This window comes from Lactuca sativa, chromosome 4 (genome assembly GCF_002870075.4).
Source record: "Lactuca sativa cultivar Salinas chromosome 4, Lsat_Salinas_v11, whole genome shotgun sequence".
Classification (NCBI taxonomy): Eukaryota; Viridiplantae; Streptophyta; class Magnoliopsida; order Asterales; family Asteraceae; genus Lactuca; species Lactuca sativa.
This window is the reverse complement of record NC_056626.2, coordinates 24,277,253-24,349,341: the sequence shown is the minus strand read 5'-3', so window position 1 is coordinate 24,349,341 and position 72,089 is coordinate 24,277,253. Positions and strand designations below refer to the sequence as shown.

At 37.3% G+C, this 72,089-nt stretch overlaps 5 protein-coding genes across 7 annotated transcripts; 3 read left to right on the top strand and 2 right to left on the bottom strand.

Moving 5' to 3' along the window:
* Nucleotides 1-35,211: 35,211 nt before the first annotated feature.
* On the bottom strand, nt 35,212-37,097 carry LOC111888785 (uncharacterized). Its single transcript, XM_023884893.3, has one exon. It carries the CDS (start codon nt 36,419-36,421, stop codon nt 35,321-35,323), a length of 1,101 nt encoding a protein of 366 aa, XP_023740661.2. The 5' UTR covers nt 36,422-37,097; the 3' UTR covers nt 35,212-35,320.
* A 154-nt stretch (nt 37,098-37,251) lies between these two features.
* Nucleotides 37,252-39,133, bottom strand: LOC111888786 (uncharacterized). Its single transcript, XM_023884894.3, has 2 exons — nt 38,901-39,133; nt 37,252-38,491 (listed from the first exon to the last, which is right to left on the bottom strand). The coding sequence occupies exon 2, from the start codon at nt 38,412-38,414 to the stop codon at nt 37,329-37,331; it is 1,086 nt and encodes a 361-aa protein (XP_023740662.1). The 5' UTR covers nt 38,415-38,491; nt 38,901-39,133; the 3' UTR covers nt 37,252-37,328.
* Nucleotides 39,134-43,006: 3,873 nt separating this feature from the next.
* Nucleotides 43,007-45,822, top strand: LOC111888799 (uncharacterized). Of its 2 annotated transcripts, XR_006191200.2 has the most exons (8): nt 43,008-43,242; nt 43,387-43,422; nt 43,590-43,641; nt 43,751-43,814; nt 44,147-44,239; nt 45,136-45,181; nt 45,421-45,560; nt 45,642-45,822. XR_006191200.2 is itself a non-coding variant. In XM_023884908.3 (7 exons), exons 1-5 carry the CDS (start codon nt 43,070-43,072, stop codon nt 44,224-44,226), a joined length of 405 nt encoding a protein of 134 aa, XP_023740676.1. In that variant the 5' UTR covers nt 43,007-43,069; the 3' UTR covers nt 44,227-44,239; nt 45,136-45,560; nt 45,642-45,822. The 2 variants fall into 2 exon arrangements, 1 of the variants encoding a protein (XP_023740676.1); XM_023884908.3 differs by having other exon boundaries at nt 43,007-43,242; nt 45,136-45,560.
* Nucleotides 45,823-54,034: 8,212 nt separating this feature from the next.
* LOC111888804 (uncharacterized) lies at nt 54,035-55,509 on the top strand. 2 transcript variants are annotated; one of them, XM_023884912.3, is made up of 5 exons: nt 54,035-54,366; nt 54,455-54,542; nt 54,648-54,718; nt 54,868-54,924; nt 55,022-55,509. In XM_023884912.3, exons 1-5 carry the CDS (start codon nt 54,259-54,261, stop codon nt 55,265-55,267), a joined length of 570 nt encoding a protein of 189 aa, XP_023740680.1. In that variant the 5' UTR covers nt 54,035-54,258; the 3' UTR covers nt 55,268-55,509. The 2 variants fall into 2 exon arrangements, with proteins under 2 accessions (XP_023740680.1, XP_023740681.1); XM_023884913.3 differs by having other exon boundaries at nt 54,053-54,360.
* Nucleotides 55,510-56,971: 1,462 nt separating this feature from the next.
* Nucleotides 56,972-57,526, top strand: LOC111888790 (glutathione S-transferase T3-like). Its single transcript, XM_023884898.2, has one exon. The coding sequence runs from the start codon at nt 56,972-56,974 to the stop codon at nt 57,524-57,526; it is 555 nt and encodes a 184-aa protein (XP_023740666.2).
* Nucleotides 57,527-72,089: the final 14,563 nt, after the last annotated feature.

The window sequence follows — 72,089 nt, the reverse complement described above, 5'->3', positions numbered from 1 at the left end:
TCCTAAGATTATGAAGAAATTGGTTTCTGGTGGTGTAACTTAGGGGTGTAAATGAGTCGAGTAGTGCCAAGCTCGAAGCTCGAATCACGTAAAATACTCGAGCTCGAAGCTTGACTCGAATTCACGTCGAGCTTAAATTTGAAGCTCATAATCGACTCGTGAAATACTCGATACTATTGAGTTCGGCTCACGAGCTCGTTTCGGCTCTACTAAAATTTTAAAAAATTAAAAAATAGTTAAAAGCATCAAAAGTTAAAAACATTCTACATACTTTTACATTGTTCAAAATAACAAAAAAAAATTCAAAATAAACCATCTAATGTCAATATATCATCAACCATCTATATCATTATGTTTTACATACATCCAAAATACCAAAAAGAAACATTCTCAAAAGTTTTTAAATGCAACTTAAGTCGTTACTCCTTAACCGATGCCTAAAAGATAAAAGTGTTGAAATGTGTTACTAATTTAAAAATATATAAAGGTGAAAATGTAATTTTATAAATACTCTATTAAACTCGTGAGCTTTATGTGCCGAGTATTTTACTACTCGAGCTCAGCTCGATAAGCTACTCGAGTAGCTCGAGCTCGAGCTCGACTTGATTAAAGTCTAGTTGATTTCAAGTATTTTCCGAGTAAGACTTGAGTTTCTCGTGAGTTGTCTCATCTCGTTTACACCCTAGTGTAATTAATAAGTGTGGTTATAAACACGTTTATGAATCTGATAAGTATATCTTATCAAAATATGTTATATTATTTGGGTTTGGATATTATTATAATAGTATGCTTAGATTAAATGTTAATGACAAGGTTGCCGATATATATATATATATATATATATATATATATATATATATATATATATATATATATATATATATATATATATGGCTTGTACTGGTATTGATGATTCTTCTTTATGGCATGCTCGTTTAGGAAATGTATATTATAAAATAATTCTTGAAATGTCTAAAATGGATTAATACCAACCTTTGACATTCACATAAAGAAATGTGAAACTTTCATGCTAACAAAGATTACTAGACAACCTTTTTCTGATGTTAAAAGGAATTATGTTATGCTTGAATTAACTCATAGTGATATATATGATTTTCATTCAACTCCATCCATAGGAAATAAAAATACATAACAACTTTTATAGATGATTATTCTCGTTTTTTCTATGTGTACTTTTTGCATTCTAAGGATGAAGCCCTTAATAAATATAAAATTTATAAAAATGAAGTTGAATTGTAACAAAATGGTTTAATGAAAAGGCTTCACATTGAATAAGGTGGTGAGTATTATGATCCTAGTTATTTTCAACTTATTGGAATCATACATGAAATAAAAGCTCCAGATACTCTTCAACAAAATGGGATTTATGAAAGTAAAAATAGAATTCGAAAGGAAATGGTGAATTCTATGTTGTCATATTCATGTTTGAGTGATGGATTCTGGGGAGAAGCTATGCTAACAGGTTGTTATATTCTAAATAGAGTTCCAAACAAAAGGAACAAGATAACTCCGTATAAGCTTTGGTACAAAAGGAAACCAAACTTAGGATATCTTAAAGTTTGGGGTTGTTGGACAGTTGTAAAACTGACTGAACCAAATATGTAGACTTTATGTGAAAGATTATTGATTGTATCTTTATTGGATATGTAGATCATTCCAAATCATGTAAGTTTTATGTTACAGGGCCTAATACTTTTGTTTCAGTTAACAATATTATAGAATCAAGAGATGCAATATTTGTGTGACATCCCCAAAATCTCGGCCAGAAAAGACCGATTTTCGTTTATGCTTTTAAATATTTTCAGAGTAAATCCTTTTGATTTGAAAGAGTTGCGGAATTTGTTCCCAAAACAAAACATGATAAAATAATATTTATCAAAGCATTTCATCAAGAGATGCATTTCATTATATAATCAAAACTCGGGATGTCATGTTCCGATACAGACCATAAAGCATAAACGATAAACATTACAAGTCATTCAACAAATATATACATATACAGACTTGTAAACAAAACAACAAGATGATCCATCCATCTTACGCCCTTGTGCCACTTCCTGTAATACAAATAAAACTGAGTGGGTCAGGCTTGGGAGCCTGGTGAGCATATAGGGTTTTCAACCCACAATAAATAAGTTATATTTAATTTCACCAACCAAACACTATCCCGATTACCCATTCCCGTTATCCTCACTTTACGTCCCTAAAACAACTATCTCAAGGGACCTAATCTAGGATTTTCATCGGGACGGACATCACTGCGAAGGGGTTTCCTCAACAATAGATATCCTAAAGGCAACCATGAGGGGGATAGAGTACACCGGTGAACACATCGTTCACAACACCTACAGGTTATGAACCTGCTAGCGTTCCACTGGACTGTCTAGAAAGAGTCCGTGGTCGTTATCCATACTCCGCTGAATAACTAGATCAACAACAACAACAACAACGAGGCCTCTCATCTGTTTATTACACACCAACTATCTACCCATGTTCTACCCAACATATTAGTAGATAAAAATATACATTTGTATACATAGTTCAAAGAAAACCTGTATAGCATGCTTGAATCAACACATATATCACATAACAGATGAGGCACACACACATAACACATATCTCATAAAGAAATAAGCAGATCTATAAGATAGAAGAGAGTGAATACTCATTCACACATAACACAACCAAATATATACACATAGCACGTATTTTTATATAAAATACTTCGTATTATTGTATTAGAAGAAATAACTACACACTCACTTGATCAGAAGACGATCCGACAGCACTACGGCTTATAGAAGTAGTAATCCACAGCAGATCTGGAAGATCTCCTCGAAAATCGAACTTCTCGCGGGCAGAGCTTCGACTCGGGAACCGCGCTTCTCGGGATCTTCGGGGTCTCGGGACTTGCCTCGGGGCTAGAGTATGATACCGGGGCTTCGGGGTAGCTTCGGTACGAAAAACGATGCAAAAGACTAGAGAGAAGAGAAGAAAATGAACAAGAAATGAGGCTGCCTTCGGATCCTTTATATAGGGGCTGGAAGCCTCAAGTACGCGGGGCGTACAGCAGTACGCAGCGCGTACTGCTCCAATGTTCGTAAGCGCATGCGTCATCCGAAGCCACTTGCTGCGATGTCGACACCCTCGGAGTACGCGGGGCGTACTCGAGTACGCGGCGCGTACCTCGGATCAGATCGATGACTCGCTTCGGATAATGCTTCCGAATTTTGATTTACATTTAAATACAAAATGATTAATAAACTTCGGAAATTCATAACTTCTTCATACGAACTCCGTTTTCGACGTTCTTTATATCCACGCGAAGGTGAGACCACGCTCTACGACTTTCGTTTAGACTCCGTCGGCTAATTTTGACTTTATTTTTATTAATTATTTTTAATAGGCCGCGACAGAAACTTTCGTTATAAATTCATAACTTCTTCGTTTGACGTCCGTTCTCGCCTAACTTTTTATCGCTTCGATACCAACAACGAGATCTTCGATTCTCATTTAGATTGCTTCGGCTAACAACCGCTCGATCTCAATTCGAGTATTTCAGGCTGTATACCGCTAAGCCGGAACTTCGATAAATCATAACTTCCTCATACGAAGTCAGATTTGGGCGTTCTATGTATATTCGGAAACCTCGTTCCGACTACTACAACATTAACCAAAGATATTAAGTTTATTTTACACTTAAATTTTGATGCTTATTTTTATTCTTAATTAATCAGACCACATAATTAAGCAATTAAGCACAAAACACATAATACTCAAATAATACATTCTTATTATTTCAAAACGGGTTACAAAGGTTAACCTAGACTATTATATTGCTAAATATGGCAAGCCCGGAAACACAGGCGTTACAATTCTCTCCACCTTAGAATGATTCCGTCCCCGGAATCACACATCAAAAAACAAATGCGGATAGCGACCCATCATGTCACTCTCCGTCTCCCAGGTGAGATTCGGCCCATTCGTGTGTTTCCATCGGACAAGCACTAACCTAACCATCTTGCGTCGCAATTTCTTAGTCTTTCGGTCAACAATTGCCTCTGGTTCTTCAATCAACCTTTTGTTCTCATCAATTCTCAATTCAGAAATTGGAATTATGTCGGGAACTTCTCCCGTGAACTTCCTCAAATAACACACATGAAAAGTGTTATGAATTCCATTCAGTTCTTCTGGTAGTTCGAGCTTGTAAGCTTGGTTCCCAATCCTCTGAAGAACTTTAAACGGTCCAATAAACCTTGGACTTAACTTTCCCCTTTTACCAAATCTTATAAGTCCCTTCCACGGCGAGACTTTAAGCAAAACCGAATCTCCAACTTCAAAAGTCATCGGTCTTCGCTTTTTGTCAGCATAGCTCTTTTGACGATCCTGAGCCGCTAACATTCTTTCCCTAATTATTTTCAACTTTTCAGCAGTTTGATGAACCAACTCTGGTCCCATAAACTGCTTTTCCCCAGCCTCAAGCCAACAAGACGGCGTACGACACTTCTGTCCATACAAAGCTTGGTAAGGTGCCATCTTAATGCTCGAGTGGAAACTATTATTATAGGAAAATTCTACCAACGGTAAATGTTCATCCCAATTACCTAGGAATTCCAGAGTACATGCTCTCAGCATATCTTCAAGTGTTTGTATCGTTCGTTCGCTCTGACCATCAGTCTGCGGATGGTAAGCTGTACTTAAACACAACTTGGTACCCAATTCCTCTTGTAGACTTTTCCAAAACCTCGATGTGAAACGGCTATCACGATCCGACACAATCGTTAACGGGACACCGTGAAGCCTCACAATTTCCTTCACGTAAGAATTCGCAAGCTTCTCCATAGACCATTTCTCCCTGGCCGCTATGAAATGCGCACTCTTAGTGAATCGATCAACGACCACCCAAATCATGTCGTGACCATTCTTTGTTCTGGGCAGTTTAGTGACAAAATCCATAGCAATGTCTTCCCAATTACCCATAGGCACAGGCAAAGGTTCTAAACTCCCGTACGGTTTCTGATGTTGTGTCTTGACTCTCGCACAAGTCACACACTCGGCCACATACTTTGCAACATCAAGCTTCATCGTCGGCCACCAGTAGTAGGGTTTCAGGTCCCTATACATTTTAGTGCTACCCGGATGAATCGAGTACATGGTCTTGTGAGCTTCTTCCATCAGAAGATCTCTGACTCCTCCTGTCTTAGGTATCCAAATCCGATCTTGGAACACCTTCAGTCCATGACTGTTTACACCGAACACCAACGTTTTGCCCAAACGTTCCTCCTTTCTGTCATTCTTCTCAGAAGCTTCGCTCTGAGCTTTCTTTATACTTTCCAAAATAGTTGAGACAACTTCAATTCTCAACGCTCTTGGCCTTTTCCTTTCAAGATTGACTTTCCGACTGAGAGCATCAGCAACAACATTAGCTTTACCGGGGTGGTAAAGTATCTCGCAGTCATAGTCTTTAAGTAATTCTAGCCAGCGTCGTTGCCTCATATTCAATTCTTTCTGATTAAAGAGGTATTGGAGACTCTTATGATCAGTGAAAAGTTTGCACTTTGTGCCATAGAGGTAATGCCTCCATATTTTCAGAGCGAAAACTACCGCTGCCAACTCTAAATCATGAGTCGGGTAGTTCTTTTCATGCTCTTTCAGCTGTCGAGACGCATATGCTATCACCTTTTCTCTTTGGGTCAAAACACAACCCAAACCAACACCAGATGCATCGCTATAGACAGCGAAGTCTTCAACTCCATCGGGTAGAGAAAGTATCGGTGCCTCGCATAGCTTCTTCTTTAGCTTCTCGAATGCTTCTTTATGCTTCTCACTCCAAGCATAAGTAGCTCCTTTGTGGGTCAAAGCTGTTAATGGAGTAGCAATCGAAGAAAAGCCTTGGATAAACCTTCGGTAATATCCGGCTAATCCTAAAAAGCTTCGAATCTCCGTGGGACTTTTCGGTTGTTCCCACTTCGTCACAGCTTCAATCTTCGCTGGATCAACCATTATCCCTTCTTGGTTGACCACGTGACCCAAGAATTGGACTTCACGAATCCAAAAATCACATTTGGAGAACTTAGCATACAGCTTCTCCTTCTTCAAGACTTCTAACACTTCTCGCAAGTGTCTGCCATGCTCCTCCTGGCTTTTCGAGTAAATCAGAATGTCGTCTATGAACACTATCACGGATTTATCAAGGAACGGGTTACAAACCCTATTCATCAAATCCATGAACGCTGCTGGAGCATTGGTTAGTCCAAACGACATAACCAAGAACTCGTAGTGTCCATATCTTGTTCTGAATGCAGTCTTCTCGATATCTTGCTCTCTTACTTTTAGCTGATGATATCCTGACCTAAGATCGATCTTCGAGAAATAGCTCGAACCTTGCAATTGATCAAACAGGTCATCAATCCTCGGCAACGGATATCTATTCTTTATTGTTGCCTTGTTCAGCTCTCTGTAATCGATGCACATTCTCATACTTCCATCTTTCTTCTTTACAAATAACACCGGAGCTCCCCAGGGCGATGAACTAGGTCTAATGAAACCGTTGTCCAATAACTCCTGAAGTTGCATCATTAGCTCCTTCATCTCCGTCGGTGCTAATCGATAAGGTGCTTTTGCAATTGGCGTTGTTCCTGGCAACAAGTCAATACGGAATTCCACTTGTCGATCGGGCGGTAATCCATGAAGATCTTCGGGAAATACTTCCGGATAATCACACACCACTGGAATATTCTGCATCACCTTCTTTTCCTTCTTAGCATCAATCACGAATGCTAAATACGATGTACACCCCTTGGTCAAACATTTTCTGGCTTTCATCAATGAAATGATTCCAGAATTCACTCTGCGTTTATCTCCATACACCATAAACGAATCTCTCCCAGGCGGGTTTACTTTGACTATTTTCTTCTTGCATAAAATTTCGGCGTCGTTGGCGCTAAGCCAATCCATTCCCAATACGATGTCGAAACCATTAAGTTCGATAGGCAATAATTCCTCGTGGAACTTATTCCCATTCAGATCAATTAAGATGTTTTTCATGCGATAGCTAACAGGTACAAACTTGCCACTAGCAACTTCGACTAATAATGCATTATCTAGTCTAACAACAGGCAAAGCTAGCTTTCTACCAAATTCATGCGATATAAAGGAGTAGTTGGCTCCAGAATCAAATAAAATTTGGGCAGGCAATTTGTTAACGAGAAAGGTACCTGAAGCGACATCAGCTTCATCTTTAGCAGCTTCCAGTGTCATCTGGAATGCTCTCGCCTTAGGCTTTGGCGGAATGTTGGGTCTAGCTGCCTCCTTCTTCTTCGGGCAGTCCCTCGACATATGACCCTCCTCACCACAACCATAGCAAACTTTCTTTGTGAGGGTACACTCATTGGCATAGTGCCCTGGCTTTCCACACTTGTAGCATGTGTTCGCCACCTCACATCTTCCATGATGCTTCTTCTTACATTTGTCGCACCATTTCGCTTCACCTCCACCTCCCCTCGAACCAGACTTCGAGAACTTGTTTTTCTTGTTGGACCCTGAAGTTCCATCGAACTTCCTCTTTTCTCCAACATCTATCCTTTCCAGACCCCTTTCCTTCTGCTGGGCCTCCACATTCTTAGCTGCACGAACAGCCGTTTTCAGAGTGGTTGCCATTTTGACTGTCGGACCAAAGTCAGCAGGCAGTCCGTTAGCAAACCTCTCAATCTTGGAGAGTTCCGTCGGCACTAGGTACGGAAACAACTTCATCTTCTCAGTAAATGCAGTAGCATAGTCATCTATGCTCATCTTCCCTTTCTTCAAGTTTTGAAACTCATTGTTCAGATCAATCAGATCTATCTCCGAACAATACTGCACCCTTAACTGTTCCAAGAACTCCTCCCATGACATTTTCAGAGCTTCTCCTCGTGGCATAGTATCTGCCAACAACTTCCACCAACTCAAGACCCCAGTCTTCAGTTGTCTAACTGCAAAGACGGTCTTCTGCTTGTTGCTACAGTCGCAACTTTCAAATACCATCTCCATTTCGGAGATCCAATCCATTATCTCAACAGGCTTTGGGCTCCCAGAAAGACTTGGCGGTTTGGCGCCCAAGAAATTCTTGTACATACGCCCATCCTTGTTGTTTCTCCTTTCTGGATCGTTCCTTCGTTCCTCTTGAGTCCCAACTTGACTCACCATGCGACTATTATTCCCTTCCTCTGATTGCTCGGGAATCAATTCCGGTTCCTCAATAGGTATGATAGGTTCATCCCTATTATTATGCAACATTTGTCGCATCTCCTCCCTTTGTTCGGCAAGCATAGCCCGAATCATGGCTTGCACCGCAGCCATTGTTATTGGTTCTGGTGCTGCTGCTACAACAGGTATTTGCTCAATCACTGGCGGTTGATTCATGTTTTCATCCGCGTTTCCAACGCCACTCCTTGTTCTCACCATTTTGATCTACACACCGAATAATTTCACCTTATTACTCCAAACGATTACATGCTAGTTCTAATATCGTATACATACGCTTAGAATCCTAAACACATAAACCTTCAGATCCGGTTGGCAACAAACCGTAGATCCGAACAAATAATATCATATATGGCAACATATAACATTTAGCACATAAAAGCATTTTAGGCAACTTTCCTAAAATAAACTAGTGCTCGTGTCTAAAATCCAACAGACACACATCTCATCATTCCATTTAGCATTCTAAGTTTAAGTCTAGAAATCCTACAAATCCCTAGTTCGCTTAAACTAATGCTCTGATACCAACTGTGACATCCCCAAAATCTCGGCCAGAAAAGACCGATTTTCGTTTATGCTTTTAAATATTTTCAGAGTAAATCCTTTTGATTTGAAAGAGTTGCGGAATTTGTTCCCAAAACAAAACATGATAAAATAATATTTATCAAAGCATTTCATCAAGAGATGCATTTCATTATATAATCAAAACTCGGGATGTCATGTTCCGATACAGACCATAAAGCATAAACGATAAACATTACAAGTCATTCAACAAATATATACATATACAGACTTGTAAACAAAACAACAAGATGATCCATCCATCTTACGCCCTTGTGCCACTTCCTGTAATACAAATAAAACTGAGTGGGTCAGGCTTGGGAGCCTGGTGAGCATATAGGGTTTTCAACCCACAATAAATAAGTTATATTTAATTTCACCAACCAAACACTATCCCGATTACCCATTCCCGTTATCCTCACTTTACGTCCCTAAAACAACTATCTCAAGGGACCTAATCTAGGATTTTCATCGGGACGGACATCACTGCGAAGGGGTTTCCTCAACAATAGATATCCTAAAGGCAACCATGAGGGGGATAGAGTACACCGGTGAACACATCGTTCACAACACCTACAGGTTATGAACCTGCTAGCGTTCCATTGGACTGTCTAGAAAGAGTCCGTGGTCGTTATCCATACTCCGCTGAATAACTAGATCAACAACAACAACAACAACGAGGCCTCTCATCTGTTTATTACACACCAACTATCTACCCATGTTCTACCCAACATATTAGTAGATAAAAATATACATTTGTATACATAGTTCAAAGAAAACCTGTATAGCATGCTTGAATCAACACATATATCACATAACAGATGAGGCACACACACATAACACATATCTCATAAAGAAATAAGCAGATCTATAAGATAGAAGAGAGTGAATACTCATTCACACATAACACAACCAAATATATACACATAGCACGTATTTTTATATAAAATACTTCGTATTATTGTATTAGAAGAAATAACTACACACTCACTTGATCAGAAGACGATCCGACAGCACTACGGCTTATAGAAGTAGTAATCCACAGCAGATCTGGAAGATCTCCTCGAAAATCGAACTTCTCGCGGGCAGAGCTTCGACTCGGGAACCGCGCTTCTCGGGATCTTCGGGGTCTCGGGACTTGCCTCGGGGCTAGAGTATGATACCGGGGCTTCGGGGTAGCTTCGGTACGAAAAACGATGCAAAAGACTAGAGAGAAGAGAAGAAAATGAACAAGAAATGAGGCTGCCTTCGGATCCTTTATATAGGGGCTGGAAGCCTCAAGTACGCGGGGCGTACAGCAGTACGCAGCGCGTACTGCTCCAATGTTCGTAAGCGCATGCGTCATCCGAAGCCACTTGCTGCGATGTCGACACCCTCGGAGTACGCGGGGCGTACTCGAGTACGCGGCGCGTACCTCGGATCAGATCGATGACTCGCTTCGGATAATGCTTCCGAATTTTGATTTACATTTAAATACAAAATGATTAATAAACTTCGGAAATTCATAACTTCTTCATACGAACTCCGTTTTCGACGTTCTTTATATCCACGCGAAGGTGAGACCACGCTCTACGACTTTCGTTTAGACTCCGTCGGCTAATTTTGACTTTATTTTTATTAATTATTTTTAATAGGCCGCGACAGAAACTTTCGTTATAAATTCATAACTTCTTCGTTTGACGTCCGTTCTCGCCTAACTTTTTATCGCTTCGATACCAACAACGAGATCTTCGATTCTCATTTAGATTGCTTCGGCTAACAACCGCTCGATCTCAATTCGAGTATTTCAGGCTGTATACCGCTAAGCCGGAACTTCGATAAATCATAACTTCCTCATACGAAGTCAGATTTGGGCGTTCTATGTATATTCGGAAACCTCGTTCCGACTACTACAACATTAACCAAAGATATTAAGTTTATTTTACACTTAAATTTTGATGCTTATTTTTATTCTTAATTAATCAGACCACATAATTAAGCAATTAAGCACAAAACACATAATACTCAAATAATACATTCTTATTATTTCAAAACGGGTTACAAAGGTTAACCTAGACTATTATATTGCTAAATATGGCAAGCCCGGAAACACAGGCGTTACAATTTGATTAAAATCGCTTTTCATCCATACCTAGACCAAAGGATATGGTTCCTGTTTCATAGTTCCACTTGAGCTTAGAAGAAGAAAAAGAGATCGAAAAGATAAATCATTTGGTAATGATTTTTAGCTTTACCAAGTTGAGTGTTTTAGATATGAGATTGTGTAACACCTGCAAATTCTGGCTAGACAAATAAGCAATAAAATGAATCTTTAATAAAATATTATTTAGAATAAATAATCTTAAACAAAGTTATAGTATGTGTGACAAGGATAACGTACATATAAAGAACTTTGAAATCCAACATCATATGAAGAAGTTATGCTTCTTCGAAGTTTTGCGATTAAACAGACACGACTATGCACGTTGTAAAAAGTGAATTTTACATGGGTTGCTTATTAGCTTAAGCAATCTATGTAACATCCATAAAATTCATGAACAATTTTAACTTTTAAAACCACTCCACAAGTCATCATTGTTTACAAAATAGTTTTCAAAATATGTTTAATATCAGAGTTTTCCCAAAATCATAAAACAAAACACGATGAGGTGCACGATCAAATCTTTGGCTTTCCGCGATCATCTGAGGTACCCGAAACATAACCCAAAACTGTAAGCCCAAAGCTTAGTGAGTTCCCCCAAAATACCAACACATCACACAATCATAATAATAATAATAGTAACCAACATGCATACAGAGCCTTCAGTCTAACTGGAACACCCCATCGGCCTATAGTCTAGCTGGTACGCTCACAGAACCTTCAGCATGACTGGTAAGCCACACCGAGCCTTCAGCCTATTTGGACCGTTCTTTGGGCTTTCGTCTTGATTGGTATGCCCTACTGGCCTTCATTCTATCCGACACACCTTGGGTATGTTGGGCTTCAGCACAAAGCAGGACCGCCTCAACCCAACCACACATACACCGTCTCGACACACATACATAATAGACAAGCATATAAATAACCAGCCGATAAACAAACAGACAAATCTTACAGATCACTAAGCAAGGCATCATCATATCTACCAAGATACAGATCCAACAAATCACTACAGTACAAAATCATACGATAAACCATGATAACAATCCAAAGGGTCGGCCTTGGTGCCTTTGACCCATAAGTACCATGAGGAAAACTCACCTCGTAAACTGAACCGAACTCATAAGGCCTGAATCCGAATTTCAGCTCTCAAACCAATACATATTTCCATCAAATGACCAAATCCATCAAAAACATAAAGTACCCAAAATACCCACAAGGTCTAACTTGTTCAAATTCAACTGGTGAAACCCATTAAGTCAACTGAGTTAACCTAGTCGAGTCAACCCAAATGAGTCAACCTACCAAGCTGACCCAGTGCGAGTACGTAGGTTGTACTCCGTAGGTACGCTTAGCGTACTCTAAGCCTCGCATTGACCACCATTGGGGTGGTTGACCGAGTATGCATGGCATACTTCCTCTTATGCAGGACGTACCCTCGCACCACCCAAAATCGCCATTAAGTGCTTAATCCAAAAAGTCTAAACGTCCAATTTCATATCCAATCCTAAAAAGGTGTTCCAAACCATAAAGTTTCCAACTTTATGGTTTTGCATGTCTTAATAAGGCCCAGCACCAAGATCCTAGTTTGTCTTAACCACTTAAGACCTTTATAACTTGCATGCGTGCACTAAATGAGCCAAGATATCATTTTTATGACTTAATGCAGCTCATTTCTTCATAAAGGACAAATCCTTTGGTCTTAGAGTAGCTCATACTCATTAAGGCCAAGAAAAGGGACTAAAAACACATAAATTCCTCATGACAAGATCTTAAAGAAATACAAGTCAATATCAAAACTTTATACCTTCTGGAGTTCCTCAAGAAGGTAAGAATCCCATATCCAGAAGTTGCTTCCACACCAAGGCCTCCCCAAGAATCTTCTTCTTACTTTAATACACCAAGAACACACACTTAAAGGCTAGTGTTTGTAAAGACGTCCCAAAGGATGTGGAGGCTGAAAAGGTGAGGGAGAAATGAGCCATAATGGTGCTTAAATACCCCTTAAACCCTAAAAATTAGGGTTTCCTCCTGACATTAGTACGCCTCGCGTACATAAGTGTACGCCCAACGTACTAGGGTGTGCCCTAGTACGCTCAACGTACACACATGTACGCTTGGTGTACTTCTCTTGCCTAAATTATGAAATTGCCATTAGAGCTTTAAAGCATAATTCTTGGACTTAGGGACTACTCTGACAAAAAATAGAATTATAGGGATGAATTTAGAAGTACCTGAACTCTGGGATGTTACAATTCTCCCCCACTTGAACTAGACATCGTCCTCGAAGTTTGCTACAGTATACAAATCTGGATAATTCTCCCGCATCTCAGCCTCTGGCTCCCCGGTCCACCCGGAGACCCTTCGGTGCTGCCACCGTACCTTTACCAAAGGTACTTCCTTGTTATGAAAAACCTTCACCTTCCTTTCCAGGATAGCTACTGGCCTTTCAGCATAGTTCAGGCACTCATCGACCTGAATATCATCCAAGGAAACCACTGCCTCCTCATCCAATATGCACTTTTGCAGCTGCGAAACATGGAAAGTGTGGTGTATCTGACTGAGCTCCTCAGGTAGATCTAATCTGTAGGCAACCTTGCCAACCTTGGCTATCACCCGAAAAGGCCGAATATATCGGAGTCCCAACTTCCCCCTCTTCCTGAAGCGTATCACACCTTTCCAAGGTGAGACCTTCAGTAATACCATGTCGTCAACCTGGAACTCCAACTCGGATCGGCATCGGTCGGCATAGCTCTTCTGCCGACTCTAAACGGTCTACAGTCTCTACCTGATCTGCTGAATCAGATCTGTGGTCTGAAGGACCACTTCAGTCTGCCCCAAAACCCTGTGACCAACCTCGCCCCAACAAACTGGGGTACGAGATCTCCGCCTATATGAGAGCTCGAAGGGCGAAGCACCAATGCTAAAGTGATAACTGTTGTTGTAGGAAAACTCTGCAAGAGGTAGGTAGGACTCCCATCTTCCATCAAAATCGATAACACAGGACCGCAACATATCCTCAAGGGTTTATATCGTCCGCTCACTCTGGTCTTCGATCTGCGAATGATAAGCAGTGCTGAAGTACAACCTCGTGCCGAGTTCCTCATGGAACTTCTGCCAAAAATGGGAGGTGAACTGAACATCACGTCTAAAACAATGGAGACCGGAAACCCATGGTGAGCAACGATCTCGCGAACTTACACATCGTGCCTAGTTCCTCATGGAGCTTCTTGATGATCCTGCAGGTCATGCATCTCTCCACATTTTAGGCTATCTCTCTTCATACATGACCACCGGTAGCTCAATCTCAAATCCCGGTACATCTTGGTGGCCCCGAATGAATAGAAAATCAAGACTCATGAGCTCCTCTAACACAATATGTCTGACCCCACCAGACATCGGAACCCAAACCCAACCACATCAGGTCAACAACTCACGACTATCCGAGACAAATCTAACAATCTCACCCCTGATCCTTTATTTTTGCCAATTCTCTTCCCGAACTCCCTCGGCTTGAGCCTCCCTGATCAATCCCAACAGTGGGGAATATACTGATATCCTCATACACGACACCTTGTTTGAAGACCCATCCGACTTGCGGCTCAAAGCATCCACCACTACATTCGCATTACCCGAATGGTAAAGGATCTCGTAGTCATAATCCTTGACTACGTCCAACCACCTGCGATGCCTCATGTTAAGGTTCGTCCGATCCATAATGTGTCTCAGACTCTTGTGATCCGTGTAGATAGTACAACAGAACCTATAAAGATAGTGTTTCCAAATATTGAGGGTAAAAACCACTTCCCCCAACTCCAGATCGTGGGTAGGATATCGCGTCTCGTGCGGCTTCAACTGACGCGAAGCATAAACTATCACCCGTCCTCTTTGCATGTGGATTGCCCCCAGACCAGTGATGGCAGCATCATAGAATACCACGAAATCCTCAATTCCCTCGGGGAAGGACAAAATTGGGGCCTTACATAGCCTCTGTCGAAGGGTCTTAAATGTCGACTGCAGCTCAGGGCCCCATCAAAAATCCACCCCTTTCCTCGTCAGACGAGTGAGGGGTACCGAAATCTTAGAGAAATCATGAATGAATCTCCGATAGTACCCTGCCGAACCCAATAAACTCCTGATATCCGAGGGAGATTTCGGAACCTCCCACTGCATCACGGCCTCGATCTTGGCCGGATCAACCAAAATCCCTTCCTGGTTAACGAGGTACCCAAGGAACCGAACCTCTCGTAACCAGAACTCGCACTTCGAGAACTTGGCATAAAGTCGTTCTCATCTCAAAACCCCCAGAAGCTCGTGAAGATGCTCCTCATGCTACTCTTTGGTCTTGGAATACACCAAGATATCATCGATAAACATAATAACAGAACGATCAAGCATCGACCTGCATACCCGATTCATTAAATCTATAAACACCGTAGGCGCATGATGTGCACAAAAGTACCCACTAATTTTAATATTTATAACCTAACAAACTTAGACTATCTATGCACTTATAGGCAGTGTACCTAGTCAGATTACAGTATAGCTTAGGTAAGTCGGGTGTCGATCACAGGGAACGGTGGATTAATTTAATATATTTGATTATAGGTTACAGGTCACACGAAAAGAATTAAGAAATAGTTTAATAAATCTCAAACTAACAATTAATTAACAACTCTCGATAAACTAACAGGAAAGCAAATCTCTTCAGGTACTTTGGTTTAGATAAATTACACCTTAAAAACATAGACAATTGCATACACAAATTCATTTATTCATGTTTACCGATTCCTAAAATGATTAGATTCGCGTTCACTATAACTAATCCTTTAGCAAACAAGTCAATCTAAACAGTGATCAATTGATTAAACTAACATGCTTCCTAGTGTTCAGTTCGTATCGAGCAAGACTTGTAAATATAGTTAATCAATTTAGACATTTAATTAACCTCTTGTTGATGGTCATCAAACAAGGCTCACACATTAACTTACTTATTCCCAAATTAATCCTAGTTTCACATTCGTTATTTCTAGTCTTATAATCTCGATGGTCATCAAAAATCATAAGAGACAAGCAAATCAAGCAGATGTTCATACAACTTAATTCACTTAACAATTAACAGAAAATAATCATCATTAACACATGAGGATCTTTCAACAAGCTTGGCAAGATAAATTAAACACAAATAAACTATTTAATATAGCAATTAGTTTAATAATCAAAGCTTCATTCAATCATAAACACAAAGTAAAAGGTTTTTACACCTAAATCAGAAACTTAATACAGAAAAGTACCACAATGGAATGCTAAACATGGTCACGTCAGCAATCCATATGATTACCGACACGTATCCGCTCTCCAACCCTTCCGATCTCTGCTCCCGTTAGCTTAACGGCCTTCCGGCCGCCTTCTAGACCCTCAAAACGGCTTAACAGAAGTTAATTGTCGACTAAATTAGGTTAGAAGTCGAATCTCCATCGATCTGTGGAATTTATCTTTAAATATACGAACCGACTCGTCGAGTCAAGTGGTGACTCGTCGAGTCCCTCTCACATTCCCCGTATTGCGATAACTCTCTGGGAACCCGAGTCATTATCTTCTCGATTCTTCGATTGGACTCGCCGAGTAGACGATCTGACTTGCCGAGTAGATGCCTTTTTTAGTGTTTTTCTTCTTTATTCCATTCTCAATCTTCTAACTGTTTCTCCCGCTTCCTTTCGCTTCCGAGCTTCATATTTGGACTGAAAAACATAATTTAACACTTTTAAGTACCTTTTGTCCATAATATGCGATAATTAAGTTAATAAATGAATAAAAATGTATACTCAATATGAACTAATTATGCACATATCAAAACACCCCACACTTGTCTTTTGCTTGCCCCCAAGCAAAACTGAATTTTAACACATTAGAATTATGTATAACAACTCCAATCTAACCCAGCCTTTATGCCAAGACCGCAACGCATCCATTTGTGTCTAAAATTTTTCCTAAAAACCTCCCATACTCCAAATACTCACAATCCTCATAAACACTTGCCCACTCATCCCGAACTATGCTCATTTTATGCAACCCTCCGAATCCATCCGCAGAAAACCTCTTACCCTCAAGGTGTTTTTAATTGAGCCACCCAAGCATACATAATCTAGAATTACAACTTTTTGATACCATTATGGAGCTCTTTTGAATTCATCTCTTCTTTGATATTTGCTTTGATCTCTTTGAATTCACCACCTTTATTGTTTGATTTTCTGGTATCTTCAATTTTTTTGGATTTCTTGGAATTTTGATCTTTTGATCTTCACTTTATTTGCTCCAAAATTCTTCAAACTTTTTCGTAATTCTTTTTTTTTTTCACATGTAACTCACTTTTTTTTTTCACTCAAAACCCTACATGCTTAAGCAGGGGCGCTCAATCTCAACCTTTATTGGTTAATGATAATAATTTTCCTGGATACATTTCAGGTTTAGGATGCTAAACATATTGCATCCTTCGGGCTGAGCAAGATTGTGTTTTTGTCTCATGATTTCACTGAAATAAGGAAGCCACAAATGCACTAGAACGTATATAGGCTCAACTAAACATTTGGGTTATCATGCAATTATCAACACAACTCTAACATGGAATCCTATTTTTTTTTTTTACCAAAATTTTCTAAATAAAATCCTAAGTAATACTTTTGGTATGCAAAATTTTAAAATTATCCTAAATTAAGACTCTAGATTTTCTATTATGTAACCAACCCCCTACCCCACACTTATTTGATGCAATGCCCTCATTGCATATTATGCCTAATATAAACATAAAAATAAACTAAATAGGGAATTGGAACAAACTCCCCTGGGATAGCAGTCGATAGGCTGATCACTTCCATTTTAGTTCCAACTTCAATTAACTTTAGACATGGTAACATCTCATCCATGCCTTGGTGTCAAAACTCGTGTGGGCCGCTCCAAATACGCGGAAATCAGTGTAAGATCTTCAAGAATGGATATGGAAGAATAAGTGAGCAAGTGGGACAAGTAGCAGCATCAAATCAGCAGTCCGTCGGTATAAAAATTGAACGACTCGTCGAGTCTTATGGTGGACTCGTCGAGTACCAGCGCGCCTTCTCAGAATATGTAGAAATACAAGGCGACTCGTCGAGTCAGCTTAGTGCACTCATCGAGTAGGCCACTGAACGAAAAAAACTTGGTATTTTGCAACTGTTTTAGTGCTCATACCCCTAAGGACCGGACTTGACACTTTGACGTTAAAGTTCCACTTCCTTGACTCGCTTTCACTCGTGATAACATCCAAGCTATAACTCTAAACCATCCTAAGCAAGCAATCCTAATCCAATCCTGAAAGCATCTGAAGGGTAAAAGTTTTGCAAAGATCTGAAACATCAAGAGCATCAACATGGAAAACAAAATTTAAACAAACTAAAAATAAAAATAAAAACTCACTAAAATAACTAAAAAAACAAAATAACTAAAAAGGATATCACGATCACTCGACTTCGTCGAAATCAAGTTACAATTGTTGATTAAATCCCTTGCATGCAAGAGGTGGTTTGTGAAAACAAAAACTTTCGGGACCTGTCAGACTATTTCCTTTGTTTTCATTGCACCATTAACTAAAAAGTAGAACAAGAGGTGACCAAACTAGTCAAGAACAGCAAGAGCTCGGTCTTCCACTTAACCACCACGACACGCCTTGCTATACTACGCCTCATAGATTGAGTTGGACAAGTCAACAAAGTAGTAGACTAAACAAGTCAACAATTCCCTAATCGCTTGCAATCTCGAAACCCATGCAAAAAGTAAAACCAAACAATGTGTATAATCCCAAATTCCTGCAAATAAAAACAAGAACCTTCCCGACAAGTGAAATGATATCATCGAAAATAAAAAAACCTAACTAAAAACAAATAACGTATAATCAAATAAACTAAATTAATGACAAACCGTTCCCCGGCAACGGCGCCAAAAACTTGATGTGCACAAAAGTACCCACTAATTTTAATATTTATAACCTAACAAACTTAGACTATCTATGCACTTATAGGCAGTGTACCTAGTCAGATTACAGTATAGCTTAGGTAAGTCGGGTGTCGATCACAGGGAACGGTGGATTAATTTAATATATTTGATTATAGGTTACAGGTCACACGAAAAGAATTAAGAAATAGTTGAATAAATCTCAAACTAACAATCAATTAACAACTCTCGATAAACTAACAGGAAAGCAAATCTCTTCAGGTACTTTGGTTTAGATAAATTACACCTTAAAAACATAGACAATTGCATACACAAATTCATTTATTCATGTTTACCGATTCCTAAAATGATTAGATTCGCGTTCACTATAACTAATCCTTTAGCAAACAAGTCAATCTAAACAGTGATCAATTGATTAAACTAACATGCTTCCTAGTGTTCAGTTCGTATCGAGCAAGACTTGTAAATATAGTTAATCAATTTAGACATTTAATTAACCTCTTGTTGATGGTCATCAAACAAGGCTCACACATTAACTTACTTATTCCAAAATTAATCCTAGTTTCACATTCGTTATTTCTAGTCTTATAATCTCGATGGTCATCAAAAATCATAAGAGACAAGCAAATCAAGCAGATGTTCATACAACTTAATTCACTTAACAATTAACAGAAAATAATCATCATTAACACATGAGGATCTTTCAACAAGCTTGGCAAGATAAATTAAACACAAATAAACTATTTAATATAGCAATTAGTTTAATAATCAAAGCTTCATTCAATCATAAACACAAAGTAAAAGGTTTTTACACCTAAATCAGAAACTTAATACAGAAAAGTACCACAATGGAATGCTAAACATGGTCACGTCAGCAATCCATATGATTACCGACACGTATCCGCTCTCCAACCCTTCCGATCTCTGCTCCCGTTAGCTTAACGGCCTTCCGGCCGCCTTCTAGACCCTCAAAACGGCTTAACAGAAGTTAATTGTCGACTAAATTAGGTTAGAAGTCGAATCTCCATCGATCTATGGAATTTATCTTTAAATATACGAACCGACTCGTCAAGTCAAGTGGTGACTCGTCGAGTCCCTCTCACATTCCCTGTATTGCGATAACTCTCTGGGAACCCGAGTCATTATCTTCTCGATTCTTCGATTGGACTCGTCGAGTAGACGATCTGACTCGCCGAGTAGATGCCTTTTTTAGTGTTTTTCTTCTGTATTCCATTCTCAATCTTCTAACTGTTTCTCCCGCTTCCTTTCGCTTCCGAGCTTCATATTTGGACTGAAAAACATAATTTAACACTTTTAAGTACCTTTTGTCCATAATATGCGATAATTAAGTTAATAAATGAATAAAAATGTATACTCAATATGAACTAATTATGCACATATCAGCGCATTGATAAGCCCAAATGGCATCACCACAAAATCGAAATCCCCATAATGATTCTGGAATGTGGTCTTCTCCACGTCCTCCTCCCTCACTCTAACTTGAAGATACCCAGACCGTAGAGATCTGTCTTGGAGAACCAAGATACACCCTGCAACTAATCGAAGAGGTCATCAATCCGCGGGAGGGGATAACGGTTCTTCACCGTTAACTTGTTCAACTCTTGGTAATCAATGCACATCTGGTGTGAACCATCCTTCTTCTTGACAAATAGGATCGGTGCTCCCCACGGAGAACTGCTCGGTCTGATGAACTCCTTACCTAGTAGTTCCTACAGTTGAGATGACAACTCCTACATCTCAGGCGGTGCTAAACGGTACGACACCTTGGCAATCGGGGCTGCACCTGGCACAAGGTCAATCCTGAACTCGACCTGCCTCTTGGGAGGCACACCGGGAAACTCCTCAGGAAATACATCTGTAAACTCCCTGACAACCAGAACCTCTGAAACTGAAATCTGATCCCCAAAATGTGTATCCACCACAAAAGCCAAATAACTCGCACACCCATGTTGAATATACTTCCGAGCCCTAGGTGCATAACAAAACCCTGAATCCATCCTGGTGCCCTCTCCATAGATAACCAGTTCTCCCTCACTTGGGGTTCAAACTACCACTTGCTGACCCTCACAATCAATCATAGCACCAAACCGGCTCAACAAATCCATGGCTAAAATCACGCAAACATCCCCATACGAATAGGGATTGTATTGATCAGATAAGGCGCCCCGAATATCTCTAATAGGCAACCCTGATACTCTGATGATGCAGAAAACCCATCTTCGTTGACGATAGAAACCCGCAATGGACACTTTAACTCCCTAATAAGCACATCAAACTCTCTACTAAACGAACGAGATACAATGGACCGACTTGCATCCGAGTCAAACAACACAAGAGCATGCAAAGAGTTCACTAGGAACGTACCTAACAGAGGCACATATACGAGCATAACACAAAACATAATCAACAAGATAACATGTAACATCTGGATTCCCAGGTATAGTATTTTATTCCTTATTTTTGGAAGTTGTGAGGGGACTCGGCGAGTTGGTGTTTAAACTAGCCGAGTATGGTAGCGAATTCTTATCTGAGTTCATAGCCAGACTCGGCGAGTTCATGAGTGGACTCGGCAAATCCATGCTGTTTAATGAAACCCTAATTTCCTGGGTTTGGGACCTATTTAAAGGCCCTTAGGGCCGTCATTTGCGGCTACCAAACCCCAGAGAGAAACCTTAAGAGATCTAGAGCGTTTGTGAGGAAGGAGAGGCCATTTGTGATCATTTTGTTTGTGTAATTGCAAGAAGGAGGAAACCAAGGCAAGAGGAGGCTGAAGGAGGTGTGATTCTGGTGATTTTAGAGCTCATAGACTTCATCTTGAGGTATTTTTTCAGACCTTCTTCAGTCGTGGTGTTGATTTCCTAGAGTTAGGGTTTTCTAACCCCTTTAGAGGATGGATTTGTGGAGCAATTGGTCCCTTCTCGAGTTCATGCTATGGATCTGGACTCAAAGAGGTCCAGAGACCTTAACCCTTGGGGCTTTTTGGAGTTATTTTAGGAGTCATGAACTTAGGATGTTATTTTGGGACTAAATCACCAAGTAAGACCATCTAGATGCTATTTGAGTGTCAAGGTCTGGACTTTACGTGATTATCATGCTTGGGAAGGTCAGATCTAAGGATTAAAGGAACAGATCTGACCTCAGGAGGTCTATGGAGTTTGTGCATGGCATGAACTCGCCGAGTCCAGAGATCAGACTCGGCGAGTAGGGTTAGGGTTTCTTGTAAATCTCTCAATGTGTAGACTTGTCGAGTTGGGGAAATAACTCAGTGAGTCGGAGGGGGATTAGAGGACTAGAGTTCAAGGCAGAACTCGCCGAGTTGTTCTTGAGACTCGACGAGTTGAGTCGGGGTGGCCCCGCGATTCATGCTAGGGGTGACTCATCGAGCAAGGGGAGGAACTCGATGTGCCAAGTGGGACTAAAGAACTAGCGGACACGTGTAGACTCGCTGAGTCGCCCAAGTGCACTCGCCGAGTCAGGTCAAAGTTTGACCATTGACTTTTGTTGACTTTTAGGGTTTGGTCAACAGTGAGGCCTTTAAGCCAAGAGAGAGGTAAAATGGTCTTTTACCCTTCTGAGGGTGTTAAGAAAGGTCTGAGTATAGTTATATTTATGAGTGAATTTACTTTATGTGACTAGGCGGAGGCTAGATCATATTTCTACCGAGTCAGAGACTTACCGAGACACCTAAGGTGAGTCTTCTCACTATACGTACCTAGAGTGGTATTACATATTGACCAGAGGGTCCTACATGTTATATATGAGATCATGTGCTATATGTTATATGTATGTTGTATGATGTTATAAACCAGACTCGAGGGTCCAACGATACAGACCTGGCCGGAGGGTCCAACGAGCTATGACCGGACCAGAGGGTCCAAAAAGCTACGAGACTGGAGGGTCCCGCTGAAACACATCGACCGGAGGGTCGTATTATAGCCTCGAGTGGCGTACGTGTTGTATGCGGTATTTTGGGGAACTCACTAAGCATTTATGCTTACAGATGTTGTGTTATGTGTTTCAGGTACTAGTGAGGACCGTTGAAAGGCGCCAACATGACTCGTACACACTAGAGAGAGAGAGAGAGTTTGATTTTTATGATCTTGGGATATGTTATGTTTCAAAAACTACTGTTGGAAATATTTGAGAATATTTTTATATGAACTTGGTTGATGAAAAATGAAATTTTGTTTTGAAATTTACGTTGTTACATAACATATAGAAACATACTAGTCACAACATCTAGAGCTGCTCTGGCCTCCTCGGTAGCGAGCTAAAAGCGCGACCTGGCTCCACCTTCCCCTGGCACCCAACTGTGATCCTCAAAGTAGTTGGCGTCGGGACCTGCACCGGCTTGGCAGCAAGCAATGGATAGTTAACCTTCATATGGCCAACCTAATCACAATGATAGCAAATCCTAGTACTCAGAGCTGGGGCCAACTGGCGGCAATCCCTCGCATAATGCCCATCCTTACCCACCTCCTAATCGACAACCCTGTCATGAACCTTACCACACTTCCCACAAGTGCGGCCTCTCTGACCCCCATACCTAGATTCAACCGCCTTGAACCGCTTCGGTGCTGGATGCTACTACGTCGGGGCCTGGCGGGTTTATCTCAATCTCACGTTGCCTGGCGGCCTCTTGCATCTCCAACAACGAATCATATCTTTAGGTTGAAACAAACTGCTTGATATCCTTCTTGAGAATGCTCAATTAACGGGTCATCTGATCTTGCTCCGAAGCAAACTCAGGGCAGATAATGGCCCTCTGAGTAAACATCCTGGTGATCTCCGTCACCGACTTTGTCCCCTGCCTCAGGTCCAAAAAACTCCTCGGTCAACCTCTCGCGCTCTACCCGCAAAACATACGTAGTAAGAAACTTCTCCAAGAACCACTCCCAAGACACAACAGCTCTCTGCTCAGCAGAATACGATCCTGTAACAAGTCTCCACCAATCCTTCACTCCGAACCTCAAGAGGGTCGGCTGGGCAAGAGAAGGTGAAAAGCATCCCTCAACATCAGATAGCCACCTTGTGGCTACGATCAGGTCCTGAACTCCATCAAAACTTGGGGGCTTCGAATTGTCGAAGTCCCGATACTGAAAAATTCTCCCAACACCAACCCCTGCAGTCGCAACGGCTGCGATGGCCGTAGCAGCAACAACCTCAGAAAAAGCAACATATCTGTCATCAAAGAACTCCATCACCGCGGTCTTGATAGACCCAAAAAGCTTTGTTATCTGGCGCTGGACAATAGCTACAACCTCCTCATGGAGGATCTCCCTGATGCTGTCCTCAGACACAGCTGGCCCACCCTGGCTGCCAGCTCCTGATACCGATCCAGATCCAGCCTCAAATTGTCTCGTCATCACCATACTGAGAATATACCAGGGAGATATCAGATAACACACATATCACAACAAGGGAACCAACTCCCAACAAAGCCTTGGGGGTTATGACTTCCTTGATACGTGTACGGGTCTTGTGCTTTTCAGTAGTACGGGCCCATACTACCTTCCCCACCTACCCATATTGTTCAAGTCCAGCTGAACAGAAGGTCAGGTGCGCTATGAAACTTCTCAAGACCAGAGTGAAGGATTGGTGGAGGATTGCTACTAGTTCATATTCTATTGAGCAGAGAGTTGCTGTGTCTTGTGAGCAGTTCTCCGAGATGTTCTGTTCCCGCTATGTTCTGCTAGTAGAGCGAGAGAGTTTGGCCCAGGAGTAGCTAGATTTTAGGCAGGGTTCTGAGATGGTGACATAGATCACCAATATGTTTACAGAGAGGGCTATGTTCTGTCCTGAGTTTGCTGCATTTGAGCAGTCTCAGATGACCTGTTACTTGAGTATGCTCAAGACGGAGATCATAAAGTTTTTTTCTACTCAGCGCTATGGTAAATTGTTGGAGATGTAGGAGGTTGCTAGGCAGCGTGAGATTAAGATTAATGTATAGACAAGGGAATAGAGGTCGGCCCCGGCGCGGTCGCAGCTTGCGCCAAAGCGGTTTAAGACCACTGATGTCAGATCCGGGGGCCAGAAGGGCTACACTTGTGGGAAGTGTGGCAAGGCGCATGAGGGTGCTTACCGATCATCATCTAGGTTCCAATTGTGGATGACAGGGCCTTATGGCGAGGGATTGCCTCCAGCTGGCTCCAACATTTAGTTCTAGCATTTGTTATCATTGCGACCAGGTTGGCCATGTAAAGGCCAAATACCCATCGCTTGCTGCTAAGTTGGCGCATGCTCTAGCACCAGCTACTTTGACGATCACAGATGGGCGTCAAGGTAGAGTGGCGTCCCCCAGGGCTCGAGGTCATGCTTTCTAGCTTACTACAGAGGAGGCCAGAGCAGCTCCAGATGTTGTGACTGATATGTTTCTATCCCTTATCTTGTTTTGTATGTTTTGTGTTGTACTTATGTTTGTACCTCTTTTGGGTACGTTCCTAGTGAACTCTTTTCCAGCTCTAGTGTTGTTTGACTCGACTGCGATTCGGTCCTTTGTGTCTCGATCGTTCACCATGGAGTTTGATATGCCTATTAGGGAGTTAGAGTGTCCGTTGCGAGTCTCTATCGCCAACGACATGGGGTTTTTGCATCATCAGTGTATCAGTGTTGTATTTTGGAGATCTTCGGGGTGCCTTATCCAATCGATTTGATCCCTATCCCCATGGGGGATGTCTGCATGATTGTGTGTATGGATCGGCTGAGCTATTTCGGTGCTATGATTGATTGTGAGGGCCAGCGCGTGGTAGTTCGAACACCAAGTGGGGGAAAACTGGTTATCTATGGAGAAGGCACCGAGATGTGTTCTAGGTTTTGTTCTGCAGCAAGGGCTTGGAAGTATATTCAGCATGTGTGTGCGGGTTATTTGGCTTATGTGATGGATACGCGTGTTGGGTTCAGGTTTCAGTTTCAGAGGTCCCGGTTGTCTGGGATTTTGCCGATGTATTTCAGGAGGAATTACCCGGTGTGCCTCATGAGAGGCAGGTTGAGTTCAGGTTTGACCTCGTGCCAGGTACGGCCTCGATTGCCAAGGCGTCGTACCTCTTGGCATCGCCTGAGATGCAGGAGTTGTCATCTCAGCTGTAGGAGCTACTAGGTAAGCAGTTCATTAGATCGAGAAGTTCTCCACACGGAGCGCCAATATTATTCGTCAAGAAGAAGGATTGTTCACACCGGATGTGTATCAATTATCGGGAGTTGAACAAGATAATAGTGATGAACCGTTATCCCCTTCCTCGGATTGAGGATCTCTTTGATCAGTTGTAGGGCGCATCTTGGTTCTCCAAGATAGATCTGAGGTTCGGGTACCATCAGCCCAGGGTAAGAGAGGAGGACGTGGAGAAGACCGCGTTCCGGACTCGTTATGGGCATTACGAGTTCGTGGTGATGACATTCGGGCTCACCAATGCGCCTGAAGTATTTATGGATTTGATGAATCAGGTATGCAGGCTGATGCTCCATCATTCGGTTATTGTGTTTATTAATGATATCTTGGTGTATTCCAAGACCAGAGAGCAGCATAAGGAGCATCTTTGTGAGCTTCTAAGTGTTTAGAGGCTAGAACGTATTTATGCTAAGTTCTCGAAGTGCGAGCTTTGGTTACAAGAGGTTCAGTTCCTTGGACACCTCGTTAACTAGGATGAGATATTGTTCGATCCGTCCAAGATCAAGGTGGTGATGCAGTGGGAGGTTCCGAAATCTCCCTCGGATATCAGGAGTTTCTTGGGATTGGCAGGGTACTACCGGAGATTCATTCAGGATTTCTCCAAGATTGTAGTACCCCTCACTCGTCTGATTAGGAAGGGGTGGATTTCTGATGGGGCCCTGAGCAGTAGTCAACATTTGATACCCTTCGGCAGAGATTATATGAGGCCCTGATTTTGACCCTCCCAAAGGGAATTGAGAATTTCATGGTATTCTATGATGCTTCCATCACTGGCTTAGGGGCGGTCCTTATGCAGAGAGGATGGGTGATAGCATATGATTCGTGGCAGCGGAAGTCGCACGAGATGAGGTATCCCACACATGATATGGATTTGGGGGAAATGGTTTTTGCCCTTAATATTTGGAGGCATTATCTTTATGGGGTCCAATGTACTATCTACACTATTCACAAGAGTTTGAGGCACATTACAGATCAGTTGAACTTGAACAAGAGGTAGCGCAAGTAGCTGGACGTAGTCAAGGATTATGACTGCGAGATCCTTTACCATCCGGGTAAAGCGAATGCGGTGGCGGATGCTTTGAGCCGCAAGTCGGCTGGGTCTTTAGATACGGTATCATGTATGAGGATATTCGTGGATTTCCCGGTTTTGGGATTGATTAAGGAGGCTCAGGCTGAGGGTGTTTCGGAAGAGAACTACAAGATTGAGAGGATCAGTGGTGAGATCAACTGATTTGTTCTAGATAGTCGTGGATTTTTTACCCATTGTAGTCGGGTATGGATTCATATGTCTGGTGGGGTCAGACAGATTATGTTGGATGAGGCTCATAAGTCTCGATTTTCTATCCACACGGGGGCCACAAAGATGTATCGGGAATTAAGATTGGGCTATTAGTGGTCGTGTATGAAGAGTGAAATCGCCTGGTACGTGAAGACATGCTTCACCTGTAGGATGGTCAAGGCCGAGCATTAGAGGCCGCATCACAAGCTGCAGCCTCTGGAGGTTCCCATGTGGAAATGGGAGCAAATTTCGATGGACTTCATCACCAATTTGCCGAGGACGGCAAAGGGTTTTGACGCTATTATGGGGTGGACCGAGGTGGTCCTTCAGACTAAGGAGATGACTCAACAGATCAAACAGAGATTGCAGACTGCTCATAGTCGGCAGAAGAGTTATGCCGACTAGCGTCGATCCGAGTTGGAGTTCGAGATTTCGATGGGCTTCGTCACCCTTGTTATGCATGTTTGGTTTTGGACGTTTTAAGTTGTCCTTTCAGACCCTAGGAAGGCTCCTAAGCCATAAAGATGAGGTCCCTTTAGCTAGTTTAGCTCCATGCTTCTTGTAGAAGGTCTTAATGGATTAAGACCATGTATTAAGGACTTTTTGGATGTATATAGTCATAAAGTTGGAGAATTTATGCTAGTTTTGATATGCTAGTCTGGTAGATCTATAGGACTACCTATGATGATGATAGTGTGGGGATTTTCTGGACCAGCAGACAGAGATTCATTTGAGTGTTTCAGCAGTTAGAGGTGAGTTTCGTCACTATGTTTAGCGAGTCGAAGGCACCAATGCCCGCCCATGATTTGTATGTTTTAGTATGTTAGTTGTTTGTGTGACTCTTACATGTGATTTGTGTTTATATGTTACCAGGCAAGGCCTGATGACCATTCTGTATGCTATCTATCTTTGTGATTAGTGCATGTGTTTTGTGTTGTATGTTTATATGCTTGTATGTATACCAGGCGGGGCCTGATGAATGACAGATCTGGATATTGAGCGAGGATCGATGTCGGGTGGGGCCCACTATACGTTATATATGTATGGTATGTGGTATTTTGGGGAACTCAATACGCTTTGTGCTTACGGTTGTCAGTTTATGTTTTCAGGTACTTCTGGTTCGAAGGCGAAGAGCCGACGATGATTGCAGCGCACACACACCATCTCAATCCGCATTATATGATAACTCTGATGTTTTATGATATATTTGATATACTTTGTTCCACTCTGGTTTCAAGATGATGTTTTGGATAATCGATTTATTTATTTAAAAATTGAATTTTTTTTTATTCTTAATGTTTGGGACGTTACAAGTTGGGATCAAAGCCTTAGTTCGAGGGATTCAGATATACCCTCGGGTGTGTCTGAACTCAAACTGAGGTTTTGGTAAAAAAAATTCAAAAGGAAATGCTTTATAAAAAAGGTTTTCTAACATAAGAAAAGGGTGTGGTGCATGCAATCGACCGAGCTCAAGTAAATGATTCCCAAGATACCTATACATGTTGATATGATGTGAATGTTTGCATGGTAGGATAAGGCTAGGGATACTTTCTTTCGGGATTATGGTTCTAAAAAGGCTCTGGGTCCGGATGACTTTTCTTTCAAATTTCTCAAATCCTAGTGGAACATTATTAAACACAATACCTTACGGTTTCGTAAAACATTTCGAGTCTTTTGGTAATTAGTCTGGTAGATCTTTAGGACTACATGTGATGATGATAGCGTGTGGATTTTCCGGACCAGCAGACAGAGATTCATTTGAGTGTTTCAGCAGCTAAAGGTGAGTTTCATCATTGTGTTTAGCGGGTCGAAGGCACCAATGTTGGCCCATGATTTGTATCTTTAGTATGTTAGTTGTTTGCGTGACTATTGCATGTGATTTGTGTTTATATGTTACCAGGCAAGGCCTGATGACCATTATGTGTGCTATCTATCTTTGTGATTAGTGCATGTGTTATGTGTTGTATGTTTATATGCTTGTATGTATATCGGGCGGGGACTGATAACTGACAGATCTGTATATTGAGAGGGGATCGATGTCGGGCGGGGCCCACTATATGTTATATATGTATGGTATGTGGTATTTTGGAGAACTCACTAAGCTTTGTGCTTACGGTTTTCAGTTTATGTTTTCAGGTACTTCTGGTTCGAAGGTGAAGAGCCGAGGATGATTGCAGTGCACACACCATCTCAATCTGTATTATATGATAACTCTAATTTTTTATGATGTATTTGATATACTTTGTTCCACTCTAGTTTGATGATGATGTTTTGGATAATCTATTTATTCATTTAAAAATTGAATTTTTTTTATTCTTAATGTTTGGGACGTTACAAGTTGGTATCAAAGCCTTAGTTTGAGAGATTCGGATATACCCTCGGGTGTGTCTGAACTCAAACTGAGGATTTGGTAAAAAAAATTCAAAAGGAAATGTTATATAAAAAAAGGTTTTCTAACATAAGAAAAGGGTGTGTGCATGTAATCGACCGAGCTCAAGTAACTGATTCCTAAGATACCTATACATGTTGATATGATGTGAATGTTTGCATGGTAGGATATGGCTAGGGATACTTTCATTTGGGATTATGGTTCTAAAAAGGCTCTGGGTCCGGATGACTTTTCTTTCAAATTTCTCAAATCCTAGTGGAACATTATTAAAGACAATACCTTCCGGTTTCATAAAACATTTCGAGTCTTTTGGTAATTAGTCTGGTAGATCTATAGGACTACACGTGATGATGATAGTGTGGGGATTTTCTGGACCAGCAGACAGAGATTCATTTGAGTGTTTCAGCATCTAGAGGTGAGTTTCCTCATTGTGTTTAGCGGGTCGAAGGCACCAATGTTTGCCCATGATTTGTATGTTTAGTATGTTAGTTGTTTGCGTGACTCTTGCATGTGATTTGTGTTTATATGTTACCAGGCAAGGTCTGATGACCATTCGGTGTGCTATCTATCTTTGTGATTAGTGCATGTGTTATGTGTTGTATGTTTATATGCTTGTATGTATATCGGGCGGGGCCCGATGACTGACAGATCTGTATATTGAGCGGGGATCGATGTCGAGCGGAGCCCACTATATGTTATATATGTATGGTATGTGGTATTTTGGGGAACTCACTAAGCTTTGTGCTTACGGTTTTCAGTTTATGTTTTAAGGTACTTCTGGTTCAAAGGTGAAGAGCCAAGGATGATTGCAGTGCACACACCATCTCAATCCGCATTATATGATAACTCTGATGTTTTATGATGTATTTGGTATACTTTGTTCCACCCTGGTTTGATGATGATGTTTTGGATAATCGATTTATTTATTTAAAAATTGAATTTTTTTTATTCTTAATGTTTGGGATGTTACAAGTTGGTATCAAAGCCTTAGTTTGAGGGATTCAGATATACCCTCGGGTGTGTCTGAACTCAAACTGAGGATTTGGTAAAAAAATTCAAAAGGAAAAGTTTTATAAAAAAATGTTTTCTAACATAAGAAGAGGGTGTGGTGTATGCAATCGACCGAGCTTAAGTAACTGATTCCCAAGATACCCATTCATGTTGATATGATGTGAATGTTTGCATGGTAGGATAAGGCTAGGGATACTTTCATTTGGGGTTATGGTTCTAAAAAGGCTCTGGGTCCGGATGACTTTTCTTTCAAATTTCTCAAATCCTAGTGGAACATTATTAACGACAATACCTTACGGTTTCGTAAAACATTTCGAGTCTTTGGGTAATTTGTGAGAGGCAACAACTCTTCTTTTATTACTCTCATCCCAAAAATCAAAGACCTTCTCACACTCGGTGATTATCGTCCTATTAGCCTCACTGGGTGTTTATATAAGATTATCATCAAAGCCCTTGCTTCAAGACTTAAGAAAGTAATTGGGTCGGTTATTGATGTTGTACAATGGACCTACATAGAGGGGAGAAACATATTGGAATGGCCTTTAACTATTAATTAAATTTTCTCATGGGCTAAGAAGGTTAGAAAGAAGATATTTTTCTTCAAGGTTGACTTCAAAAAGGATTTCGATCTGATCAATCTGAACTATCTTGATTCAGTAAGGGAGCACATGGGATTTGGGTTCAAATGGAGACCTTGGATAAAAGGTTGTCTCATATCCTCTCATGCATCAGTTCTAGTAAATGGCTCCCTCACTAAGGAATTTCCTATCACAAAACGAGTACAACAAGGTGACCCGTTATCACCATTTTTATTCATTTTTTCCATGGAAAGGTTAAATGTTGCAATGAAGGGTGCATGTAACAAATCCATTTTTCATGGTATTAAGTTACCTTACGACGGTCCAACCATCTCCCATCTATTCTACACGGATGACGCTATTTTTGTTGGAGATTGGGATGGATGTAGTATTCGTAACCTTGCCCGAATTCTTAGATGCTTTCAAGTCTCATCGGGATTAAAAGTTAACTTCCATAAATGATGTTTATTTGGTATTCGTACTTCTAACTCAGAGAACAAGAGGTGAGCTCGACTTCTTGGATGTATTAACGGTTCTTTCCCCTTCAAATACTTGGGTGTACCGGTAGGTGCCAATATGTCATTGAAAAAGAAATGGAAATCCGTTACTGAAAATTTTCAATCTAAGTTATCAATTTGGAAAGCTAACACGTTATCATCTATTGGGCGTTTAACATTGATCAAAATCGTCCTTTGGTAGCCTCCCAACTTTTTTACTTCTCATTATTTAAAGGTCCTGCATGCATTATCAAGATTCTTAAAAAAAAATAGGAGAAGGTTCCCCTGGGAGGCAGTGAAGGGAAATCATAATTCCATTGGGTGTCATGGTCGAAATCCTTACTTCCAAGAATGATAGAGGACTTGGTGTTGGCTCTCTCCATACCCAAAACATGTCTCTCCTCACCAAGTGGTGGTGGTGACTTAGAACGGAAAAGAACACTATGTAGAGGGAAACGATCTATGGCATTCATAACCTCAAGAAGAAACCGGTAGATTATAGTGCAAAAAAATCATCCACAAGGATCTGGTGTAACATTGCCAAATCCGTGAACAGCCTCAACACTCTTAATACTAACTTAAATGTTATTTTTTCTATTATAGCACGTTAAGACAAGTGAATATTATTTTGGAAAGATTTATGGTTGGGATCCTGCAGTTTGCAAAACCAATTTCCTGCCTTATATCATCTCAAATCAGTTAAAGGGTATTTTCTGTCTAAGAGATACTCTTTTTCATATTACACGTGGGCTTGGAAACACACTCCCTTCACTTTAGACGCCTTCTCTGAACTTCTTGAGTTGTTCTCTCTTCTCGACAACTTGGTACCCAATCAACCATCAACCATGTTCACGTTCAAGATTGCCCTCTCAAGGTGTTTTGCTTTATCTGGAGATTCAGGTTAAGTAGAATCCTCATTGCTGATACACTTATAAAAAGAGGTGTAACCATTCATTCTACCTTATGTGTTTTATGCAAGGCTGATACAGAAATTGTAAACCTTATGTGTTATGTTTCAGGTGTAATTTAACAAAATGTATTTTGGATCGTGTTCTCAATTGTTGTGGAATTCAACACCAATAATTCTCTGATGTGGTAGAGTTCATGACATTTTTCGGCTAATTGGGGTAAGTGTCCAAGAGAAAGGACATTATTATTAACATATTTTATTGTGTGTTATACATGCATTTGGAAGGCAAGAAACAAAAAGGTATCCAGCAAAGTTGTTTTTTCCTCTATCCAAATTGTAGATCACATCATCTCACTCCCGTATACGTGGTGTAAACACAAGGGTATGTTAAATCATTGTTCTTGGATATAATGGAATTGTTCTCCATTTCGAATTCATAACTTGATAATTGTAATATGTACCTTGTTTACTGCCCTCGTTCCAGTTTCTTACTAGTCGGGGTGCCTATTTTTAATGTATTTCGCCATTTCAAAAAAAATTGTAATGAGAACGACCATATCAAAGCTTTTTTTAGCACTTGAAAATTGTAACCAATCAACCCATTAAATCTCGTATTTTACCTACGCGAAAAGAAAAAGCTAAGAGGTTGTTTGTTTTTTTAGAAAAACTTCTTCATACAATTTTTTGCTTCACAGCACAGCACACGCGCAACCTTTGCCATTTCGCAACAGTTTGTTTTTTGGAATGCTTCATACTACAAAACCTCAATGCGTGTTTTGAGTGGCACAATACTTGACTTGTCTCTTCAAACCTCTTCAACTTTCATTTTTTCCAATTGATTTTTTTTTTATTTTTTTAGAAATTTGGTATAACTTGATTTTTTTTAAAACTTTGATTTTTTTTTAACTACTGATTTTCTTAAAACTTTGATTTACGGATTTGATACAATTTCTTTTTATAGTTTCCATAGTCTTTTATAACTTTGATTTTTTTTTTTTTTAATTTTTCTACCGTTTCTTTTAATAATATTTTCCGTTTCGGTTGCATCTTTTTTAACATGTGTGATTCTTTTACGAATTTTCTAAACATTGTTTGCAATATTTTCTTAATTTTTTTATAATTTTTTTTTTTATGTTCTTTAAAATTAGTTTTTTCTAGAAAAAAAACGGATGACTTTTTTATATTTTTTTGTTTTTTTTCTTTTAAATTTGAAAATTTTGTTTTTTATATGTTTTTTAAGTATTCTTTTAATGTTTTAAGACTAGAATTATTAAAATTTCAATGTCGATAACTATTTTTAGTTTGTAAATCAATTTATTTAAATTTCAGTTTATTTTAACAGCTTACAGATGTTAAAAAACAAACAGATTACAGACTGCAGCCGTTTGGTCCACATCTGCTATAAAATGATGCAGATATGATCCGCAGACTTCATAAATTTTCACTTGCAAAAACAAACAGCTCTTAAATCTCCCACGAGCAATCAACCACCACAAAAGAAACACCACCTCAAAATGTTCACAATTGTTTTTTAAATCCAATCGAGCACAAATCTTACAATTGTGTTTTAATCGCAAGACAAACAAAGGATTAAATCTTTGAGAAAAATGTTATATTCCACAGCCAAAGATCATTTGAAAATTGTTATATTCTACGACCAAAGATCATTTCCTTGAGAACCTTTCTTTTTTTAAAAAGGATTGAAATCTATTTTTATAATCGAAGGTTCTTAAAGAATCTATAATGTTTTCCCAAGATTCAAGGTGCTTCTATAATCATTACTTTTCAAACCCGTCATTATAAGTTATAACCGTAAAAAAATTGAAATTACCTTAACCCAATGATCATTTGGTACAACGGGCTTATTCAATTCCTGTTACAAAACAGTCTAACATAACTTCCTTTCCATCGGGTTTTATTGGGGTTCAGATTCCACAATCCTCGACAGTCTCATTGCATAGCTAAAGTATGTTCTAAAAAAATTTCCAGCAAGGTGAATCAACTAGCAATGAATTCCGATATTTTACATGCATGATTAATGTTTATTTCCCCGCAAGGTGCGGGTTTTTAAACATCAATTATGGAATTCAATTAGTTCTTTAATTATGTGCCAAAGACAATGTGTTTTTGTTCTTCTAGAGATTTTACTGTTGTTCGACATACTTCTAAGAGATTTGGATTGGTGTTTTGTTACAGATCATTCATTTGATGAAGTCATAATTGTTTATTCTTTATGTGATATTCCTTTGGGTGGTTGTAGATTCGAAAGGGTTAACAAACATGGAACAAAGATGAGCAAATTGGATTATTTTTTTGGTTTCACAAGACGTGATTGATATGCTCCCTAATTTAGCAACTTTTTGTTGAATAGGAAATGGTCGGACCATATTCAGATAGATATAACTTCACGAAAAATAATGTAAAGGATTCTTTTGTTTTATATTAATGGAAATCTACCAATAACCATAGTATACCATACATGATAGATATCATGGATTAAAACTTTTGTTGCAGACCCTCATGATTATACAATTTTCGTCTTGTCCATGTTTGTAAAAAGCTGATGCATTTGAAATCTCCATACCAAAAAATACGCGAAACCAAACCCAATCAATACGTACAACCAAATTGCATCATCCCCACTCTCGTCCTCCAACCTTACCTTCAATATACTAAACTCATCCCTTTGTGAATTTCCCATTATACCCTCGTTCACATTACCATATAACACATAAACCCTATCCTCCGCTCCTACAGTCACCGAGGTCGGGAAACGCCGCGTATCAAGGACAATCTCGTCATAAACCACACCATCACTCCAGCTATTGGAACTCTTGATGAAGTACAGTTTGTATTGCGACACCACCAACAGAACGCCATCACTCCTGATGGCAATTCCATCAGGGGCATTCAATTCCCGGTTTAATTCTATCTTTCTCGCTGTTCCATCTTTGGAATCAACTTTGTATAAGTTTCCCGTGCTTGACTGGGAAACAAGAAGGTAGCCTTCGCTAGAGTAAGCAATTCCATTGAGTCCACACGAGCTGTAGGGCGAGTCTGGAACTGGTGTTTTTGTGAAGATTTTGGATTTAGATAAAACAGAAGCTTTACCTTCAAGATCAACCTTCCAGATGAAATTGCTGGCGGAATTGGTTACGAAGGCATTGCCGGAGAAATCAACTGTGACGTCGTTGGCCCCGGAGGCGGAGTTGGTGGAGGCGGCGTCATGGAGGGTGGTGAGAAAGAGGCGGTGATGGGGGCTGTGTAAGTCGTAGGCGGCAAGAGCACAGTTGGAAGGTTGTGAACGGGGGTGGACCGCCGCTAGGATACGGTTGTGGACAACGTCTACTGTGATTCCGAGGAAAGAGGAGTTGGCGGGAATGGAATCGTCGGTGACTAGTGTGTTGATGACACCGGCATCGGAAACAGAAAGGAGAGTTGGGTGGCGGAGGGAACCAACTATCAAGTGTTGGGCTGTTGGGTCCCATGAGAGAGACTCAGGGTAGAGATTGGGTGATCGGAAGTTGATTAAATCGGGTGGAGAGCTTGCAAGACTTGAAATTTGGAAGAGGCTAAAAATAAGAGTGGTCAAAGGAAACATAGACATTGTCATTGTGAAAGACATGAACGTGTTTGATGAAGGAGTACAAGTCTCAACCTAAAAAGGGATGAAAGATCAGTGTTCCTTTAGATAGCTTGATGACTAGGGTGAGCTCTCTTGTAAAAGAAGTTAGCATTTAGTCAGACTCAAACCAAAGATAAAATAGATTTACTTCTCTGTCAAGACAATGAGGGTGTTAGAATTTAGTAATTTTTTTTTATGGCAAAATTTTATTGCAGATTTGATCCTAGTTAAATTTAAAAAGACTCTGCTGCCTATTTGATTCACATTTTGCATTTTTTTTTAATTATGTTTGTTATTCTTTTAATAAATAAAACATAATACAAAACCGACCCGCCCTTCAAACTGAATGTTATTCAATTTAGTTATGGAGAAACTAGAAATGCTAAAAAAACGATTAAATCAAATTCAATAAACCAACCGAATTACAATAAAAATATTCAAAACAAACAAATTGTTAAGCCATCTACAACTACCAATGTATCTTGGGGATGTCATACTAGGTCAAACTTTTTATAAACAACAATTAGTAATTACCATATAAATGGAATGAGAAATCAAATATCCTTCAATTTTTTCTTACTACCAATCTTCCTACTTATTATTTTATGAGTAAATATAGTTTCCCACGAAAATAACAAACTTTAGCAAGAGAATAAGAACCTTTTGCTACACAAAACACAAGTTATTACAACATAATTCAACTAAAAAAAAAACGTTCCTATCTAAAACTATAAATTTTCCAACAATATCTGCTCTAGAAAGTCACAAAAAGAGCATCCGTCAAAAAAATCTATAAAAAACAATAACTTCATGAAAAACAATGTAAAGGGTTCTTTTTTGTTTTTCAAAACAAACCTACAAAACCATATACCTGAAGGATTCGAACTTTTGTTGAAAGCCCTCATGATCATGCAATTTTCTTGTTCATATTTGTATAAAGCTGACGCATTTGAAATCTCCAAACCAAAAAATACGCAAAACCAAACCCAATCAATACATACACCCAAACCGCATCACCCCGGCTCTCCTCCTCCGACCTTACCTCCAAAATACTAAACTCATCCCTTTGTGAATTTCCCATTATACCCTCATCCACATGACCATATAACACATACACCCTGTCCTCCGCTCCTACAGTCACCGATGTAGCGAAACGTTCGGCATCAAGGGCAGTCTCGTCATAAATCACACCATCACTCCAACTGTTGTCACTCTTGATAAAGTAAAGCTTTTCTTTTGACACCACTACTAGAACACCATCCCTCCTGAATGCAATTCCATCGGGGGAATTCAATTCCTTGTTTAATTGAATCTTTCTTGCTGTCCCATCTTCGGAATCAACTTTGTATAAGTTGCCTGTGTTTGACTGGGCAACAATGAGGTAGTCTTTGCTACAGTAAACAATTCCGTTTAACCCGCAGGGCATTTCGGGTATTCCGGGTGTTTTCGTGAAGGTTTTGGATTTGGAAAACACAGAAGATTTACCTTCAAGATCCACTTTCCAGATGAAGTTGCTGGCGGAATTGGTCACGAACGCGTTTCCGGAGAAATCAAAGGCGACGTCGTTGGCGGCGGGGGCGGTGGTGGTGGAGGTGGTGTCGTGAAGGGTGGAGAGGAAGAGGCGGCGGTGGGGGCTGCGTAAGTCGTAGGCGGCAAGGGCGGAGTTGGAAGGCTGGGAATGGGAATGGACTACTGCTAGGATACGGTTGTGGACAACATCTACTGTGATTCCAAGGAAAGAGGAGTTGGCCGGAATGGAATCGTCGGAGACTAGTGTGTTGATGACTCCGGCATCGGAAACAGATAGGAGAGTTGGGTGGCGGAGGGACCCAACTATGAAGTGTTGAGCTGTTCGGTCCCACGAGAGAGACTCGGGGTAAAGGTTGGGTGATCGGAAATTTATGAAATGGGGGGAGCTTGCAAAGGTTGGAACTTGGAAGAAGATGAAAACGAGAGTTAAAATCAGTATAGATTTGGTTATGGTGAAAGACATGATTGTTGAAATATCGTCAATCTGTTTGATCAGGATTTTGTTGTAGCAGTGGTTTAAATAAGCAGATAACTCTTAACCTGAAAACAGAGATGAAAGATCATCATTGGTTTTACTTTTAGAATCCAAATTATGATTAAATTCCATCAACGTCATGTTTCAGTATAAAGCTATGGAATTGAATACATAAATTAACAATGATCTGAATTATGATACTTATGCAGATCATTAATCGAGATCTTAAGGTGATCAGTCTAGTTGATTCGCCTCTTAACTGTACCTCCATTATTGGAACAAAACACATAAATCATACCCAATTTTGATACTGAAATTATGATTAACCGGGTAGAATTTATTAAAAACGGTTTATTTTCTCACTTAATAGTAACCATGCCTCTCGAGGTCTTACTCCATTGTTCCGTCAATATGCCCAAAAACCAAAGATTAACTTTAAATTGATTGAAAACAACAAATATTAGGGTTTCAAACCTGATATTAGATGCGGTGTCGTGAAATCGTTGATGCTGCGATCTAGGGTTCAGCGACTGTATAGAAATCAGCGACTTAATAGTCAATTAGATTACAGGACTACTACTGAGAATTCCAATGAAATTGGCAATTGACAAAAAAATATCATATGAGTGGGATATGTTGATCTTCTTTGGTTGTTATGTTCATCTGTTCAGTCGCGCAATTAGCCTTTGGACTTTTGGCAATTCCATTTGGAGTTCGAATTTTGGCCGTCTAAACTTTGGGTGTCTCTCAAATTTGCCCCAATAGTTTAGGTTCTTTGAATTCACCCATCTTATTTTTCAAACCTTTTATATTTTCATGTTTGGTGTTCAAACGAAAGTTTTCATTTTATAGCTTTTGGACTTTCGATACAAAATACAAGTTACTGAAAAATACAACTTAGGTCGGTAGAAGTCATATCATATATATCTTTACTGTCTTATAAAACAAATTTTATTATTTCTATAAATAACTTTAATATAATAATAATATTTTTTAAGACATTCAAGTCTGTAGACTTATAATACAACCAATCATCAATAAAATAATATCATTTTATAACTTATTTGAACCCTTATAAGTTTGCTAAAATCTGATCTCCTTGAATTCTTCCCCTTGACTTCTTCTCAGGTATTCAGATGCATTCAAAATTTGAATTGTAGATCCAATAGGCTTCTGCAAATATCCTTAAATTACGTATGTTTGATTCAATTTTCAAAATTTGAAGTCTACGTCCCTTTGTTTCTCTCCCCTACTATAAAGCCCACCGCCAGATCATTCACCATCATGTCGGTGTTCTTCTCCCACCTCTCTTGATCCAGGAAACCTAGATCGACCTTCTGCTACAACTACCAGACCACGACTAATTTATTTTGTTGTTCATCTTTCTTCTGTATGATTTCTAACCATACGCCTCTTTTTCTAAACCTTATCTCTACTAAAAATCCTACCCTAAGCGACCACTGTCCGCCGGAAACAACGATCTGATCGGTTGGAAACGAAGACTGGAAACGAAGACACCCACCCATCAGGTTGTAACACCCGTTTATTTATTAAGTTAAATAAATTAATTAATTAACGAATGGTAGCCTAAAATAAACAATTATATATATAGGGTGTTGATTTCGAGGAGTTAATTGATATAATTTAGAAGTTGAGGGTTAAAGTGTAAAAGCCAGACTTAATTGGTAAGTAATATTGAAGACATGGGTTGCTTGGTAACAATTAGGACTCAATATGAAAGGAATTATGGAACCAAGGGATAAATGTAAATTCTGGACTTATATTGTAAAGAATTATGGAGTTTGGGGTTAAAAAGGTAAACCATGGATTAGTTTTGCAAAGATTCTCAAGGGGGAGGGTTGTTTTAGTAAATATGGACTTAATTTGTAAAGGAATTGAAAGGGCAGAGTTTAAATGGTAACTTATAGACTCCTTTTGAAGGGATTTTGTGGAGGAGGGGCCGAAATGGTCATTATGGCAAAGATTTGATGGGGGACGGGGTATATAGCTTCATTACCCGTCAAGCCCTAACCCTAAGCCCCTTTATGTTGTAGCCGCCATCGTCGGGGTTCTCCAGCCGTCACCCTCCCCATCTTCACTTCCGATAGCCGCCACCTCCCTCCTATTCATGTTTCCGATCAGTGATGACGCCAAGGACCACCAGTATCCACCTCCTCGTTCGACTGCCGTCGTCTTTCCGGAATCCTCTCAACGGTCGTCGACGACGACAAAGTTGGAAGCCGCTGTCGTCGTCGCTTGGTTCTTCCTCCACGACTCCCCGCGACGGATCTTCTCTCCTCCCCACTCTGTTCTCTTGTTGCATCCCAAGCCACCGATCGTCGATGCTTCGCCATCCTCGTGCCCTTCTCCAGCCGCCTCACTGCTAGACTCGATGTCGCGGATAACCACGACTGTCGCACGCCTTTCGCGCCGCTGCCACCGCCGGACGTTATGTTACTATGGCTGCCATCGCCGAGAGCCACCACGTGGGTGGCTAAACCTTTGAACAGATTCATTAATGTTGCGTGGTCATGAGCAACCGGAAACCCTCGGGAGAGGGAAGGAAATTCATCGCAGCCACCTGTTGCCGCCTGGTGCCACCACCGGCCACCATAGGGTGGTTGTGTGTGTGTTTATGTTGTGTAGTGTATGTGTTTATTTTTTAGTTTAAGCATTGTAAAGTGTATATTACAAATTGAATAATGGAAAGAAACTAAAAACCATCACCTTAGGGTGGTGGCTGTCACCTCCTGCCGCCACCGGCCGCCGTGTCGGGTGGCGGTGTGCCTTGTTAGATCGTGACTTATTTGGATGTTTGGTCAAAGGGACTAACAAACCCTAATGGGTCTAATGGACCCTAATTGACCCAATAAAACCTTAATGGTCTTAATGATATCCTTGTGGGTCTAATAGGCCCAATAAAGCCCTAATGGACCTAAAAGCCCAACAAATTGATAAGTGGACTAGTATTTGGGTTGGAAACCCTAATGACGATAAAACCCTAATTTTGAGAATTAATCGGGACACGCACACGGGAATTATTTAATATTTGGAAATATTTAGATAATATTTATTAGCAAAGATTAATCTAAGTGATATTAGACTTAATGGATTAAGTCCTTAAAGGATTATGTCCTTAATGGGTTAAGTAGGAAACTTAACCCTAATCATCATTTTATGTGAAACCCTAATTTCACTTGGGTATATTATTGGGCCTATATGATTGAGATAATAATGGACCATCCAAGAGCAAGCAATTGAACTAGAATAATTTAATGGGCCTAGGGTAAGGCGCATGTAAGGGGTTTATGCCCAATTTGGAAAATTAGGCCATAGATGGGCCATAATTTGGGCCTTAATGATTATATGAGGTTGGGCCTTAGAATAAGGCCATGTATAGGCCTAGGCCCAATTTGGAAAATTGGGCCATGTGTTGGGCTTTGATTCCTAATTGACTTTGGGCCTATGGATTGGGCCTTGGGCTTAAATAAGCCAAGCTAGGGGTAATGTAGTAATTACCCAAAGAATGTACTTTTGGTTATGTAGTGGGACCCAATTATTAATTGGGTGTTATTTTGGTGTTTACAGTTCGGGAATCTGTCAGCCAGCAGCTGGGGTTGAGTCTGCGGGACTTCAGTAGTGTGGGATTATGTCTACGGGACTTTAGCAGTGTGAGGTGAGTTACCTTCCAGTAGCGGTGGGTCTACGGCCACAATGTCGGCCCACCAGTAGGAGTAGTTGTTAGATGATTGTCTTTGTGATAATTGTCTATGTTTGCTACTACCTGTTATGTTTATGTGCTAGCATGATATGATGTTATGTGATAGTGATAGTAGGGGGTGAAATAGTCCCCAGTTACCGGTCGATAGGGCTGAAGGGGTAGATTAGTACCCAACTATGCTAGAAAAATTATGTTATATGTGATATGATATTATGTGGTAGTAGTAGGGGGTGAAATAGTCCCCACTTACCAGTCGACAGGACCGAAGGGGTAGGCAAGCACCCAGATCACCTAGGCAGTATATGACTTATGTGTTTATGCTATGCTTTTATGTGGTAATGTTAGGGGGTGAAATAGTCCCCGGTTACCGGTTGAAAGATACCGAAGGGGAGGCCGCACCCAGGTATGCTAGGCAGTATCCGGTCGAGAGGACCGAAGGGGAGGCTAACATCCAGATATGCTAGGCAGTATCCGGTCGAGAGGATCGAAGGGGTAGGTCGGGCACCCATATATGCCTGACAGTATATGTATGTTATATGATTGTATGGTATATGGTATGATGGGGGAACTCACTAAGCTTTGTGCTTACGGTTTTCAGTTTTGTTTTCAGGTACTTCGTTTTCAAAGGAAAGGAGCCGGTTTGATCGCTGCGCATCACACTATGTTTTCCGCACATGAGATCCTTAGGGATTACACTCTAATATGGTTTTATGATAATATCTTTTGATTACCGACACTTTGGTTTGACACGAGATATTATTATGAATGTTTTACACTGATGGTTTTATGTAATAACTTATCTAAAAATGAAACTTTTGGCCTTGAAAATTGGGATGTTACACATGTACTATTATGTTGATTGCACCCCTCTCTCTCACAAGCATATTTGAATTTATGTTTCTCAAGTTCTTAGCCTCAATTGATGTATTCAATTTTTTTCAGGGTTCTGAACGCAAATGTTCTTCTGTCAACCTATTGGATTCCACCGTCGATAAATTTATGTTGCAATTTTGCTGATGATCTTCACCGGAGAAACGAGCAAGACGACGATTTCGATAGGGAGGGAAAACAGAACAAAAATTTATTGGACTTAAGGTTAGTTCGTGCTTTCTCAATTCCTAATTTGATTTCATTTTACATCCATGTTCTATTTTAGTTTCAATCTATCAGGTTTCTATTATGCACGTCAATTCCTGGTTTTGACTGATGGCAATCATATTTTGTTTTGTTTGATTTTAGGATGAAGATAATTAAAGTGGCCAATAGAGGAAAATTGTAAGTGACAATGCTTTGCAAGAACCTATTTGCTACACTAGGCCATGTGTTTGTGAAAATGCATTCGATTTCTATTTTAATGCCTACATAAACCCATTTTAGGGTATAAGTTTCATGGATCTCACTCCCAAACCAATTAAAAACCTAATCTTCTTCCATCCATGCAGATTTTTGTTTCTGGATTTCACTTTGTTGTTTTTTTCAGCCAAAAACTTCAAGGTACATTATTCCTTTCACATTTTAAGATTTTAATATGCTTTCCAAGAATTACTTTTATTTACTTTAATGGTCAAATTTGATTCTTAAACTTTTTTTGTTGCTACTTAAGATGAATGCAGTTCTTGGACAGATTGCTTCTACAACACAAGAGTTGGCTCATTTCATACATTTTGGTCGGTTTCTATTCTAATACACCCTACGTTAATTGTGTAATTTTCTGACTATTTAATTATTGTTATAGTCTGTTCAATATGATTAGTCAAATGAGAATGAAAAGTTTGATCAACTTATAAGCATCAAGTTGATCGCCTTTTGAATCACTTTTGAGTTTAATAGCATTAATTCTTTCTTTTTCTTTTCTAACGCCGTTTTCTTTTGGAATGCGTACTCTTTTATTTTTGAAAATTTAGGGGCCTTTTGATTTCAAGGATTAATTTACAGCAATATTGGTTATACAGTTGATTGTTTTTGCATGAGTTCCTCAGTTTATTATGTATTCTTGCAGGAAAATTATTCCATATAGCTCGAAAAAGATCTTGCAAAAGCATAAACAAAGCATGGGTCTCGACCTGTTGGCAAAATTGACAACCGACATCCAGTAAGTTCTTATTTTTAAAACATAGACACGATCTTGTTTGACTTTTAAGTTGACTTCCTTTATAATTTTTAAAGGCACAATCTTATTGTGGGTATAAATGAAGTTCTAAATGCAAAGAAATAGAAACTAACTTTAGTTTATTTTTCCGTTATAGCATCCTACTTTCATTTCCTCCTATTATAGCATTGTACATAACACAAGGTTTTTTATTCAAAGACTCTACCATGAAAGATCTATCGATTATAGCATTGTATTTTGTAACATCTACCCAATTTTGACTATTTTATAATTTGGTATACCCTTCAGAGTACAATGCTATAATAAGAAGAATAAACTAAAGTAAGTTGCTACCTAATTTTGGCTATTCTATAATTTGGTATATCCCATCAAATATTATGTTTTGTTCGTTTGTTTAAAAAAGTTTTTGTTATTGATTTTGGGTGTTTTTAGAAATTAAATGAAATAATCAATTATTTTTCGTACTTTACTTTTTATTTATTATAGGCTATAACATCATACTTTTCTTTCTTTGTATTGTATCATTTAAATTTCATTATTTTTTAGGCATTGTACTTTATAAAATTTACTAGACATAAATAATGGTTGTGTGTTGCACTATTGCCTGTGAAAGCAGTTGTATGTGTGTGTGAGTAAATAGACATATTTGGGTTAGGTTTTAATCCAAGAAATAGCAATCTACTTTCTTGTATTTATTTGTGATAGCATCCTACTTTCATGGAAATTGCTAAGGTTGATAGTCCTTTTTTTCTATATGATGCTTCATCCTAAATGGATTTCAGGCCTATACTAATCTAAGAGTTGTGTTTATGGTTTTCACGTCTAAATGTTATATATTTTTGTTATTTTCTTTTAAAAGAAGTTTTTTTTTTCAACAGGTTCAAATCCTCGGTCCTAAATCTAGAATGTGAATTTTTGCCATAAGTATGTTTCTTCCTCTTTCTCTTTAATGGTTAAATCTATTTTGAAAATGCTATGTCATTTCCGGGTTGGTTTTTGGCATAATTTCGGGTTTTTGTTTCTTTGTTGGGACTGTACGAATTATTTTTGCTTTTGTTTTAGATTTCTCTGTTTACTTTTGGTATGTATATTCTCTTTCTACAAACTGGTTTTTATTCCTCTATTAGTTCAGTTTTTAAATGTGAAGCTCTTTCGATGAATAGTTGTCGGGGTTTGGACGAGAAGGCAAAAAACAACACATGACTTCCATGGTCCATAATCTATAGTAAGAAAACAAATGAATATTGATTACACGGTCATAAACATGGATCGGTGGATGTGCTTCTATAGATTATGCAATGAGGTAAATCAAAATATGACAACAAATTTAAAAATTCATTTTGTTTTACCCTAATGTTTCCCAAATTTGGAAAATTATGATTAGGAACTTGCTTGGCCTTTGATTCTAGACAGAGTGGCCGAGGTTTCATTGCCATGTCTTTTTTTTTTCTCAGTTCTTTGATGTAACTTAATTAATTTAGGTTCTTATTTCTTCAATGTTAGAAGAATGTAATTGGGACAAAAACATGGACTGACATTTCTATTTCTTATGGGAATTGACATGATCACATATAATGTTTATGACTTTATTTCTATAAATATGTTTTGTAATATGTTTAATCTATACTTGGTATGCAAGTTCAATCTATAAATATACTTGGTTTGTAAGTTCAATGAACTTTTTATGAAAATATATTAACTTATAAAATAAATCAAACTCGATATCATACATAAAGTTATATATACATTTGACGGCAAGAAGTTCAAATATTCAAATAAGCAATGACGATGGTTATGTGTAATACTTGTGCTAAAAGTGTTTATATTTTAAAGTATGACTAAATTGATTAGGTGACTAACAGTTTTAATTTATATGTGTAGTTTTAGTTTATTCTGACTTCCAAAATGAGTCATAATATATGAATCATAAAATGGAGTTTTAATTTTTTTTTTATTTTTTTATATTTTGGTTTTTTAAATATTGAACTGTAAAATTTTGTGTTAAAAAAAAAAAGATATAGTGTTAATGATATGTTTTTTAAAGATGCATACGTTTCTCTAACTATCTAAATTAAATGAGTGAAAATAACATTCATTTTATTACTATTTAGACCGTTCAAACTTGATAAAACAATGTTCCTCATTTTTATACAGAGCATTAGACTAACTATCGTTTTATGCATTTTGTGTCCAACAAAGATGGTGTTTGAGGATCAATAAAAACACATGGTTAGGATAAATTAACTTGGCAAATGACCATACCACCCTCGGGCTCAAAGTTATCAGATATAGATAATGATAAAAGTAATAGTTCATTCAGAAAATCCTTTCGCTCATAATACAAAGAATTAACTGATAGTTACACAGGCTTCTAAATATTTTTCTGCAAATATTATACTTCCATTGCTTTAATTAATTCGATTTTCCAAATCACAGTGTTGTAATAAAAAAAAGCATGAAGCTTTGTCATTATCCAAGAAGAGAAACCAAGAAAACAACACATTTTAGCCAATGTCACATAAAATATATAACGAATGTTACATTTTATCACCAATAAATGTCTTTGAATTAAGATATTAATGTTCAAGTCACTATTATATGCCATCAACATTACCAATAAAGCATAACGATATAAAATCAGCATACGTGTCAATACAAAAGTGCTAGTGAAGCCTAACGAAAATTTCAAAGGTGATTGAGTCTACACAACCAACATGGTATATAAAGAAGTATCGTGTGATTAATAATGTATAATTAGTTATGTGTTTTTATGCATTTTAATATTTCATTTATTTTAATATAACTCTATTATTATTTTTTTGAACGGCTTAGATAATTTATATTTTGTGCCGCATGGAACAGTTTACTATTATCGGTTATTTGATGTACCATGTCACAAATAAGTCAAAGTTGGATTCTATTGTGTTAAACACATACTTTCTTTTGGAACATAGCATTTTTGTAAAAGAAACATATCGCCGAAAAACTATTCGTTGCTGCCGCTTTGCACGGGTATATATATATATATATATATATATATATATATATATATATATATATATATATATATATATATATATATATATATATATATATATATATATATATAGGTTTAGGTTCATTTGAGACCATGCTAATTTTGTGAGACCGTGAGACCAAATCTAAAAATAATTTTAAAATACAAAATAAAAGGAAAAATCCAAAAATTCGTTTTTTAATTATTATTTTCAGAACTTTATTTAACTAAAATAAATTACCGTTTTTTTTAAAATACGTGAAATAATCTAATAGAATATTACACTGTATATTTTTAATATGATTTTTAGAATGTTTAGAATATTCTACTAAAATATGTAAAAAAAATGTATTTTTTTTTATTTTTTTTGGTATTTTTTTTGGAAAATATATATTACGAAAATAATATTGGAAAAAAATTTCGAAAATTTTCAATTATTTTGCATTTTAAAAATATTTTTGTTTTATCTACTAAATGAGTGTTTTAAAAATGTTTTTTTGGAAAATGTTTTTGCATTTTAAAAAATGTTTTTGGTTTTTCAATTATTTTGCATTTTAAAAAATTTTGAAAATTTTCAATTATTTTGCATTTCGAAAATTCTCACGATCTCACAAAATTAGGTCGTCTCACATAAACCTAACTATATATATATATATATATATATATATATATATATATATATATATATATATATATATATATATATATATATATATATATATATCATAGTTTTCTTGTCGTTATTTTATTTTTTTCATTACCCCACAAAAATATGGTTGTCATACACATTTATCAAATTTTAATTTTTTTAATTTTTTCTTTTTTATTGATTAATATGTAATTTAATTAAAAAAACACTTCAATAAATTAATTAAAACCGTTATATATCTAAAAAACAATAAAAAAATAAAAAAACTACATAAAAAATAAATTTTTTAAATAAAACACTACTAATTTTTTTCATGCTGTCCGTTCTAGCCCTCAAAACCATATTGAGCTCGTTTCCAATGAGGTGATCGAAATGTTTTGTTAAAAATTCAAAATTGAAAAAATGGTCACAGTAGTTAGGTGAAAATTGTCACTTTGGCAAAATAGGTTAGAACTAGCACTCATGGTCCAAATGTTTTTATTTTCTTGCTACTTTGGTCTAAATTACTTTAAACTTTCTTGTAATGGCGATTTTGTCTTTGGTTTTTTGCTTTTTTAGTTTTACTTATTTATTTAAATACTTTTATAATTGAAAGAAAAATAAAAAAAGAAAATCTCTCTCTCTCTCTCTTTCTTTCTCTCTCTCTCTCTCTCTCTCTCTCTCTCCACATATACTAAACCCTAACAACCCCCCAACCGACCTCCAAAATTGTTCAAACAAGCTTAGACCAATGCTGTTAATATCTCCCATGTCGCCACCTGTAGAGCCCAAATCTTCGGTGTCTACATCTCTCGCATTCTCTTGTTGTCGCCTTTATCGTTCCTAAAACCCTAAAATCGTCGATGTTGTTGGTTCTGATTTGGTAGCTGCAATGGTGGTGTGTAACGACCCAAAATTTTCAAATAATTTTTTTTTCATTTTATATTAGCCAAACATTCCCATAAAATGTGAAGTAACATTAACCATTGTTTTCAAAATTTATAAGATTAACATTTTATTCAAAACATCAGAGTGTCTCATCAAACAGATGTCAAAGAGTACACGTCGCGCCATTAAACCTTGCTCTTGCCCCTAGGCTTAGATGTATCTGAAACAAATCAACAAACTGTAATCTAATGCTTAGTGAGTTCCCCATAGCATACCCCACACACAATTCGCATAACACATATCATATTAGCTATAAAAGCCACATATATCACATAAGCCATGCATACAAGATATAGGGATGCCCTGGAAACCCTCCAGGGTCATACTCTGGGTGCCTCGGGAACCCCCCGAGGTCTTAGCCCAAGGATGACCTGGAAACCCTCCAGGGTCTTACTTTAGGTGCCTCGGGAACCCCCGAGGTCTTTACTAAGGATGCCTTGGAAACCTTCTAAGGTCTTACACATAGGTGCCTTGGGAACCCCCCGAGGTCTTTCATGCAAGTATCATAGATAACTAGCATATCACATATTCCATAACCAACTAGCATATCACATAACCATAATGAGTCGACATTGGTGTCCTAGACCCATTGGTATGGTGAGGAGACTCACATTTGTCTGTTGAATCCAAAAGCTGCTCTCTTAACAATCCGTGACCACACGTGCTGAACAATAATACCATTAACCCCAAGTTAAGGTCGGACATAATCCAAATTAAAGGACCCAACCCCCAAGTCCATTTTACAATGGCCCAAAAGTCTTCCTTTGCTAATGGGGCCAAAGTCCATGTCTAAATCATTAATGGGCCTCACGGCCCAATAAAGCCCAAACATAGGATCCATGACCCAAAACAGATAAATTGGCTCACTAACTCAAAACGTGACCAGGACCAATGACTAATTAAAGCCCAAAGGCTTACAAGCCCAAAACAAGTCTGAGTCCTTCTATTGTGCGTACCCCTTGCATACCAACCTGGTACGCACAACGTACTGAGTCCCTGAGTCGTACGCGATGCGTAATCTAAGTTACGCCCAACGTACAAACAAATTAAGCACTTTTTCCATTAAGTGCTTAATACTCGATGTTCTAACGTCCAAACTTTAGATCCGATTTCGTTAAGACGTCCTAAGGCATAAAGTTGGAAACTTTATGCCTTTGCATGTCCCTAATGCTCCCAACAACCCATTAAGACCTTTCCAAGAGTCTTAATCCATGCATGAGGTCAAAACATCCATCAAGACTCCATTTTATGCTATGAATGGACCAAAGAACTTTAGATCTATCCTTCCTAAGCTATGGAGTTGTTCAAACTCTCAAGAGGTGGTTCAAGAACACAAAAAGGGACTAAGGAGAAAACCCTAGCTCTAGAAATGGAAATGATAACCAAGGTGAAAGGTTTTTACCTCCTTAAGCTTCCTAGACTGCTCAAAATGCAAGATCCAGAAGCTCTTCCTCGTTTAAGCTTGTTTCCTCTTCTTCTTTATAGCTAACACACAACAAGGATGATGTTTAACCACTCAAAAGCTCAAGAACACACTCTCTAATAATTTTAGGTTTTTCAGGGATGTTTGAATATGAATGAGGCTGGTTAGGGTGAAGCTCAAATGAGATAAGGATGCTTATATAGGTCTTAAGTCTGGAAATTAGGGTTTGAACATCTGTCATGTACGCCCCGTGTACCCTTTGGTACGCCGAGCGTACGTGCTGACCCTGCACAATCATCCATGCATGGTACGCTAACCGTACTCATGAAGTAAGCCCAACGTACTTAAGGGACTTATTATGCAATATTTAAAATTTCAAGGACTTCAAAGGTAATGCCTGATTTGGAGTGTTACATGGTGGTTGTACCAGAGATTAGCCGGTGATGGTCGGATCTGTGAAGAAACCCCTTCACAAACGAAACGCCGGATTTGTGAAGAAAAACCTTCTTTTTTGCCTCCAATTTGACATTCTTTCTCACTACCGGTTAGGGTTTCAGCTGCCACCCTTCTAGTTTTTAGGGCTTCACCCCTTGCTCTACTGAGCCCCTTGATCGATGGCAACAACCTCGTCGGAAGCTTAACAATCGAGAAGATGGCAACATGTTTTGGTCCCATGGTTTGGATCTTGTGAGTAGAAGTTATTTTAGAACCTTTGAGCCTCATTTCTAGTCAGTTTTTGAGGTCATTAAGTCATAAAAATCAAATATTGATGGGTATATCTCTTCCATGCATGAGTTAGTGGTCCTTTGGTAAAGTTATAAATTTAGGGATTTGGTTTGGACCCCATTATGACATGCAAAGTCATAGAGTTAGGAACTTTATGACTTAAGACGTCTCTTAAAGTCAGATCTAGAAGTTGGACTTTAGTTCCTAAGGTATTAAGAGCTTGGAGTTGAGATTGGGCACCAGTGGTGTACGTTGGGTGTACCCTCCTAGTACACTACGCGTAACGAGTTTCAACCCTTTACCCTCTCTTTGAACACGTAGTATGTTGGGCGTACAGTGGTGGTACACATGACGTACTTACCAGAAGCCTTTATGGACAATTTTGGGCCTTGGGTCATTTAGGGTTTCGGGCCATGATGTGTTGGGTCAAATTTGGAAAGGGTAAAATAGTCTTTTTCCCCTTAGCATGATAAAATATTATTTGGACCTTTGGCAATGGGTTATTACCCAAATTATTGATTAAGATGATTTTAGATATGTTCAGTCTGAGGAGCCCTATAGCAACAACGATGCGGGTGTGTTTCAGTTATCTTAAGATTGAGGTGAGTCTCCTCACTATACTTGTGGGCGAAGGCACTAATGCCGGCTCACTGGGCCCTAGAGTCGGGCTTATAGTTGTATGTATTTTCGGTTTAAAATAGACCCTGTGACTGGGCCCTAGAGTCGGGCTCATAGTTGTATGTTCAGGTTGAAATAGACCCCAGGGCTGGGCCCCAAAGTTGGGCTCATAGTTGTACGTTTGGGTTGAAAGAAACCTCAGGGCTAGGCCAATGATATGTTTGGTATGTGGTATTTTGGAGAACTCACTAAGTTTTGTGCTTACAGTTTCATGTTATGGTTTCAGGTACTTCCAGTTCGAAAGGAAAATGCCCGTTGTGACTGCACAACATCCCCCAAAGTTTATTTGTGTAGTGGCTAATTATGACTTTACTCTGATATTTAATAACTATTTTCCATTTTGAATGTTTTGGGAGTAAAGTTGTTGTATGGATTAATGTTTTTAAAAATGAAAAATTTTACTCTGAATTTTTTTGGACATTACGAATTTTGTGACATATTTGTTTATCTCGCGAAAACTTGTCGGTGCATTGGTCTTTAGTGTGGTCACCATGATCCATCATTATAAGAAATCTATCCTTAATGCGTCGCCAAAAGTGGTCATCTTTTTGCACGTTACCTTTTTTGGAATCCTCTGAAATATCGACTCATAATTGCGTTAAAACCATCTTTGCGGACGGTTGTCATTGTTGAGATGTCATCTTCTATTTTCGAATTGGTGTTTTTCCTTTTTCCTTGTCTTTTTAGGTTGGATGGTTCGGGTTGGGTTTACCGAACAATTTGGGTTCGGTCTCATCTATCAATTTGGGATCGAGTTGAGTTTCCTAGAGAAATTTGGCTTCATGTGAGGGAACGTATTCGGAGAGAGGGGAATTTTTTTGAAACATAGTTGGGCTAAGAGGTTGCATCGTGTAATATTGTGTTGTGATATTTGTTGATAGTAAAAATGTTGGGGTTGGGTTGGGTAAACCGACGACTCCAACAAACGAATATTTGTACGCGATTTGCTACGATCAGTAAATTGAAGGTTATTTGAATTCATTTTTGGAATGGAAAGCCATTTAAAGATGATATGCATTTAGAATTATTTGTGTGTGAAAAATATAAGAGAGAGTAATATATTTATAGCGGTTTTTGAACAAAGAAAAATGTAAATCAAATTTTAGCCGTTTGCCAACGGCTACAATTAGACACTTTTCAAAATTGCATGCGGTAAACCGATGACATATGATATGTTTTTTTTTTTTTTGAACCGGCGAAAAATCTATTTTACTAAGTACTCAAGCCCACCAACAAGTAGCTAGTGAGGCGAAATTGTTACATTCATTCAATTACAATTTAGTGGGTTATTAATCCACAAACTCCATTCTAATATGGGGTCGGTAAGGTGTTTGCTGGACACTGCGGTACCACCTCATCTACCGCAGCGTGTGGTGGTCTGTGCATTCAAGAGTCTTACCCCTCACCTCTCATTTCACTCTATTAATCTAGATGCCACCTATTTTTCCCTAATTCCTCTTTACTCATTAAAACCTAAATAATGGTATCTCTCACTTAATTTTACTATAATAAGTTGATCATAATAACGTAAAATTAATAAAGTGACGTCATGCGATATGTTTTGTTTATAAGAAGAGATGATACGTAATCATTTTTTTGCACTTTTTGCATTTAGAAAAATACATATCGCTTGGCTTGGAATTTGGAAATATCGAGGCTTGTACAAAATATGGTGAGCAACGTTTTACATGGGTGAGAATAAGACACGTCATGTCTAGAGAAAAGAATCAAATGGCATCAGAGGCTCATGTGAGAGAAGACTTCTTGAATCATGAAGAATATATATCAATATATGCAGTAGTAGCTTGTACATCTTGCTTTATTAACTCTCTTGCTTTATTAACTCTCATGCAAATACTAAGAGAAGAGAGAAAGAAAGCATCTCGCGGTAAAACACCGCTGGTGTCACCGACTGCAAGCCATGTGGCACTCACTGCAAGATGCGGTGGTGCTACACATACACCCACCACCTGCCTTTGGCAAAAACAGATAAAAAGTTTACCATCTATATATAAAAATTGTGTTAGGTGAAAAATATATTATAGAAACTACGTAAAATCACTATTAACCATAAATTAACGTGAAATTTTCACTCGTATAATAAAAAATAAAAATAAAAATTGTAAAGTTACAATTTGATGACTTGTGAATTGTATTATTGTAGCATTTGTGTCGTTTAGAATTGAAATATTCGAAATATAAGTGAAAACGACTTAGGCGCAAAAGTTGTGAACGCAAGAAGCCTGATGAAGTCTGGAAACTTCTGCTCCTATTTGGAACACCCAAGATATTTTTCTCAAGGTAAAGAACATTCTACACACCTATCACAACAACATCTCAGAGTAGATATTTTTGGGATGCTGATTGATATTTATCGAACTATGAATGGACCCACCTCATCAAACCGTCTTTCCGATTAATGGTTTTCTATATAAGCCATTCTCCTCCGCCGCATTAACCGCCTCACGTATTTTCAACCTGCATTACTGAAAACCAAGAAAGGGAGACGAATTTAGGGGGGAAAAGGAGTTTAGTTTGTTAATTTGTTGTTGGTGGTGATTAGAATTTGAGGAAATTAGAAGATGGGGTCGAAACAAGGATCTCCGTCTTATTATGATGTTCTTGGCATTTCTATGGACTCCTCCGACGATCAGATCCGACGTGCTTATCGGAAGCTTGCTATGGTAATGGTATTCTTCTCGTTCTTGCTTCATCTGATAATATATGATTTGTATACGAACAGATTCTGACGATGAAACTGGATTTGTGTGGGTGTAGCAATGGCATCCTGATAAGTGGACGAAGAATCCATCGCTTTTAGGGAAAGCTAAACGTAAATTTCAACAAATTCAGGAAGCTTATTCAGGTAATAAATAATCGGTTTGTTATATTACGAATACAATTTGTTTTCACAAACTGACACGTACTTTGATTAATATTCCTTTCTTCTAATTGTTTGGAAATAAAACAGTTTTATCAAATCAGAAGAAGAGATCAATGTACGATGCTGGATTTTATGATCCTCAAGATGAAGAAGACGAGGTAATTTCCTCTGTTCATGATTGTATTCTGTTTACATTTGCTCTTAAAATTTCATCTCCCAATTTCTCAATCTTTCATCATAGTTTCGCTAATTAATCGGCAATTATGAAGTACTAACTCAATTATCATGTTTTTCTTTAATTGATTAGGGTTTTGCTGATTTTCTGCAAGAGATGTCATCTTTAATGGAAAACGTAAAGAAAGAGGTGAACAATTACTCTTTGATTTCAAGAAATCCAAATTTGACTTGTATTACTACCATCGAATTTGAATCTAACATGCGGAAATTGTTGGATTTGACAGGAGAAAAGCTACAGTTTTGGGGAACTACAAAGCATGTTCAAGGAGATGGAGCAAAGTTTCAACCATTTAGACTCTTTCGGTTTTGATTATAGCGTTGAATACAAAGAACCAGTTTGGTCTCATGAAGTGTTAACTTCGGATGATGATTCAAGAAGTTCAAAGAGAGCAAAAGCTGACATAAACCCAGTGCCAAAATTTCATCAATCGGGCATTAGTATACAAGAGACCCAAGTGTGTATAGAATAAAACCGAGTTGATCATGGCAATGAACGAACCTTTGATGATGGTTGGCTATTGAGAAAAAGAATGGCATGTGGATGGAGAAGAGAACAAACGCTTGGCCATGGAGCTTCATCCATGTAAATGGTGTCGATGTGTTTTCTTGAACATGTAAAGTTGTATGTTCATGGCAAAATATGAGTTTTGTTGCGAAGATTGTGATGTAAAAACTTTTACTAGTTCAAGAAATTAATCGGGTTTTCGGTGAACACCTAACAACAAAACAGAAAAAGGAAAAAGAAAAATTATCTATTGTTAAAGTTACTGGTGTAGTGGTGTTGAGATTCATGTAAAAATTATCGATTGAATTGAATTTGTCCATTGAACACATAAACTAATCACAAAATGTGTTTACAGTTTACAAACTACTATCGAATCGAGAAAACGAAATTCATAAAAGTTAACACGTAAAAAATGGTTGAAATCTCTAATTGTTTTGTATCTCAATTGGAGTGATTATCGGAGTGATTAGATTAGTAGGGAAGTGGTAATCTTGTACGTAACTCATTACGATGGCTGTAACATCCATAAATTGAGTTTATAGGTTTTGACAATTTCTGATGTAATGCCCAACTTTTTGTCGCTAATGCCCTAGTAGTGATAACAGGGTGTAATCACCTCGAGTGGCCGAAGATAATGTCAGAAGTATTGTTTGCTTATTCAGTTGTTTTTGTGGGTTTAAGATTAACCTTCATAAAAGCAAGTTAGTGGGTATTAATGTTAATTTTATGGAAGTGGAACATATAGCTTTGATTATTAGGTATGTGACTCTAAAATTACCTTTCATGTATCTTGGTCTTATAGCGGGGTCCAACTTGGCTAGAATACAGTGGGAAAGAGGTTATTGACAAATTCACTTCTAGATTATTCATATGGAAAGTAAAAATTCGTTCGATTGGTGGAAGGCTACCACTCATCAAGTCTATTCTTGGAAGCAACGCCTCTTATTATATGAATATTTTTCGTGCTCCACAAAAAATTATAGATTCTATTTAATCTCTGAGAAATTGGTTATTTGTTGGAAATGACAGCGGAGTAAAAAACTCACTTAGGCTACCCGGTATGGGGTAGTTTCACGCGTCTAGGGCTGAGGTGGCAACCTCTCCCATGCGTGAACACCGCCCCCAAAGTCGGTGGGGTGCGGGTGATGTGGTGCCAAAGACGCGAGAAGACGCTCAATCACAATTCGTTTAATTTGTAACGGTCAGAACTTTATAAACTAACGGCTATATAGCCGTTTCTAACATAAAAAAAAATTACTTTCTACCATTTAAACACAAATATTTACACCTATAAATTATCCACTATTCTACTTACATTTTACACTTCAAAAAACACTCTCTATATTTTATTACCTTCTACAAAAAAAACCTCATCTCTCATATATTTTTTTTTCTCTCAACATGGATTCAAATCCAAACACCCCAAACACCCCCAACACTCCAAACACTCAAAATGCAAATGTTAGTTACATGCAATTGCTAACCTCTCCAATCCAACAACAAACTTTATTTACCACTTCATACCCACAAACCTTCTACCAACAACAACCACAACAATTCAATCAACCCCAATTCCAAGCCTTTCAACAACAACCTTCTCAACAATTTCAACAACTTTCTCAACAATTTCAACAATCTCAATCTCAACCTATAAATCTTGATAATGACGATGACGACGAACAGGTCCAAGAAACACAACAACCAACTCGTCAGAGGCAAAAAAAAACCAAAGATCCAAGAAAAAAAAAAGATTACCGCATGGAACGAAGACGAGGAGGAAGCTTTAGTAAAAGCTTGGATTTTCATATCCCAAGACGGGGATGTCGCCAACGCACAATCGGGTCAAAGTTTTTGGTGTCGTATTTTAGATCATTTCCACGCGTTATTAGGAAAGAAAACGGAGCGGACGTACGACTCAATCAACGCAAAATGGCGTGACTTACGAGCGGCTTGCACCAAATTCAATGACATATTTGACAAGCTTAAAAATATGCATAGAAGTGGTAGCAACGACTTCAACATTTTAGCGAGTGCGTCCTACGAATACAAAGTTACCACCAACCGTAAACCGTTCGGCCACCAAAAAGCGTGGGAAGTTTGTCGTAACGGTCCAAAATGGGTTCTATATCCGGAAATGGCGCATTCGGGGATCTACAACCGGTTCCAACAAAAGGGCAAGAACGTCCGAGTCGGACGTGGGTTTTGGAATCGACCTCAACGATGACTTCGACGCCACCAAGGGGGAGGGCCCACCAAACGTCCAACTTCGTCGACCACCGGGACGGGACAAAGCGAGAAAAGGAGCGTCTTCAAGCGGAAAAGCACCGGCAACTAGCGACAGCGAGCTTGCGACATCCATAGATAAAGCTCTAGTTTTTCTTGAAAAAAAATACGAATTGTCGGAAGCCGCTAACTGCCAAAAAATAGCTCTTACCGATCTTCAAATCATAAACACGAACCCCCCCCCCCCCCCCCCCCCCCGGATCTCGACCCGGAAAATCTTGCGACATTTCTTAAAATTCAACGACAAGTCTGGGAAAAATATGGACTTTAGGTTCTAATCTTAATGGTTTTAAGAAATTTAGGATTTTATTTATGGTTTTAAGTAATTTAAGATTTTAATTTTTTTATGTTTTTTTTTAAGAATTTAAGAATTTTAATTTGTGTTATTTATATCAATGTAATGTGTTTTTAATTTTAATGTAATGTGTGTTTTTGTTTTTTAATGGTTTTATTTTAAATTATGGTTTATAATTTGTTTTTTATTTAATATAATGTTAAAAAGTAAAAAAAATAATAAAAAAAGGAATTTGTGTAGTGGTAACCATTTCCAAGGTTTAGTGGGTTGGTGGTGAAGCTGACGTGACGCATAGGTGACAACACTTTTCCGGTGGGATGTGTGTGACCACTCCCCATAGCCTTAGGTCAAATGGAAGAAAGTGTTGGCCAGGAAAGAAGATGGTAGGCTTGGGGATAGTTTGTGTGCTTATAATTGAACTCTTCTTTTGTAATAGAGGTGGGTTTTTTTTTTTTTTTTTTTTTTTTTTTTTTTTTTTTTGGGAAAACAAAGGTGTTAGGGTTTGTGTAATAAAAAGTACATATGGTGAGGATGGTCATTGGGATTCTTCCGGTCCTTTTAGTACGGAAAGACATATGTAATATAATAAGAACTAGGAAAAGGCCCGTGCGTTGTACGGGTCATTCTTTTTAGAAAAATAAGGGTAGAATAATATGATAGACGAAAACTACAAAAAATAAAGAAAAATGATTGATTTTAGCAACATTTTAGAAAATATTTGACAAAAGTCTGAACGCTAAAAAGTTCGGGTTGATAATAGAAGAAAAAAAGTATCAAAATAAAATAATCTTGAAAAATGAGAGACAAAACTGTAAATGGATTAAAGAAACGGAGCACTTTTGAGAAATTTTAAAAAACATGTGAGAAAAGTCAAAACTGAATCTTTTTAGAAAAAAAATGATACAAGAATACGGTAGACGAAAATGATAAAGAATAAAGAAAAATGGTTGTAAAGAAGTAAAAGTGAATGTTTAGTGGCAAAAATATAAAAAAGTAAAAATAAAGTGTCAAAATTCTAAAGAGCAAGAGTTTGTTGAAACTTTAGTGGCCAAATTATAAAAAAGTAAAAATATAGTGGTTAAAAGTGAAAGTTTAGTGGCAAAAATATAAAGAAGTAAAAATAAAGTGTCAAAACTATAAAGAGAAAAAGTTTGTTGAAACTTTAGTGGCAAAATTAAAAAAAAATAAAAATAAAGTGGTAAAATTATAAAAGAATAAAGAAAAGGAGTTTTAAAGAAGTAAAAGTGAAAGTTTAGTGACAAAAATATGAAAAAGTAAAAATAAAGTGGCAAAATTATAAAAAGAAAAAGTTTATTGAAACTTTAGTATGAATGTTTAGTGTCAAAAATATAAAGAAGTAAAAATAAAGTGCCAAAATTCTAAAGAGCAAGAGTTTGTTGAAACTTTAGTGGTCAAATTATAAAAAAGTAAAAATATAGTGGTTAAAAGTGAAAGTTTAGTGGCAAAAATATAAAGAAGTAAAAATAAAGTGCCAAAACTATAAACAGGAAAAGTTTGTTGAAACTTTCGTGACAAAATTAAAAAAAATAAAAATAAAGTGGTAAAATTATAAAAGAATAAAGAAAAAGGGTTTTAAAGAAGTAAAAGTGAAAGTTTAGTGACAAAAATATGAAAAAGTAATAATAACATGACAAAATTATAAAAAGAAAAAGTTTATTGAAACTTTAGTGGCAAAATTAAGAAAAAGTAAAAATATAGTGTTAAAAGTATAAACATCGAAAGTTTCTTGTTGAAACTTTCCATGTCCTTTAATATATATATATATATATATATATATATATATATATATATATATATATATATATATATATATATATATATATATATATATATATAAAATGAAATTGTAACGACCCAAAATTTCACGTCCAAAAATTTCGTTTATAAAACATTACATAAAAAACGTTAACAATTAAAACATTGTTTAGTTGAACCACTTCTCATCGAAAACCAAATTAAAACCACAACATTCGATCAAACAAATATCAGAGTATCAATCCCAGAATAAGCTCGTAACTGCGGAAACAAGAGAGTGTGTGTGTGTGTGACGTGCTGCTACCCGCGCTGGCTCCTTTCCCCTGGCTGAGGAGGTACCTGAAACCAAAACTGAAAACCGTAAGCACGAAGCTTAGTGAGTTCCCCCATAATAGCTCATACCATGCAAGCATTTAACGAACAACGTTCAGCTAGGAGTTACGGGCCTCGCCCACACTCGGGAAGATACGGGCCCTGCCCACACTTCGCTAGCTGGGAGATACGGGCCTCGCCCACACTTGTGAAGATACGGGCCCTGCCCACACTTCGCTAGCCGGGAGATACGGGCCTCGCCCACACTCTACTATCTGGGAGATACGGGCCTAGCCCACACTCCAACCGTGGAGAGATACGGGCCCTGCCCACACTCCACTGCTAATCAATAATATACAAGTATCACACAGACAACAAGTATAAGCAACTCTATCATATTGAAACATATATCATACTTGACTAAACCCAGAGATACAGGCTCGGCCCACACTCTAGTACTAACATCTCGTCTACACGGGTCGGCCTTGGTGCCTTAGACCCGTTCCTACTGGAAAGGAAACTCACCTCGAAATAGCTGCTAATCTGGTAGAGAACTGACTGCCTACTGCTGCTCCGGAAATCTTCCGGCTGTAATTCCCACAACATACTCAATCAAACACTGCTAACTGTCCTTTGGGTAAAATGACCATTTTACCCCTGATCATGCCCTAAGTCAAAATCAGAGTCAACTTTCAGTTGACCCGACTCGCCGAGTTGGCTCTCCAACTCGCCGAGTCCCTCTCCAATCGATTGTCCTGGATCCCGTCCCTACTCGTCGAGTTAGGCGTTGACTCGACGAGTTCTTCTTCTAAACTGAGGTTCAAGTCCTTCATCCTACTTGCCGAGTTCATCTTCATCCGAAGAACACTTTATGCTGTGACTCGCCGAGTTGTATGAACAACTCGCCGAGTCTATTCTTGATCTAAGGAGATTGCCTTGAACTCGCCGAGTCAGGGCATGGACTCGCCGAGTTCCTCCATGGATGAGTTTGGCTTCCAACTCACTGAGTCACACCCCGTGACTCACTACTCGCACTCGACACAACGAAAAGGGGACAACTCGGAGACTCGCGAGCAGACTCGCCGAGTCGTATGAACGACTCGCCGAGTCATCGCCATGCAATCACTATATACGCGATTTTGCTCGATTCCAGTCTATGCCATTCACAGATCTGGGTTCCTAGAACATGAATGACACGTAAAGTTTCCAACTTTACGTGTAGATACTCACCAATGTGGGATTTAGGGCTCAAAATACCTCAAAAGGGTAGATCTAGGGTGAACAAGCAACATGGGTCCATAAAGGTAACAGATCTGAGCTCCTGGAGCTCAATCTTGCCTAGATCTAAAGGCTAATCAACATATTACGACTTATATTGCACATACAAGCTTGGGGATTGGCTCAAGAATGACTTAAATGAAGTAATAAGCATAGAAACAGGGGGAAAACGGGTTATACCTCAAAGAAATTGCTGAGAGAGCACAAAGATGCTTGGATTCCTTCCCTTCCTCTTGATCTACTCCCCCTTTTGCCTCAAAACCTTCAAGAACACACAAAAATTGCTTCAAACTCTCAATGAACAAGCTTAGAACGAGGGTTGGGAGCTCTGGGGGTGAATGGGGGCTGGCTTGGGGCGGATATGTTGTTTAAATAGGGTGCAAACCCCTGAAACTTAGGATTTCATCCAACAGTGGTGACTCGCCGATTCCAGGATATGGACTCGCTGAGTCGCCAACTTAAACGTGTCCCGGGGTCCCGTCTCTACTCGACGAGTCGGACCTATGACTCGTCGAGTCCAAGGCTAAAAATGTAAAATACTCAAATAAGATTTACGTACCAGGAACCAGGTGCTACAGAAATACAATAATATATTAATAAATATATGTAGTTAACCTTACACGATTGTGAGAACGTGACTATTTTGGGCGATAAGACTCAAAAATAAATGCACAAAAAGTCGTACCAACACCTATAACGGTTAATATATTCGAAAAATACACGACGACGTGATTTGAAAAATATAAATTTTGTAAAAATCTGACTTCATGTAAAAAACTTATGGTTTTTACCGAATATAAAAATCAACCACGTAAATAATTTTAGATGTAAAAAGAGTACGAATATCGGTTAAGTTTTGGCTAAGTCAAAAAAGAAAAGTCATAATACTCCTTAGGATAAGAATTTTGAGACAAAGAATGCAAAGAACGGAGCTCGTATGAAGGCGTTGTAAATTTTATAAAAGCATTTATGGATACCTCGTTAGGTCAAAAGATAAAAGCTAAAATTTGTAAAAAACAACCTAAAGTAAACTTTGTAGTACTAGTCGAGAGCATCGCATGGGTATAAAGAGGGTAAAGAACGAAGCTTGTCCACAAGAAATATGAATTTTTCAAATTCATTTTTGTGCGCACACCAGGCGTGCCATGCACGGCACGCTGACGCTGGATTCGCAAAGATTGCAGGCGACGTGGCTCAACAAGAAAGTGACCCATGGCAGCCGCGATGCACTCTATGTGGTGCGCACACCAAATCGCTCGACACACGGTCCAAAAACCTGCTATAATAGCAATGATTGGCAGACCCTTTCCTACACCCCTCTTAAAGCCTCTACCTCTCTCCGATCGAAGTGGTCTCATCACGAGCAGTACCCGAGCTCTTGAGTCTCAAAGCTACCCTGCTTTCGCGATTCCTGTTACTAGGGTGAGTTCACGACCCCACTTTTACAGTTTTCAAAAATTTTACAGGGGGCAAAATATGTTAAAATACTACATTATTGATTTTACAAAATATTATTATTTGTAATATATCAGTAGTTTATAAAATGTATGAAACATTAAGATGATAGTATGTTTGGTAGTTATCTTGCTAAAATTGTAGGAATAATATTATGCGTAGTCGTTATGCTGCACAAACCATAAGATGATATTATACCTGGTAGAAACTCCGCCCAAAACTATACGATAATATTATACCTAGTCGTTATGATGACATATTCTCTAGGGTAACATAATACCTAGTTTTTACGTTGACCAAAGTCTAAGGATAAATATTGTACCTAGTCGTTATTTTACCCAAATATCATATCAAGAACATCAAAAACTATGATAATCATATATATATATATATATATATATATATATATATATATATATATATATATATATACACACACACACACCAGTATAATCATGTAAGAGAATCATATTAAAGAAAAACCAAAGATATGAATAAAAAGATCTATAAAGAGTGCTATAAGGTTAAATAAAACAATTGTTAAATGAGATCGATACTATTCATCCTTGAGTTGTAGTTTTCAGCTAACCTCGACCTATAATCGTTAAATCTTAAGTGAGCGGAAAATATATGTATAGATCTATACGAGGCTAATACCCCCACCTACGGTTGCTAGCTATAACCTCGATGGTCGAGTCACAACAAACATAACTTTCTAGACTATTTTACGATGTCAGATGAAGCATCGTGCGGGGCGAATATCTAGTCGAAAGCTCAATTATAGGAACTCATTGTAACAAATGTTCAACTAACCTTAATAAAATACATTACCTAGATGGGAACGCCTTGAAGTGATAATAGTATGTAACCATAAGCAAAAGAGGTAAAAACACTCTTTAAAGAGAAGCTGTAGCATAGTACAAAAGGGGTGATATATCCTAAAAAGAAAAGTCATGAAGAATAGAATTTCATCAAAAAATTAAAAGATAAAACTATTCTAAGTATAAAACTATTACAACCTATGAACTCACCAACATTATGTTGATTTTTTCAAACCATGTGTATTCTCAAGAAAATTAACAATGAAAGTGGCAAAGTGAAGGGAAAAGTTATTGATGTGCACGATAGTACCCACTAATTTTAAAATTTATAACCTAACTAACTAACTAACTAAAATGCACCTAGGCAGTGTATCTAGTCGAATTATAGAATAGTTTGGTAAGTTGGGTGTCGATCACAGGGAACAATGTTATTAATTAATCTATTTACTACTAAATTAATCTAATTATTCATAAATTAAGAAGAGGTTTTTATCTAATTTTTCAAGTTTAGATGAACTTAATCCTTTAACGAAACTCAATTAATAAACAAAGCACTTCTGTTAGTTCGAATCTGCTTTCAATCAATGGTTATACATTAGCTATAACTATTACTGTTAGTGACCAATTAAAGAAGTATTAGTAATTTAATTCTAAATCTACCAATTATTAATCAATTCATGTAAATCTATTTATGGTCATACAATAGTTAACATAGAATCAATTATTAAATAAGATTGGAGCCATGAAATATTGATTAATCTAAACACAATTACAGTCATAATATGAGTTCTCTAACACAGCTTGATGTAATGATTCAAATACTAATCTAAGATTGGTTTGATCTTAGCTCCAAAAAACTAGTGTTCACTATATTATTAGGTAGTCAAGTTCATGCAGATTTGTGTTCACTAACTACACATAACAAGAATTCAAAGCAATCAAATAACTAATTCAAGCATGCTAGGTAAAATCAATCAACACAAGCATATCACTAAGTACCATGAGTTCCAGCTTCATCTAGCTAACAGAAGCATCTAGATTTAGCTGGACATATTAACAGCTAAACAAACGAATACTATAATAAAAAACATATTTAAATGTACCAATCTATAAAGACAAATTATGAACTCTTCCTTCCTTGGTGTTAAAACCAACTTCCAGAGCTTCTTTTCCTCTAAATTTCGTCTCCAGGAATCCTCCTAAGCCAGCCAAAATTGTTCCCAATCGATATGGAGAAGGATATATATATATATATATATTTTCTAGAAAATCACCGTTCACGTCGTGAGCATTTAAAACTCATGTCATGAACTCGGAGTAATCGTGATCGTCAAGGATTCCTTCACCCGGATGCTTATCTTCTAATTCTTTTCACTCACGTCGTGAACCATCAACTGTTCATGTCGTGAATACGTCTTTTTTTGGGTGTTTCTCTTGTCTTTCAAGCCTTCAACCTCCAAAGTTCCATCATTTAACGCTTTTAGTCCCTTTCTTCAAAATGTCTTCTTTTTTGCTGCAAAATATAATTTAACCTTATAAGTATCATCATTCTATGCAAATGACCAAAATATATATAAAAATGTACTTAAATATTGCCTAAAAATATGTTTAAATATGGCAATATCAGTTATCAAGGAAGTGAATGGAAGCCTTATATGTTCTCTTATTGTTTAGTCCTTGTCAAGTTAAGGTCATGTGCTTGTACCAGAAAAAATTATGTAAAAGTAATGGTTGTGTTATATCTTCTGTGTATTGTTCAATGTATTCAATAATTGTGTACCACTATGAATTGTTGTACAGCCCGATGCTTCCGCCACCGACCGAGGGTGTGATAGAAATGGTATCATAACTATTGGTTATAGACTTATAGCGAACTAGTAATTCCTTAGGAACTACGATTATAACCTAGGGCATACACTCTAATCAAGTTTAACCCTTAAGCCTAATAAATAAAAGTATTATTATTAATTACCCTACTAAAAGGCTACTTACGGGAAATGTAACACCCGCAAATTCAATATAACGCCCGGTTCCTAGTATGTATTTTAAATTAAAACTTTCATTTTTGCAAAGGGACTCGACGAGTCGGAGGCCCCAGACTCGTCGAGTAGGAATGAAGGATTGGACTCGAAATTAAAGCCTACTCGACGAGTCGAGAGGGCTAGACTTGACGAGTAGGGCTGCCAGAGTGAAACCCTAATTTTCAGGGTTTACACCCTATTTAAACACCTTAACTGGCCTCAACTACAACCCCCATCACCTCCAAGCCTTATTCACGAAAACCTAATCCATTTTGAGTGTTCTTGAGACTTTATTGTGTGTTCTTGGTGATTTAAAGTCTATACCTTGTCTATTCATCTATTATATCCCTTCATGGAGTAGTTTAGGGCTTTAAGGAGCCATTTTTGGAACCATTCATGGATGCAAGCAGGTTTGGGGCTAATACTTCAGATCCAGAGCCTTTGAGGGACTTCATGGCATAAAGGTGCCAAATTTATGGCCATGGGAGTCCCATGCATCATAAGAACCACTCTTTTGGGCTATTTAAGCTAAATAGCCCATACATAAACTTAAAGTTTGTAACTTTATGTGTTATATCGACCCTAAGAGGCCAGATCTATGTTTTGGATGCATTAAGCCCGACTAAAATTGGCTGTATGGAATTAGACTTTGAGGGAATCGTCGAGTTGGGTTATGGTTCCTTAACCTTTTTGTTACTGAACAAACTTGTCGAGTCTAGAAGATGACTCGTCGAGTTGGATGTGTTTATGGACTTGAAGATCAAAGAACTCGACGAGTCCAAGGATGAACTCAATGAGTTGATAGCAAATTGAACCAGTTTGTATGAAGAGGAATTCAATGAGTTCAAGGATGAACTCTGCAAGTTGATGAAAAAAATGTCCCAACATACATGAAGAGGAACTTGACGAGTTCAAGGATGAAGTCGGCGAGTTGTGAGTGAAATACCCCGACTCTGTATGAATGAGAACTCGACGAGTCCAAGGAAGGAATCGACGAGTTCAAACAGAAAGTCCTAATTTTTTCATGAGGAGAAACTCGGTGAGTTAGAGGGTAACTCGACGAGTTAGATCGCGAGTTCGAGATTCTTTGAATCATGGAACTCGATGAGTTGACTGACCAACTCGGCGAGTTGAGTCAACCAGAATGTTGACTTGAACCAGAAGGTTGACTTTGACCAGAGTGTTGACCTTTGACTTGACCATTGGCTAGAGTTGACCCTTAAAAGGGTTATAAGTTTGAAAGAGTAATTAAATAAATGTTATGCGTATGAGTTTGAGGAGAGTTGATCCCAACACCGAGGACAGTTCAGCTACTTCACGATATTGAGGTGAGTTACCTTCCAGTAGAAGTGGGTCTAAGGCACCAAGGCCGACCCAATGGTAAGAGTTATAGTAGAGATAATTGTCTTTGTGATAATTATCTGGTATGTCACTATCTGTTATGTTTATATGCCAGTATGCTATGATGTTATAGGATATGTGATAGGAGGGGTAGGATAGACCCCAATACCAGTCGATAGGGCCAAAGGGGTATGCCAACACCCAGATAAGCTAGGTAGTATATGATTATATGCTTATGCACTAGGATGTTATGTGGTAGAGTAGGGGGTGAAATAGTCCCCGGTACCGGTCGAAAGGACCGAAGGGGTATGCCAGCACCTTTGTATGTTGGGCTAGGTATCGGTCTATAGGACTGAAGGGGTAGGTCAGCACCCTGATATGCTAGGCAGTTACCGGTTGAAAGAGACCGAATGGGGAGTCCAGTACCCGGATATGTTAGACAGTATGTATGTTATATGGTATGTGGTATGATGGGGGAACTCACTAAGCTTTGTGCTTACGATTTTCAGTTTTTGTTTCAGGTCCTTCTTCTTCGAAGGGAAAGGAGCCGGTACGGTAGCAGTGCATCATATATATGATTTCCGCACACGAGATTCTTTATGTGGTGAAAATATATTATAGGGAAATATGAAAAGTTGGGAGTTTCAAATTGATGTGGTGAAAAGAAAAAGCTTTATGTGTGTATAAAATTAGTTATATTTCTTATCTATTTTAATTAACTAATATAAGATGACATTTTAATTTTACCATGATGATTGTTTGTGATGTAATATAATTTAATTTATAACTTTATGTTATTTTAACTATTACTATTATAAATTATTATTTTTTTAAAAACCTTAACGGAATTTCAGTTATTATAAAAAATAGTTTTTGGAGATGTTTTAGTTAATTTTACTTTTAGATTTATGTTTTTTATGTTTATTATATTTAATATTTTCCTTTTAACTCTTGTAAAAAACTATACATTGAGTTTTTTTTTAACTTTATTTAATATTTAACTTTAGGTTTTAAATTTTACACTATATTTTTAAATTTTTTTGATATTAATTTATGTTATGCGTTTAACACTATAATGAAGTTATTGATGATTCAAAAAGTCTTCCATTTATGATAATATTTATAATTAATAACATATTTAAATTAGAAAGTATATTATATGGAAATATGAAAAGTTGAGAGTTTCAAATTGATGTGGTGAAAGGAAGAATGTTTCTTTTATAAGTATAACTAGGCGAATACCCGCGCGTTGCGCAGAAAAATTTATATAGTTGAAGTCTTTACAAATATATGATTTTTTGAATATAACAATAACGTTGTTGTTGAATTTGATATAATAATTTGTATATACTAAATTGATATAATATATTGATTATTTTGAATTATATGATAATATATACATTTATTATAACTTCATAATCTCAATCGTTTAAATGACTTCTACCCGCGAGTTACACATGAATAAAATTAAATATAATATATGATTTGATGTTATTTATAGTTGTTTTTATTGTTAATTAATTTTTTAAAATTTATTTGCTTAATGTTTTAATTTTTATCATTATAATTATTTAAAACATCAAACATTGTTTTTTTTATTTTATTTTAAAGCTAACAATATAATCATTTATATAGAGTTGTTTTTAACTATTGTTATTGTAAGTTATTTTAAGCTACTTATTTGGAAACTTTTAACGATTATAAAAATATATTTAAAAAATATTTTAGTTAAATTGAAATTACAATTTAGTTTTTACTTTTATCACTACAATTTATCACTTTTAACTATTTACCAAATATTCTTTAGTTTTTTTAAATGAAACTGAAATTTATATTTGAGTTGACATTGTATTGCACGGAAACACCTATATAGTTGAAGTCTTTACAAATATATATTTGTTAAAATATAACACTAACGTTGTTGTTAAATTTGATATAATAATTCGTATATTAATTTGATATAATATATTGACTATTTTGAATTATATGATAATATATAAATCTATTATAACGTCATAATCTCAATTGTTTGAATGACTTCTACTCGCGAGTTACATATCAATAAAATTAAATATTATATATGGTTTAATATTATTTATAGTTGTTATTTTTAACTAATTTTTTAAAATATATTTGCTTAATGTTTTGATTTCTATCATTATAATTATTTAAAACATCAAACATTATTTTTTGATTTTAAAGGTAACAATATAATCATTTATATAGAGTTATTTTTAACTATTATTATTATAAGTTATTTTAAGCTATTTATTTGAAATTTTTTAATGATTATATAAATATATTTAGGAAATATTATTATAAGTTAGGAAATATTTGAAATTTTTAGGAAATATTATTATAAGTTACTTTAGGGTTGATATTTTTGCGTTTATCACTATAATTTATCACTTTTAACTATTTACAAAATATTATTTGGTTCTTTTAGTGGAACTGAAATTTATATTTAAGTTGACACTGTAATGTTATATTTATATTAACAATTTAAGTATTTTGTCCAAACTGCTCAAAAATTGTAGCTTTAAACTGATAATGGTTTACATGCAACAACATTTTAAATCTAATAAATTAAGTATAATATGTTAAAATTTAAAGACATGATTTTATAAATAGAAGTAAATATATTATTTTAAAATTGAAATTTAGTCTATTTATGATTACACTTTAGGTTTGATATTTATTTAACCTTATTAACCAACTTACAATCATTATTACAAAGACACTACAATTTATCACTTTTAACTATTTATAAAATAATCTTTGGGTTGTTTAAGTTAAATAAAATTTATATTTAAGTTGAGCCTATAATGTTATATTTTAATTCATAATTTAAGTATTTTATACAAATTGTTCAAAAATTATACCTTTAAAATGATAATGGTTTACATCCAACAATATATTAAAAGTAATAAATTAAGTATAATATGTTAAAAGTTAAAAAAACATAATTGTATAAGTAGAATTAAAGATATTATTTTATTATTGAAATTTAGTTTATATATGAATACACTTTACATTTGATATTTATTTAACCTAACTACCAAATTATTATTATTATAAAGAAATTGAAAAGTCATGGGAGTTTCAAATGAATGTGGTGAAAAGAAAAAAGAATGGGGGTTTCAAATGCATAAGATTCAAGAAAAAATGCTAGCTTTATAAGTATGTATGACTAGACAAATGCCCGCGTGTTGCGTGGGATATAAAAAAATATTGTATATTAAAAATAACTAAATCATTGTTATTAACAATTCAATAATAATTTCATAAAAAATATAAAAAATGATTTTTAGTATTGTTATTATGTTGAACAATATTATAAGAGATAAGGTTGGAACTTGAAGTTGTTTTGCATATACAAAGTTATATGATTAAAATAGAAAAAATTTTAATTTTTAAAAATAAATAAATCTTTATTGTTATCTATTAAATTATAATTTATTATTAAATTAAAACGTTTATATTAAATATTATCATTATGTAGAAAATACGATAACAGAGACATCTTTTTATCTATCTTAAATTTTATCATTGTGTACAACATATGATAATATGTTCAACTTTTTATTTTAAATAGTAAAAAAAATGTATTGTATCATAAATATTACCATAATTATGTAGAACATATGATAATAGTGACGTGTTTTATAAGGTTAAAACTTTAAATTGTATTACATACAGGGTTGTAAAACTTGGCTAACACAACCAAATACACAGCATGTTACTTAAACTCGACCTCCAATGGAAGCGAGTTCGCCTAACTCAGTCAGAAGACACTCATATCCTTATTAAACTCGATCCAAATCTAAAAGATATGATCCAAAATCATTTTCAAAATTCTGAAATTTAATTGGTCAATTGTCGACAAAGACAATCTCACCAAAGAATACACTCAACGTCCTACAAAGTTAGATGCAACGAAGATCTCATGACTTAGTCCCTTTAAAATATTTCACAATCTTTCCTATTTATAGAGGAGAATATATTATCTTGTTTACTCTCACAATCACTGTGGGATGATAACATTTTAATTAAACTCATTTCTTTATTTGCCAATAATTTCATTTTGTTAAATAAAATATTAAATAATAAAAATAAAATGTTATCCAGAGAATTTATTATTCAATAGTTCTATTTTTCAGTAATCTCGTAAGTTGCTATAAAAAATCAAGTTTTTATTGAATAACTTTTTGTTAAATCCTAAAATCATAAATTCAGTTAGGTACTTAATATAGAAAGTTTGTGTATATGTATTTTCATGATTCAAAATGTCATTATAAAATGAATTCATTTATAAAATATAATCGAGTATATATTTCGTGCTTTTGAATCAAAGTGATTTTTCAAACAATTATAATTTTATGTTTAGGTAGATTTTTTATATTGATATAACATTATGTAACTTATAATATTATTATAAACAATTTGAATAATCATGAGACTTTCAAATGTATGTGGTGAAACCCGGTTTGTATATAATTTTTTGTTTTTGAATCAAATTTATTTTTCAAACAATTATAATTTTATGTTTAGGTAACTTATTTATAATATTATTAGAAACAATTTGAAAAATCATGGGAGTTTCAAATGTATGTGCTGAAAGGAAAATGCTTCCTTTCTCGGTCCAAATTGATCAAACTCAGACCGATTCAACTCAATATACCAAACTACATAACGGGTTTTCAACTGAAACTCTGTTTGAACCTAAAAAAATCTTGTTCAAAACCATTTTCGGGATTCTAAAACTTAAATGAACAGTTGCCAATATAGACAATCTCACCAAAAAATACCCTCAACATCCTAAAAAGGCAGGCATAAGGAAGCTGTCATGGTTTGGTCTCTCTGAAACATTTCACAACCTTTCCTATTTATAGAAGAGGAAACGTTCTCTTGTTTACTCTCACCATCGATGTGGGATGAAGACATTTTAATAAAACATGCTTTCTTGTTAATAAAACATTATTCAACTTATTTAGTAAAACGCCCTTTCTCTTGTTTACCCTTTCTTTATTGTTCAATACTTCTATTTTTCTACAATCTCGTAAGTTGCTATCTAAAAAAGTAAGTTCTTATTGAATAACTTTTTGTTCAATTCTAAAATCATAAATTCAGTTAGGTACTTAATATAGAAAGCTTGTTTATATGTATTTTCAAGATTCAAAAGTTCATTATAAAAATAATTCATTT

What these genes read in the sequence shown, in the direction of transcription:
- LOC111888799 (XM_023884908.3), top strand. Translation starts at nt 43,070, where the DNA reads ATGTATTCAATTTTTTTCAGGGTTCTGAACGCAAATGTTCTTCTGTCA. An exon ending in AAAAATTTATTGGACTTAAG is followed by an intron (nt 43,243 to 43,386) that starts GTTAGTTCGTGC and finishes GTTTGATTTTAG; the next exon opens with GATGAAGATAATTAAAGTGG. An exon ending in GTGGCCAATAGAGGAAAATT is followed by an intron (nt 43,423 to 43,589) that starts GTAAGTGACAAT and finishes CCATCCATGCAG; the next exon opens with ATTTTTGTTTCTGGATTTCA.
- LOC111888790 (XM_023884898.2), top strand. Translation starts at nt 56,972, where the DNA reads ATGACGACGAACAGGTCCAAGAAACACAACAACCAACTCGTCAGAGGC.
- LOC111888785 (XM_023884893.3), bottom strand. Translation starts at nt 36,421, where the DNA reads ATGTCTTTCACAATGACAATGTCTATGTTTCCTTTGACCACTCTTATT.
- LOC111888804 (XM_023884912.3), top strand. Translation starts at nt 54,259, where the DNA reads ATGGGGTCGAAACAAGGATCTCCGTCTTATTATGATGTTCTTGGCATT. An exon ending in CTCAAGATGAAGAAGACGAG is followed by an intron (nt 54,719 to 54,867) that starts GTAATTTCCTCT and finishes TTAATTGATTAG; the next exon opens with GGTTTTGCTGATTTTCTGCA. An exon ending in TGGAAAACGTAAAGAAAGAG is followed by an intron (nt 54,925 to 55,021) that starts GTGAACAATTAC and finishes TGGATTTGACAG; the next exon opens with GAGAAAAGCTACAGTTTTGG.
- LOC111888786 (XM_023884894.3), bottom strand. Translation starts at nt 38,414, where the DNA reads ATGTCTTTCACCATAACCAAATCTATACTGATTTTAACTCTCGTTTTC.